This window comes from Nomascus leucogenys, chromosome 9 (assembly GCF_006542625.1).
Source record: "Nomascus leucogenys isolate Asia chromosome 9, Asia_NLE_v1, whole genome shotgun sequence".
NCBI lineage: Eukaryota > Metazoa > Chordata > Mammalia > Primates > Hylobatidae > Nomascus > Nomascus leucogenys.
In genome coordinates this window covers 13,102,174-13,173,145 of record NC_044389.1, presented here as the reverse complement: position 1 = coordinate 13,173,145, position 70,972 = coordinate 13,102,174, and the positions used below count along the sequence as shown (strand labels likewise).

At 47.4% G+C, this 70,972-nt stretch overlaps 2 protein-coding genes, 1 long non-coding RNA gene and 2 pseudogenes across 3 annotated transcripts in view; 2 read left to right on the top strand and 3 right to left on the bottom strand.

The window, feature by feature from the left end:
* Positions 1–3,115, bottom strand: part of LOC115836754 — a 13,132-nt gene extending 10,017 nt beyond the window's left edge. The window contains exon 1 of the mRNA XM_030819397.1: positions 3,043–3,115. Coding sequence (XP_030675257.1) covers positions 3,043–3,115 — 73 coding nt within the window. The remainder of the gene's footprint in view (positions 1–3,042) is intronic.
* Positions 3,116–5,284: 2,169 nt separating this feature from the next.
* On the top strand, positions 5,285–5,900 carry LOC105738774 (annotated as a pseudogene).
* Positions 5,901–30,450: 24,550 nt separating this feature from the next.
* Positions 30,451–37,656, bottom strand: LOC100592649 (annotated as a pseudogene).
* Positions 37,657–40,408: 2,752 nt separating this feature from the next.
* On the top strand, positions 40,409–54,590 carry LOC100595731. The gene is made up of 3 exons (XR_004031670.1): positions 40,409–40,466; positions 51,167–51,246; positions 52,017–54,590. It is a non-coding gene; the product is annotated as an uncharacterized LOC100595731 (long non-coding RNA).
* Positions 54,591–57,636: 3,046 nt separating this feature from the next.
* On the bottom strand, positions 57,637–68,500 carry RABIF (RAB interacting factor). The gene is made up of 2 exons (XM_030818631.1): positions 68,216–68,500; positions 57,637–59,909 (listed from the first exon to the last, which is right to left on the bottom strand). Exons 1-2 carry the CDS (start codon positions 68,339–68,341, stop codon positions 59,664–59,666), a joined length of 372 nt encoding a protein of 123 aa, XP_030674491.1. The 5' UTR covers positions 68,342–68,500; the 3' UTR covers positions 57,637–59,663.
* Positions 68,501–70,972: the final 2,472 nt, after the last annotated feature.

The window sequence follows — 70,972 nt, the reverse complement described above, 5'->3', positions numbered from 1 at the left end:
TTTGTTTGCTGTGCCTGGCCTCACCCTCTGTTCATTACTCCTACAGTGACTGGTCCTTATCACCCCAGCTCCTTTTTTTTTTCTCTCTGTCTCCTGCCTTTTCCAGAAGTCTGTTGAACTCAGAGGGCTGAATGAGAGCAGTCTTCCCTCTGTGACTGGGAAACTACACGGGAGGTACCAAAGGGGAACAGAGCTATGCCTGTGGTGGTGAAACCCTTTAACTGCAATTAGAGCCTTATTCCCTGCCTAAAGCCTATTTTTTTTTTTTTTTTTTTGAGAGAGAGACAGAGAGAGTCTCACTGTCCCCTAGGTTGGATGGAGTGCAGTGGCACAATCTCAGCTCACTGCAGCCTCGACCTACTGAGCTAAGGCGATCCTCCCACCTCAGCCTCCCGAGTAGCTGGGACTTCAGGCATGTGCCACTATACCTGGCTAATTTTACTTTTTGTAGAGACGGGTTCTCACTATGTTGCCCAGGCTGGTCTCCAACTCCTGGCCTCAAGTGATCCTCCTGCTTTGGCCTCCCGAAATGCTGGGATTACAGGGCTGAGTGCCCACACACTTTCACTGGGTGATCTTTATCCCAGTCCCACCTCGCCTGGCCCAAAAGCCCCCACCCCTGTTTTTTTCCCCTGAGGTGGAGTCTTGCTCTGTTGCCCAGGCTGGAGTACAGTAGCACAATCTCGGCTCACTGCAACCTCCGCCTCCCAGGTTCAAGTGATTCTCCTGCCTCAGCCTCCTGAATAGCTGGGATTACAGGCATGTGCCACCATGCCTGGCTAATTCTTGTATTTTTAGTAGAGAAGGGGTTTCGCGATGTTGGCCAGGCTGGTCTCAAACTCCTGACCTCAGGTGATCCACCCGCCTCGACCTCCCAAAGTGCTGGGATTACAGGCTTAAGCTACCGTGCCCAGCGGTGTACACACACACACACACACATACACATATTTATGGTCTAGAGAAGAGAGGCCTGTTTCTTTTACATGAAGAGGTTTGTATGTGAATCACCTATGGGACTAAAAGTCTTTCCTTAAGAAAGCCAAGTAAGAAAAGTTTAATCTGTAAAGCCTTACTACTATAAGATTTTTTTTTCCTCATCCCTGTGATTACCTGGAGATGTAAGTATTATTGTTATTATTTTTTTTTCTTAAACAGAGGTGGAGCTCTCCCTATGTTGCCCAGGCTGGTCTCAGTACTCCTGGGCTCAAGCAATCCTCCTGCCTCAGCCTCCCAAAGAGCTGGGATTCCAGACGTGAGCCACTGTGCCCAGCCTACTTTTATAACTCGTCAAAAAGCGAAGTGGCTAAGGGAGAAAAGCATGCTAACCTCTACCAAAATACTAAACTGGAAGGCATCCCTGGAATGGGGAAGATTAGAGAATAGTATGGCCTCAGGAGCACAGAAATCACTGACTACAGCTTTTCTTTTGTGTACTGATCACACAGGGAAAGAATCAAGAAGGGGTGAGAAGGCATATTAAAGCCTTTCCTCTGATAATCTTGAAGCAATCAGAGAAACACATCTCACTAGAGAAAAAACACTCACAGAGGAAGAGAGCAGCATACAAGCACTTCTGAGGCTGAGCCAGCCTGAATTCCAATAACCCAACATGCAGGAAAGGATTTTCTTTTTACTCTAAGTTAACAGAATCATGTTCTAATCAAGGTCTGTGACTAAGATTAAAGATTGGAATAAATTAAGGATACTCTTTATGAAAAAAAGTGACAAAGACGCCAATTTGGCATAGCACTTGGCAACACTTCAGGTTTAGTTGTTTTAATAGTTTGATTTGTGTTTTAAAAAATGTGGGAGGCACGGGTGGTGGCTCACGCCGGTAATCCCAGCACTTTCGGAGGCTGATACAGGAAGATCACGTGACCCCAGGAGTTCAAGATGACCCTGGGCAATACAGGGAGAGCCTATCTCTACAAAAAAAAAATGTTTTTTTAATTAGCTGGGTGTGGTGATGTGCATCTGTTGTCCCCGCTACTTGGGGGGCTGAGGTGGGAGGATCGTTTGAGCCCGAAAGGTCAAGGCTGCAGTGAGCCATGATCACACCATTGCACTCCAGTCTGAGCAACAGAGCGAGGCCTTGTCTCAAAAAATAAAATAAAAAAGCAGGGGTAAGGAAAGTACAATGGCCATCTGTTTACTCAGATAAGTTGACTGTATCGGCCAGGCACAGTGGCTCACGTCTGTAAACCCAGCACTTTGGGAGGCCGAGGCGGGCGGGTCATGAGGTCAGGAGATCAAGACCATCCTGGCTAACAAGGTGAAACCCCGTCTCTACTGAAAATACAAAAATTAGCCAGGCATGGTGGTGGTCACCTGTAGTCCCAGCTACTCGGGAGGCTGAGGCAGGAGAATGGCGTGAACCTGGGAGGCGGAGCTTGCAGTGAGCTAACACTGTGCCACTGCACTCCAGCCTGGGCAACAGAGTGAGATTCCGTCTCAAAAAAAAAAAAAAAAAAAAAAAATTGACTGTATCACTAAAGCCTCAGCCAACCTTCATCAATTTGAGTAGGGGAGACTTTGGGGAAGTTGAATCTCCAAGCATATGAAGTGAACGCTACAAATATCATCATGGGACATGTCACCTTCCTTCTTTAGCAGGGAATAAGGCTCTGTTGTATCAGGTTCCTAGATCAGATAAAAGGGTGTGCTTGGATGGCGGGCACGGTGGCTCACTCCTGTAATCCCAGCACTTTGAGAGGCTGAGGCGGGTGGATCACCTGAGGTCAGGAGTTCGAGACCAGCCTGGCCAACGTGGTAAAATCCCATCTCTACTAAAAATACAAAAATTAGCCAGGCGCAGTGGTGCGTGCCTGTAATCCCAGCTACTCGGGAGGCTGAGGCAGGAGAATCGCTTGAACCCAGGAGGCGGAGGTCATAGTGAGCTGAGATCTTGGAAATCAGTTAACAATGAGGAAAGATAGAATATGGGGGCAGACACGGGGTGGTTAATACAAGTGGGGAAGCCTTCCAGAGGGCAGAAGGGAAGTTCTAGGCATGGACTGGAGGGAGAGAGTCCTCCAGCTGTACACATTGACTTCTTGCTATAGGAACCATATCCTGACGCAGACGCGATGCGGTGTTCCATCAGGAAATGCTTCATACTCTCAGTGGGTATCGTATTCCTGTGGCTCTTCATCACTTTGAAAATGCCCAAGGAAACTGAAGATGATCAAAATGTGATGACTATCAAAGGCCAAGTAGCAAGCCTTGAGCCTTGCTCAGTTTGGGAACTGGGAATATAGGGTGGAAATGGTGTGGACAGGCAGATTCTTGAAAGCCCCTGGGCTTTCTTCCTTCCTGACCTTTTCACCTGAGAGCAGGAAGCTCCAAAGGGGATGGGGGTATGGACCTGGGCCTATTAGTCCATGAAGAAGCCGTATTTATTTTCCTTATTCGTTAAGGTAAAGAAGACAGCAAATACTGCTTGAGCCCTGGATATTTTAGCCAATGGCCAGGCATCCTGAGAATGTGCCAGGCTCACCTCTTTCCCTAGAAAAGCTTATGGGAAGCCACTGGGGTGTAAAATTTGTTCTTTTTATGAAAGGATATATATGTTTGCCCTTGTCAATGCCCCAGGAGGCCAGTTATAACAGCAGGAAGGACCCAAGACCACTAGAAGACTGGCAGAACCTCATTTTCAAATGTATGGAAAAAATCCAGAAGAGAAGAAAGAATGAGTATCAACAAGAGGGAGGAATTCAGTATCCCAGGGGAAGTAGGGACAGCCAGAGAGATCAGGCAGATAGGAAGGAAAGCAGAAGAGGGAAGAAGAAAGACAGACTGTGCCCAGGAATATTAGAATCTGGCAGACAATGGCCAAGTGTGGTGGCTTATGCCTGTAATCCCAGCACTTTAGGAGGCCTAGGTGGGTGGATCACGAAGTCAGGAGTTTGAGACCAGCCTGGCCAAGATGGTGAAATCCCATCTCTACTAAAAATACAAAAATTAGCTGGGCACAGTGGGGGACACCTGGAATCCCAGCTACTCAGGAAGCTGAGGCAGGAGAATCGCTTGAACCTGGGAGGTGGTGGTAGCAGTGAGCCAAGATCGCACCATTGCACTCCAGCCTGGGCAACAGAGTGAGACTCCTCCTAAAAAAAAAAAAAAAAAAAAAAGGATCTGGCAGTTAATTCTCTCCTCCTTCCCCAAGGCAAATATTTATATATCAGCAGTATGAGGAGGAAGGAGGAAAAAGATAAAGTTGGCTACTACTTTTCTTTTTTTCCCTTCTTGGCCAATTACTAAAGTTAATTGTTGTAAGAAGGTGGAATCACTAGATTAGAGAACATTTGGATTAGAGGGGGTCTTAGAGTTGCATAGTCCAACTCCCCCAGTTTATGGATCAGGAACTAAACTCAGGGCTGAAGGGACTTGCTCAAGATCACACAATCAGTGGCAGAACTGGGACAAAAACTCCAGGCTCCTGACTTCCAGGGGAAGTCCTTTTCCTAATATATCTCCTTCAAAGGGCAGCTTTGGGAAGATGACAATTGACAACAATATAATAATATAATTGACAACAATTATAACTATTATAATAGCTAATATTTATTGAGCCCCTAAACCATACGCCACAAAGTTCTAGGCTCAAAGAGGACTGAGCAGAACCTACAGACACTCAGCATCACCTAGCGTAGTACTTCTCAAACTTTACTGTGCATACAAGTTACCTGGTGATACTGTGAAAATGCAGCTTCTGATTAAATCTGAGGTAGGGATCGAGATCCTGTATTTGAAATGAGCTTACAGAGCAGCCTGATGTTGCTGGACTAAGGACTACACTTCGAGCAGCAAGGATGTAAACGTCCCCTCCGCCAAGGGAAAAACAGGTGGGAAATAAGGAGGAAGGAAGAGTGAAGGTCCCACATAGGATCCCAACCCCTAACCCTTCTGACAACCGTCACTATTACTGTGCACTGACAGTTGTCCCTATTTTTACCTCTCCTCAGCATGGCTGACAGTGGGGATCTCATCAGTGCAGCGAGGGGATGGAAGCAGCCTCTTGTACACATTGGTCTCCCTGTTCCGTGTTTCCTCTAAGGCTGAGCAGAAACGTCTCACGGTGCTGGTCCACCTTGCAGATTCTGACCTCACCTGGCTCAGAGAAACTCTTGCCCATATTTCAAGCCTCTTCAGCCCACAGATCTTGAAAGGGCAGTTGCTACTGATCCATGCTCCATCCGATGCCTACCCCACTGTGGACAGCATCAGGGATGAGGCCTTTTGTGGCGAATTCTACTCCAAGCAGAACGTAGATCATGCCTTCCTCATGAGCTTTGCCACAAAGCTCTCTGATTACTTCCGTTAATAGAGGACAATGCCCTTTTTGCCCCCAACTTTGTCACCCACATTCATTCAAGGGTGACCACCATGAAGTCCAACTCGTGGGTGCTACCGGAGTTCTCCAATATAGGCTTCCTTGGCAAACTCTTCCACAGCAGGGACCTTCCGCTCCTGGCCCATTTCCTCCTCCTCTTGTAAAAGAAGAAACCCCTTGACAGCCTGATTTCTCATTTCCGTACACTCCTGGTCCAGGAAAGCCCAATCCTCTGCAGACCTTTCCTATTCTACCGCAGGGTCTCCTACACTGCCTTTGATCGCAAGCAGAAGGCCACAGCACTTCAGAAAAAGAATGCCGATGGTCCCAACAACCCGCCTGGAGCTGTCTTCACTGATATGCAGGTTTCTGATATGCATTTCCCCTGGGAGGCCTACACTCTGGATGAATCATTCTTTTGGACACACAACATTAGTATAGGAAACCACCTGACGGTGATTCTGAACCATCCAGCAAATCTGAGCAGGGTGCAAGTGATGACGGGCTCCATTGTGGATGGGAGGTATGCCCTGGAGAAGGGGCAGGTGGAGCTGGGCTACCAACCTGAGGGGGTGCCACAGCACTGCACCAGCTTCGCCTTGCTGGGACATCTTTCAGAGGGGCAGATGGATCAGAAGATACTTCTGAAAGGTATGGGGTACCACGTGAGCTGTGTGAGGCTGGTGGTGAGAGCTGGTCAGGCTGAGGGGCTCATGATCAGGCATATCTACCTCTGGGAGAAAAATGACAAATAGCAGCAAGCGGATCAACGCTGAAGATAAATCAGTAGGGGGATGAAAAATTGAAATCTTAAAGCCATTTCATTCTAGTCTATATGAGTGACATAGGGGAGACACAATGGAATGAAGGGCAGACAGAGAAGACTGTTAGTCTTTTGGTGCCACCAAGATGTCAGGAGACTTGTTGCTTCCTTTCTATTCAAAGAACTCTCATAGGATGTCTTTTGCTGGGGCACATATAGCTTATCCAAATTTGGGGAGAGTTTTGATCACTCTCAAAATCTTTAGATACTTGGGATGCTGAGATCAGCCCAAATCAAGGTGTCCATGTGTGTACATGCGCGTGCGTGTATGCACTTCTATGTTTACACAGAGGCAGAGGTGGGGATGAGGTATGTGGTCATAGGAGGGCAGGCAAGAAAATCATGGCTGAATCCCTAGAATTGACATCATAAAAAGCCATGAAAGGGACTCTCATTAGAAGTCAAAATCTCTGAAGTGCAGGAAAGTAGCAGATGGACAAATAGCAATAAAACGAATCCCTTAGCTCTATTATTGAAGCTGTTTCACAGTGCCAATCTAGTTCCCTCCTTTCCTCACCAACAAACTTGGGCACAAATAGGCTAGGTATGGTGGCTCATGCCAGTAATTGCAGCCTCCCTTAGGAGGCTGAGGTGGGAGGATCTCTTGAGGCCAGCAGTTCAAGACCAACCTAGGCAACACGGCAAGACCCTGTCTCCACAAAAAATTAAAAAGTTAGCCAGGTTGTGGTGGCATGTGCCTGTGGTCCTAGCTACTCAGGAGGCTGAGGCAGGAGGATCACTTGAGCCCAGGAGGTTGAGGCTGGAGTGAGCCATGATTATGCCATTACACTCCAGCCTGGGCAACAGAGTGAGACCCTGTCTCAAAAAAAAAAAAAAAAAAGTTTGTAACTAAAGCTTCACTCATCAGCAATTCCTTCCTTAACTCTGGTTTCTGTGTCCACACTGGCCTCTGCATCAACAATGCTACTGAAACTCTTCTCTATTTGTCATGATGAGAATAGTCAAAACCCAGTGACTTTTTCAGATCTCATTCTCCCTAACTTTCTACAGCAATACACAGTTCTAATTATGTCTTCCTTCTCAAAATTGTCCTCTTCCTTTACTTCTGGGATTCATCAGATATTTATTGAGTGCCTACTACATGCCAGGCACAAAAAAAGTTCCTATCTGTGAAGAGGGTTTTTATGGGAGTAAGATATACACAGGTGTGTTAAACATCACATTGAGGTTAAGTACAGGGTCCTTGGGAGCACAATTGCTGTTCCCAAAACATTCTTGAGGATTTAGGAAAGGCTTTTTGGAAGATGTAACATCTAAGCCTAGACCTGCCAGATCATCACAGAAAATAGCCAAGTGATATGCGAAGAGAGGCAGGGAGACTTTCCAGTAGAAGAAGCAGCATGTGGTGAAGTGGGCCAGAGGTGAGCAGAGTAAATCATTTAGGGAATCTGGAGATGGAGGGCAAGCCTGGGTGAGGGTAATGCAGAAGATGAAGCCACAGGACTAAGAAAGGGCCAGCTTGAGAAGGTCAAAGGAGGTCAGGCGCAGTAGCTCATGCCTGTAATCCCAGCACTTGGGAGGCCGAGGTGGGTGGATTGCTTGAGTCCAGGAATTTGAGACCAGCCTGGACAACATAGTGAAAACTCGTCTCTACAAAAAAAAAAAAAAAAAAAATTAGCCAGGCGTGATGTCATGTACCTGTAATCCCCGCTACTCAGGAAGCTGAGGCGGGAGAATCGCTTAAGCATGGGAGGTGGAGGTCTGCAGAGCCCAATCCTCTGCAGACCTTTCCTCTTCTACCGCAGGGTCTCCTACACTGCCTTTGATGACAAGCAGAAGGCCACATCTTGCTGTGAGCCAAGACTGCGCCACTGTACTCTAGCCTGGGTGATAGAGTGAGACCCTGTCTAAAAAAAATAAATAAGTAAAAAGAAGGGCCATAGATAATCAAGTGGGGGAAAGAATTGTCTTTTCAACAAATGATGTTGGAACAACTGAATATCCACATGCAAAAGAATGAAGTTGGGCCAGGCCTGGTGGCTCACACCTGTAATCCCAGCACTTTGGGATGCCAAGGTGGAAGGATTGCCTGAGCCCAGGAGTTCGAGACCAGCCTGGGCAACATGACAAGACCTAGTCTCAGAAAAAAAAAAGAGGCCGGGCGTGGGTCAGGAGTTCTAGACCAGCGTCAACATGGAGAAACTCCGTCTCTACTAAAAATACAAAATTAGCTAGGCGTGGTGGTGCATACTTGGGAGGCTGAGGCAGGAGAATAGCTTGAACCTGGGAGGCAGAGGTTGTGGTGAGCCAAGATCGTGCCGTTGTACTCCAGCCTGGGCAAAAAGAGCGAAACTCTGTCTCAAAAAAAAAAAAAGAAAAGAAAAAAGAAAAAGAAAAATTAAATTAAAAAAAAAGAATTAATTTGGACCCCTAACTCACATCATATAAAAAAATTAGGCTGGACATGGTGGCTCACGCCTGTAATCCCAGCAGTCTGGGAGGCTGAGGAGGGTGGATCACCTGAGGTCAGGAGTTCAAGACCAGCCTGGCCAACATGGTAAAACCCTGTCTCTACTAAAAATACAAAAATTAGCTGGGTATGGTGGCATGTGCCTGTAATCCTAGCTACTCAGGAGGCTGGGGTAGGAAGATCCCTTGAACCCAGAAGGTGCAGATTGAAGTGCACCGAGATCAGGCCACTGCACTCCAGCCTGGGAGACAGAGCAAGACTCCATCTCAAAAAAAAAAAAAAAAAAAAAAAAAAAATTAACATAAAAAAGCATTATAGACCTAAATGTAAGAACTAAAACTATAAAATTCTTAGATGAAAACAAAAATCTCAATCATGATCTTGGATTAGGCAAGTTTCTTAGATATGACACCAGAACACAAGCACTCAAAGAATAGATAAATTAGACTTCAACAAATTAAATTTTTTTGTGTGCTTCAAAGCAACTATTAAAGTGAAAAGACAACAAACAGCATGGAAAAAAAATTTGCAAATCATATATCTGATAAGAGACTGGTATCCAGAATATAGAAAGAATTATTTATTTATTTATTTATTTATTTGTTTGTTTTTGAGATGGAGTCTTGCTCTGTTGCCAGGCTGGAGTGCAGTAGCGCGATCTCTGCTCACTGCAACTTCTGCCTCCCAGTTTCAAATGATTCTCCTACCTCAGCTTCCTGAGTAGCTGGGACTACAGGCGTGCGCCACTATGCTTGGCTAATTTTTGTATTTTTAGTAGAAACAGGGTTTCACCACGTTGGCCAGGATGGTGTCAATCTCTTGACCTCATAATCCGCCTGCCTCGGCCTCCCAAAGTGCTGGGATTACAGGTGTGAGCCACCGCGCCCAGCCACAGAAAGAATTCTTACAACTCAATGATAAAAAGACAACCCACTTTAAAAATGGGCTAAGGGATTTCTCCAAAGACAACATAACAGTGGCCAATAAGCACATGAAAAGATTTCATCATTAGTCATTAGGGAAATGCAAATCAAAACCGCAATGAAATACCACTTCACACCCACCAGGATGGCTATTTTTTTTTTTTTTTTTTTTGAGACAGAGTCTTGCTCTGTCACCCAGGCTGGAGTGCAATGGCATGATCTTGCCTCACAGAACCTCTGCCTCCCGGGTTCAAGCAATTCTCCTGCGTCAGCCGCCCGAGTAGCTGGGATTATAGGCACTCGCCACCACGCCCAGCTAATTTTTTGTATTTTTAGTAGAGATGGGGTTTCACTATGTTGGCCAGGCTGGTCTCAAACTCCTGACCTCATGATCCACCTGCCTTGGTCTCCCAAAGTGCTGGGGGTCCAAATTCATTCTTTTTTTTTTTTTTTTTTTTTGAGATGGAGTTTTGCTCTTGTTGCCCAGGCTGGAGTGCAATGGTGCGATCTTGGCTCACCACAACCTCTGCCTTCCAGGTTCAAGCTATTCTCCTGTCTCAGCCTCCCAAGTATGCACCACCATGCCCAGCTAATTTTGTATTTTCAGTAGAGATGGGGTTTCTCCATGTAGAGGCTGGTCTAGAACTCCTGACCTCAGGTGATCCGCCCACCTCGGCCTCCCAAAGTGCTGGGATTACAGGCATGAGCCACCACGCCCGGCCTCTTTTTTTTTTCTGAGACTAGGTCTTGTCATGTTGCCCAGGCTGGTCTCAAACTCCTGGGCTCAGGCAATCCTTCCACCTTGGCATCCCAAAGTGCTGGGATTACAGGTGTGAGCCACCATGCTTGGGCGGCTATAATTTTTTTTTAAAGGAAAATAAATGTTGTCTAGGATGTGGAGAAATTAGAACCCTCATACATGCTGCTGGGGTTGTAAAATGGTGCAACCAGTTTGGAAAAGCGTTTAGCAGTTCTTCAAAATGTTAGAATTGCCATATTATCAAGCAATTCCACTCCCAGGTACATACTCAAGAGAATGAAAACATATATTCACACAAAGGCTCATACATGAATGTTCAAACCAGCATTATTATAAACAAAGCATGGTGACAATGAACATGTCCACCAACTGATGGATGGGTAAGGAAAATGTAGGACCTTCATACAGTGAAATATTATTCAGCAATAAAAAAGAATGAAGCACAGATACATACACATATGAACCTTAAAAACATTCTGCTACATGAAATAAGCGAGTCACAAAAGGCTACATATTGTATGATTCATTTATATGAAGTATCCAGAATACATAAATCCATAGAAACAGGAAGTAGATTGCTGGCCAGGGGCTGGGGAAAGGGGAATGGGAAATGACTGCTAACAGGTGTGGGGTTTCTTTTTGGAGTGATGATAATGTTCTCAAATTGACTGTGGTGATTGTTGCACTACTCTGTTAATATGCTAAAAACCATTAAACTGTGAACTTTGAAAAGAAAGAATTTTGTGATATGTGAATTATATCTCAAAAAAAGTTATTTAAAAAACAAACCAGCCAGGAACAGTGCCTCACACTTGTAGTCTCAGCAACTCAGGAGGCTGAGGTGGGAGGATCACTCGAGCCTGGGAGTTCAAGGCTGCAGCGAGCTAAAATCACGCCACTATACTCCAGCCTGGGCAACAGACCGAGACTCTGTCTCAAAAACAAAAATAAAAGGCTGTAGAAGCAAATGAAAGGGTTTAGGCTATCTTGATGGTAATAGGGAATCATCAAACAGTTTTCAGAAGGACAAAGAAACGATCCGAGTTGTGCTTTGGAAAGATCACTATGGGCATCATGTGAGGACTAGATGAAAAGAGGTCACGATGAGGAAAACCATTAAAGAAGAAAATATGGGCCAGGCGTGGTGGCTCACGCCTGTAATTCCAACACTTCAGGAGGCCAAGGCGGGCAGATAGCTTGAGCTCATGAGTTCAAGACCAGCTTGACCAACATAGTGAAACCCTGTCTCTACAAAAAAAATACAAAAGTTGGCTGGGCGAGGTGGTACATACCTGTAGTCCCAGCTACTTGGGAGGTTGAGGTGGGAGGACGGCTTCACTCCAGGAGGCAGAGGGTGCAGTGAGCTGAGATCCCACCACTGCACTCCAGCCTGGGCGATAGAGCCAGACCATACCTAAAAGAAAAAAAAAAAAAGAAGAAGAAGAAGAAAATATGTATAAGATGTCGATTTCGGTGCCTGGCATATAATAGATTTTTGATAAATGGCACTTCCCTTTTCTTTCTCTATGGACTGAGATCATATCAGGGCACTCTCTGCCTTAGACAGTGACTGAGGCCTCGTTCTCATGTCTACAGGGGCTGCAAGACAACATAGCTGGGTAAAGTAGGCCTGGTGTAAGAATCCAGTAGCAGCCAGCCCATGCCTCTAATCCCAGCACTTTGGGAGGCCAAGGCTGGTGGATCACCTGAGGTCAGGAATTTGAGACCAACCTGACCAACATGGAGAAACCCCGTCTCTACTAAAAGTACAAAATTAGTCAGGCATGGTGGTGCATGCCTGTAATCCCAGCTACTTGGGAGGCTGAGGCAGGAGAATCTCTTGAACCCGGGAGGCAGAGGTTGCAGTGAGCCAAGATCGCGTCTTTGCACTCCAGCCTGGGCAACGAGAGTGAAATTCCATCTCAAAAAAAAAAGGAATCCAGTAGCAAAAGTGTCATTACAACTGACAACTGAGGCTCAGCCTCCATGTCTGGGGGATGGTGGAGAGTGGTAGGCTCATGGCAAACTCAGGTCTGCATGCCCTCTCTGAAGCTCAGCGTTACTGGACAGGTGCCTTGGGGGAAGGTAGGTCCAGCATTGCAGATCTGGTCATTTGTCAAGAGAAGTTGGAAATTTCAATTTTTATGTTAGACCTCTCAATTTTCTGAATGCTGGCAACTAATTCAGAATGTATCAACAGATGGTTTTAACACAATGGCCAGGTGCAATGGCTCACACCTTTAAATCCCAGTGCTTTGGGAGGCTGAGGTGGGAGGATTGCTTGAGCCCAGAGTTCACGACTAGCCTGGGCAACAGAGTGAGACCCCCACCTCTACAAAATAAAAACGAAAACAAAACAGAATCATCAACAACAAAACAACAAAAAACACTACGAGCCACTGTTTTGCTCTGTTCCGGGGAGGCTTTCTCGAGTTAACAGTTTTGCCTCAGGTTATCACATACTTGATTGGGTTACAACTTCCTGGAAATCATTTTTAGCTTCAGAAGCACTGGGCCCCTAATGGATTCCTGGGACATACCCCTATCTCTGTCAGTAACACTAAGCCCCTCTGAGCGTGGATTACTCTGCAGATGGCTGAATAGATCTGTTGTTGATTCTATTAACTCCACTTTCTTTTTTTTTTTTTTTTTTTTTTTTTTTTTGAGACGGAGTCTCACTGTCGCCCAGGCTGGATTGCAGTGGCGCAATCTCGGCTCACTGCAAGCTCCGCCTCCCGGGTTCACGCCATTCTCCTGCCTCAGCCTCTCCGAGTAGCTGGGACTACAGGCGCCCGCCACCACGCCCGGCTAATTTTTTTTTATTTTTAGTAGAGACAGGGTTTCACTGTGGTCTCGATCTCCTGACCTCGTGATCCGCCCGCCTCGGCCTCCCAAAGTGCTGGGATTACAAGCATGAGCCACCGCGCCCGGCCTTCTATTAACTCCACTTTCAGAGGTTGGCATTTTCCTCGTACTGACCCACCCACCCTATCTGAGGCTTAACATTGTTTAAGACGAGACGGAGACAGCAGATGATTTACAATGAGTGTTATTATTCAAAAGAAAGTCCTATATTTGCTACAGATTGGGGTGTGGTATCAAAGGTTGGAGGGGCCTGGAGTTTAGGGTGGAGTTCGGGCCAGGTCCTGGCCAAGCCTTCACATGCGGGCGATGTGAGTTCAAGTCATACACAACTAAATGGGCATGCCATGTCCCTGAGATAGGCCTCCTTTTTGTGGGCTGGGTCGTGGGTTTCACCTTGAAGAAGGTGAATGGTGAGCATAGACAATGAGGGAAGTTATTATGGGGTTGGCAGGGGAAATGCAGTTAGGAAAGAAAGGAACATAGGTCACCGCATAGTCCCAGGGGCTCTGGTGATGAGTTCTGAGAATGCCACCCTTCCTGGGCCCTCTTCTCCTTAAAGGTAACGCCAGGCAAGGGAGGGGGTTACTGCCTGACTGAGTCTTACTGGCCTCCCATCCCCCAAACCTTCTTCTCTGGGACATTCTTTTTTTCCCTAAAGCGGAGGCCTTGCCTTCTCTTCCAAGTGAGGGTTAGGGCAGGGGAAGACAAGAAAGTCAGCTTGACAAAACTTGCTGGCCAGGCACGGTGTCTCATGCCTGTAATCCCAGCACTTTGGGAGGCTGAGGTGGGTGGATCACCTGAGGTCAGGAGTTTGAGACCAGCCTGGCCAACATGGCAAAACCCCGTCTCTACTAAAAATACCAAATAAATTAGCTGGGCATGATGGTGGGCAACTGTAATCCCAGCTACTCGGGAGGCTGAGGCAGGAGAATCACTTGAGCCCAGGAGGCGGAGGTTGCAGTGAGCTGAGATCACGCCATTACACTCCAGCCTGGGTAACATGAGCAAAACTCTGTCTCAAAAAAAGAAAAAACAAAAACAAACAAAAACAAAAAAAAACACAACATGCCTTAATTTTCCTTGGGGGAAGTAAACTCTACAAGGAGATCAGCCTTGGTTACCAGAAAGCAAGATTCTTCTCTGAGCATAAATGCTGCTGTTGCCCTCCTCCAACTCCTTGCTTGGACTTTTTGGGATAGGTGAGATGCGGAGGTTAAGGGGCCTTGGGCTTGGGTCTGATTTCTGGTTCACTCTAGGCCCTGGTCCCTTCATAAACACTTTCCTCCAAATCTTTCCATGCCCTGCTGACCTCATTCTGGCCTCTCACAAGCTGGACACCCTCTTACAAAAAGTTCAAGGAATTAAGATTCTGTTTTTGGGAAAGAGGAAGGGTGACATCCTCAAGTTAAGGAAATGTTGCTTAAGAGGATTTTTGGAGGGTTGAATAAAAGTGAAGGCGCTTTCTAACAAGGAGGTTAAAACCATGGCTTTTGGAGTCTGAAAGAGTTCAAAGTTTACCTGTCATTTACTAGCTGAGTGACTTTGGGAAGTTACTTTAACTTCTGGACCCCATTTTCTCATCTGGTAAAATGGGGTTACGAATACAGGCTCTGAGGATTAAGAGGTGAGAAGTACAATGAATACTTAGAACATTGCTTGGTACTTAGCACTGAAAAATGTTAGCCATTGCTAGTTTTACCAAAGAAAAAAGGAGAAAAGATGATGTGGTTCCTGGCAGGTGTTCGGTGGCTCCCTGACACCCACATACTCCGCACCCTGCCCGGAACCTCCTCCCTCCTTGTCTGCATTAGTAATCCCTGCCTCCTCTGCAGGAGCCAGCTCAGCGGCCCCTCCTCTGAGCTCCCAGGGCACCTTGAGTTGGATTTGTCTGGACGTTGGGTTCCTGTTTTACCTCCAAATCCACTGCTAGAGCTCAGTGGATGTTTGTTGAATTAGTGAATAATCCCTTGCTTTTGTATGTCACTTCAGTTCATAAAGCTCATAGGAATACATTATCTGATTTAATCTTCAGAAGCACACTGCAGGGAAGATCCTGTTTTACGGATTAAAAATATACGTATATGAGAGACCGGTTACCTGGAGTCTGCATGGCTCATGCAGATTGCGACAACCTAGACCCTGCCTGAGGTGCAGCTCCTGGGTCACCTCATGCAGCCAAAGGTGGGCGTCTCGGGGAGGTTCCCACCAGCGCAGGGAGGTGGCTTCTGAGCAACGTCACTGAAGTCTCCACCAAATTGCCAGCAGGGCCCAGGCCTTTCCCTGACTGTCCCACTCTCTCAATGCAATGAATCTGGGAAACCCAAACATCCTGCCCCTCTTACCCCATCAGACCTGCCCTTCCAGGGATGTGGCTTTCCCTCACCTAGGGAAAAGGCTGAGGGGGCCTCAGGCTGCTGTGGGGGACATGGGTGTCCTCCTTTCTTGGTGACCAGCAATTTGACTTTGGCCAGTGTGAAGAGTGGGGCTCTGACTGGGGTGTGGGAGGAGGAAACGAAGTGGGAGCACAGCCTGCCCCCATCCTCTTTGCAGCCTCTGGGGCTCCCCTTAGGTCTGTCTGGCAGCTGTCTTCCCCAATGACCTCTTTTCCTCCCTCTGTGCTGGCCACATCCTTCCTTTATCAAAAGCAGCTGCTTTGGGTTCTCCTGAATTGCCTTTTAGATGAAAGGCATTTGTGTTTCTTGGTAGCTGGTTCCTGCTGAGTAAGGTGGGACAGGCTCTGGCTTCCCAGGTGAGACTGGAGAGGCCAAGGCAATCCTTCACTCCTGGAGAGCTGGGGAGGAGCCCACATCACTGGGGCAATTGGGACCCCGTCCCCTCCCCTCCCCTCCACTCCACTCCACTCCCTTCCCCTCCCTCCACCTCCAGGATCCAGCAGCAACCCTTTTTACTCCAGGTTTCTCATTCATCCAAACATTTACTAAGCTCCTGAGTGCTAAGCACCTGAGAGGAGGGTCTCAGTATCAGCTTCACCTCCTCCCTGAAGCTTTGGAGCTCTCCCTGGGAATAAGTAAGCTCTTCTCTGGTTACTATGGCTCAAAGGAAGGTGCACAGATGGTGGTGCCTCTCAAACTTGGGTTTTAATTCCAGTGCTATTTACTAGCTGAGAGATTTTATGTTATTTAACCTCTCTGAGCCAGTCTCCCCGCCTATGAAACAGGGATTCCAGCTAGCACACAGGGTTGGCACTGAGGCTAAAGGGAGTTCTCCATGTAAGGCAAATGAGAGACACTTGGAGGGCACCCGCTCAACTCTCCCTCTCCAGGAGATGGAGGTGCCTAGCCTTCAGCATTTGTCAAGCCTGGCACCCTCTTTCACCCCATCACATCCTTCCATGGGGGACCACAGGCTTCAGCCCACTCCAAGGGCCTCTGTTGCTCCTGCTGACGTATCCCTAGGGGCTCCAGGGCAACTGCACACTCAGCCCTGGTCTTTGGGCTGCCCCCTCATCAGGTCTGGGCTCCTTCTTTGTTAGGAAGCTGCAGACAGGCTCAGGCAGGCAGGACATTTCCACTGTTGCCAGCCCTGCCCCAGGTGGGTGGGGAGGGGCAGATTTCTCCCACCCAGTGGCCTCAGGGCATAGTTCTCCCTTTTCTGGTTAGGCTACTTTAGGAGCCCTGTGCATGCAAGGAGCAATATTGTTACCATGAGGGCTAAGACATGGGGCAGAGAGACCATCCAGTCTCCCTGGGTCCCCTACAGGCATCATCACCTCCCTTGGGTGTGGTGGTGTTTCTCTGGTAGGAGAAAGAGCAAGAGATGGGGCAGAGGTGTGGTCTGGATATGTAATTTCAGACATCTGACCTCCAATTGGAATAAGGATTCCAACTGTCTTTATCTGTAAAACGGAGGTAATATCTTCACAAGGTTACTGTGGCAATCAAATGAGACTAATGTGTGGGAGGGTTCAGAACTGTAAGGCAAGAAATCCATCACAGGACATTACCCAATTTAAAGTCCTTCCATGGCTTCCCCATAGCTTTTGGGGTACAAACATGTTTACCACAGCCTCCGACCAGCTCACTAACCTCATCTCCCACCATCTGACCCACATGGTTCTTGCAGCTGAGCTCATGCCTGCTCTGGGTCTCCTACATGCGCTACTTCCTGGCCCGGACTTCCTCCATCTAACCAACTACTCATCACCAGCTTTTTAATCTTTCTCAGAGAAACCTTCCCCGACTCTTCACACAAGGCCAGGGCCACTTGTTACTTGCCCTCTTCAGACCTTCATCTTTGCACACTTACAACGAGTTGTGTGACTGTCCAAGGTCTGCATCGGCCCACCTCTGTTTCCTGAATGTGGGCTTCCTGACGATAGGTACTGAGCAGCATGCCGACAGTATCTCCAGGCTTTGCAGAGCATTCAGCACACAGTAGGCATTTTATTTGTTGAAAGAAAAAAGCAGCCGGGTGCGGTGGCTCACGCCTGTAATCTCAGCACTTTGGGAGGCCGAGGCGGGTGGATCACGAGGTCAGGAGTTCGAGACCAGCCTGACCAACATGGTGAAACCCCATCTCTACTAAAAATAAAAAAATTAGCGGGCATGGTGGTGCAAACCTGTAATCCCAGCTACTCAGGAGGCTGAGGCAGGAGAATAGCTTGAACCCAGAAGGCAGAGGTTGCAGTGAGCAGAGATCACGCCACTGCACTCCAGCCTGGGGGACAGAGCGAGACTCTGTCTCAAAAAAGAGGAAAAAAAAAAAAAGAAAGAAAAGAAAAAGGCAACTGACTCAGAGGCAGCTCCGCCCCCAGGCTCCCAGGCTCTTCATCCACTCTCCTTAGCCTGAAGGCTGTGGCATTCACAGTCCTCCCCAACTCCACCTGACTCAGCAACTGCTCTTAGTCCAGCAGAGGAATCAGGAGCTGACTTTCCTCCTTGCTCCTCCCTATCAAAACTCAAAATTCTGGTCGCTTGCATCTTCCTTCTTGACTCTCTTCCATGAGGCCAGAGAACGCATGGCCTGTTTACCATGTCACCTCAGTTTCTAGTTTGGGGCTGTTGTGTAGATGGATCACTTGCCTATTAGTAAACCTCCTGAGGATGGCTCCCATCCCTCCCTGCTAGGCAAAGAGCAGAGCCTCTCGAATCCAAAGGCTTGAGCACAGGTCCAAGTCCAGCACTGTCCCAGTTGTTAAGGCTTTGGACAAATCAACTACTGAACCAGTTTCCTCATCAGTAAAATAGAATACCACTTCACAGAAGGGTGGAAATCAGGAGGCACACAAATCACGGTGTTCGACACTGCTAAGCACTCTACCTGCTTTCATCTGTGCAGCTCAATGTGATACACTCTACATCATTTTCCACGTGGGGTAACTGAGGCATGGAGGGGTTACACACGCAGCTCACACACACCACCATTAAAGTAGTCTGAACTCAGGCAAGCTCCCCCAGGAGACCCAAGCTCTTTCCTAACTGCCAGGCTTGCTCTGTTCCCTTAAAGTCAGAGGCAGAAAAGGTGCTCAGTAGTTTCAGGTTATTTTGATTCAAATTTGGCCGGGTGTGGTGGCTCACGCCTGTAATCCCAGCACTTTGGGAGGCCGAGGCGGGTGGATCACAAGGTCAGGAGATTGAGACCATCCTGGCTAACAAGGTGAAACCCTGCCTCTACTAAAAATACAAAAAATAGCCGGGTGTGGTGGCAGGTGCCTGTAGTCCCAGCTACTCTGGAGGCTGAGGCAGGAGAACGGCGTGAACCCGGTGGGGCCGGAGCCTGCAGTGAGCCGAGATCGCACCACTGCACTCCAGCCTGGGTGACAGAGCGAGACTCCGTCTCAAAAACAAAACAAAACAAAACAAAAAAAAAACAACCAAAATGTATTGTCTCGTAGTTCTGGAGGCCAGAAGTCTGAGATCGAGGTGTGGGCAGGGCTATGTTTCCTCTAAAGGCACTAGGGAAGGATCTGTTCCAGGCTTCTTTCCTAGCACCTGCTAGCTGTGGCAGCATAATGCCAATCTTCACACAGCCTCCTGCCTGCCTGTGTGTGTCTATGTTGAAATTTCTCCATTATAAAGGACTCCAGTCATATTGGATGGGGGCCCACCCCACTCCAGTAGGACCTCATCTTCTTCATTAATAAAATCTGCAATTACTTTATTTCCAATTAAGGTCACATTCTGAGATACTGGGGGTTAGGAGTTCAAAATTCAGTGTTGGGAAGACACAACATTGTGTCTCCCAGTGAATGTGGACCTTACGGCCTGTCTTTTTCTTGAGACAGGGTCTCATTCTGCCACCCGGGCTGGACTGCAGTGGTATGATCTCGGTTCACTGCAACCTCTGCCCCCCAGGCTCAAGCGATCCTCCCGCCTCAGCCTCCAGAGTAGCTGGGATTACAGGTACGCACCACCACACCTGGCTAATTTTTTGTAGAGACAATGTTTCGCCATGTTGGCCAGGCTGGTCTCAAACTCCTGAGCTCAAGCAATCCGCGTGCCTTATCCTCCAAAAGTGCTGAGATTACAGTCATGAGCCGCTGCTTCTGGCAAGGCTGAGGTCTTAAGAGGCCTCGCAGCTTGTTTTCTCTCTCTGGAAGCCAACTGCCATGTAAAGAAGTCCAGCTACACTGCTGGAGAAGAAAGCCCTGTAGGATAAGGGCTAAGGAGAAAGCACGGGAGGCCCCCAGCCATGCCAGCTGAGATGGTAAGATGAGCGAGTGTGGCCATATCGAGTTCTTGAGCGGCCCCAGTCAACTCCACAGAGAGTGATGCACCGCCACCAAGCCCTCCCACAAACTACAGAAATGTGAGTGAATCAATGGCGGTTGTTTGAAGCCACTCAGTTTTGGGGTAGTCTGTTACATAGCAAGACATAACTGCGACACGCCTCACACAGCACAGGGCCTTCGTAATTTATGCTCGATTCCTTCTGCTGGAAGCCCTTCTGTCAGAGGCCAATGCCTGCCTATCACTCAGATAAAATATTTGGGTCTCACTGCTAGCGGAGTGGCTGGGAATGAGGACAAAGTTGTGCTTGTATTTAATGAATGGCACCCTCTGACCTACCTAAAAGCTTCTGAGAGCGCGGGTGAGAAGCTGGGCCCCTGGCGTGAGCAGGGGAGGAGGCAGAGAGGTACTGAGGGGCGCTTTGTGCGGGTGGGCTTACAGCCAGAGCTCAGGCGCACAGAGCCAATTGTGTGGGCTCCAGGACACTGGAACCTCGGGGGGTAAGAGGAGGAATACAAGTAGCGAGAGGCCTTGGCTAGGGGAAAATTGGAATAATTAACCATTGAGAATGAGCGTCTTCAAAAGAGCTTAATTTTGGGGAAATGAAGAGCTACAGAGAAGCACAAAGAAGTGATTACTTAGAATAGGAACAGAGGATTATTATATGGAGAACAGTGATGGAAGAGAAAGTGCTTAAATACATTAAAGCCCCTTTTCCTCCCCTATGGTGGGTTATGGTCCCAATTATATTGATAATAGCGAACACTGATGACCACTTACTGTGTCCCAGGTACTATTCTAAGCACTGTCTATTTAATCCTCAAGATGACCCTGAGGGAGGTACTACTGTTTTAGTCTCATTTTATAGAACAGGAAACAGGCCAGTAACATGACCAAGGCCACACAGTTATGAGGTGGCAAAGCTGGGATTCAAATCCAGGTATCCTGGCTTCAGAGTCTGTGTTCTTCATCACCTGTGCTGCTCTGTCTTTTTCTTTTTCTTTCTTTCTTTTTTTTTTTTTTTTTTTTTGTGAGACAGAGTCTTGCTCTGTCGCCCAGGCTGGAGTGCAGTGGCACAATCTCGGCTCACTGCAACCTCCATCTCCTGGATTCAAGCGATTCTCCTGCCTCAGCCTCCCAGGTAGCTGGGATTACAGGTGCCTGCCACCATGCCAGCTAATTTTTGTATTTTTAGTAGAGATGGGGTTTCACCATGTTGGACCAGGCTGGTCTCAAACTCCTCAGGTGATCTGTCCACCTCGGCCTCCCAGTACTGGGATTACAGGCGTGAGCCACCGTGCCCGGCCTGCTCTGTCATTTCTAAGGCCAGAGCACTGTCTCATCACACCTCTACAGAGCCTTAATCGCAGCAATTAGACACGGCTTGTGCTGGGGCTAGTAAAATCCACTCCAAGGGGCCCAGCCCTCAGGGTTGGGGACTATTTTGTAGTGTGATGCTCTGGAACAAGATGACCACACGGGCGAGGCACTGCCGCAGAAAATCCTCTATGGGCCTGTCCGCTACTTTTCAGACAGCCTGGATGCAGCTCCTCCCAGAATAGGCACTCACAACCCTTTAAGAACCTGCCCAGACTTGATGAGGGATAAAAAAAAATGAGACTCCAGATCAGCAAGACAGGATAGGGTGTGGGAGGGATGCCTACACCTAAGACACCCTTATCTTTTTTCCATTTCTTCCCAGTTGCTGGGTTCCACATAGAGACATGTGGTGGTCGGGGTGGGGGTGGAGGGTGTTCTTTTTTTTTTTTTTTGAGACAGAGTTTCACTCTTGTTGCCCAGGCTGGAGTGCAATGATGTGATCTCAGCTCCCCACAACCTCTGCCTCCCAGGTCCAAGCAATTCTCCTGCCTCAGGCTCCTGAGTAGCTGGGATTTCAGGCATGCACCACCACCACGCCTAATTTTGTATTTTCAGTAGAGACAGGGTTCCTCCATGTTGGTCAGGCTGGTCTCGCACTCCCGACCTCAGGTAATCTGCCCACCTCGGCCTCCCAAAGTGCTGGGATTACAGGCATGAGCCACCATGCCTGGCGGAGGGTGTTCTTAACTGGAGGTTTAGTCCAAGTCCCTGAATTTATAGACAAAGACAGCATCCAGAAGAATTACTTGACAAGGTCTCTACCCCTCCCCCAAGTGAGAGAGGGGGTCATCTCTTTTCCCAGGGCTGATATACGGCACTTTCTTTCTTCCCGAAGACTGAGGACTGGGAGGGAGGGGTGGGGAAAGGAAGCACGTGCTGTCAGCTTCCGCATTCTTCCTGTCCGCAAGGGAATTCCATACAGCCTCCTTAGCTAAGCCTTGCCACATCCTTTTGAGCAGGTGTTCAAGTCCCCGGTGAAGCCAGCACCAACAGCCCCCTAGCCTGCTCCTTAGGCTGCCCAGAGTGCCCCAGGAAGTACATAGAGACAGTCCCAGCTCGATACCCTGAACTTTCACTAGGATTTGGTTTCTAACTTTGTTCCCTCTCTCCCTGACCAATGAGCCAACTTCACTGTGAAGATGCCCGGGATATGAGAATCATCTACATTTATTACCATCCCTTGGATTCTAATTCCCAGATATCTAAGGCTTTAAGTGGTCACCGTCTTTCTCCCACCATAAGTTGGGGCTCCAACTCCTATCTTCCTGCCTCCCACTGGGTTCAACCTATTTCAGTACCCGAGTATGCATGGGATGGGGGACCAGGACTGCGCAGCACGTGATTAACACACACCCTGCCCTCAAAGGCTTACGCACTGTGGGAGTCCCTTCCTCTCACTCTTTGGCACGAACCTTTCACTTTGGTCAGAAGATTCCTGTTCCATGGACACACAGCCTACCCGTGTTGAGTTTTCATCTCTTTTCCACCACTCTGCCTTTCACCTTAATCCCCAGCATTAGGGAGCCTGTTACAGTTCTGAGATAGTATGCTGTTCCCTCTGCCTTGTTCCTTCCTGGTCTGTCTGGCCAACTAACTCAGCCTCCAAAATCCACTGCCATTTACCGCAGGTCTGCCCTGCTTCCGGACTTTAGTCACATTTCTACACATATTTGTCATGTTATATTGTGATTTGTTTAGAGCTTCCCCTTCCCAACTTTGCCCTCTTCCAAGCTTAGACTCAGAGGGCAAGTAGGTTTCATGCTCTGTGTGCTGGGGACTCTTGGCCCCGTCAGGGCTCAGAAGCAGGTGGGAAAATGCATGCTCCTGATGGAACTGGGGGCTAGCCTTCACCTGCTTTATCTTACTACTTATTGGTACATTGTCTTTTCAGGGAAATGAAAAGGCCTTCAGTGTGTTTGGAAGATCTTGTTTTAGAAGACCTTATTTTGGCTGGGTGCAGTGGCTCAGGCTTGTAATCCCAGCACTTTGGGAGGCCGAGGCGGGTGGATCACCTGAGGTCAGGAGTTTGAGACCAGCCTGGCCAACATGGCGAAACCCTGTCTCTACTAAAAATACAAAAATTAGCTGGGCATGGTGACAGGCGCCTAAAATCCCAGCTACTCGGGAGGCTGAGGCAGGAGAATAGCTTGAACCTGGGAGGCTGAGGCAGCAGTGAGCTGAGATCGTGCCATTGCACTCCAGCCTGGGCAACAGAGCGAGCCTCAGTCTCAAAAAAGAAAAAAAAAAAATTAAAATGAGGTCATAAGGGTAGATTCTAATCCAATAGGACTGATGGACTTATAAGAGGAGGCAATAAGGACAGAGGCCAGAGATGGCCATCTGCAAGCCAAGGAGAAAGGCCTCAGAAGAAACTAAACTGCCAACACATCTTGACCTTGGACTTCTAGCCTCCCAAATGTGAGGCACATTTCTGTTGTTTAAGACACCTCATCTGTGGTGCCTTGTTATGGCAACCCCAGCAGACTAATACAACACCTAAAACTGAATTCTTCTCCAAGCCTAAATGGGAAACATGGGAGGGAGAACATCTCATGCTGTCCAAGCAGCAAGTCACCCATGACCCTTCTCCCTGTGTGCCATGTCAACTGGTCACTAAGCGCTGTGACCCAACCCTTTTACTCTTCCCTCCCCCATCTCACTGCTCTGGTCCAAGCATTGGTTTTTCACCTTGATTACTACAACGGCCACTATCCCTCTACTGTACTGTGCCCAGAAAACTATCCTTGCAACTGTCAAGCAATCCTTTAAGGCAAGATTTCTTTTTTTTTTTTTTTTTGGGACGGAGTTTCGCTCTTGTTGCCCAGGCTGGAGTGCAATGGCGCAATCTCAACTCACTGTAACCTCCGCCTCCTGGGTTCAAGCGATTCTCCTGCCTCAGCCTCCTGAGTAGCTGGAATTACAGGCATGTCCCAACAGGGCCAGCTAATTTTTTTTTTTTTTTTTTTTTTTGAGACAGAATCTCGCTGTCTTGCCCAGGCTAGAGTGCAGTGGCGCAATCTCGACTCACTTCCAGCTCCGCCTCCCGGGTTCATGCCATTCTCCTGCCTTAGCCTCCCGAGTAGCTGGAACTACAGGCGCCCACCACCACACCTGGCTAATTTTTTGTATTTTTAGTAGAGATGGGGTTTCACCGTGTTAGCCAGGATGGTCTCGATCTCCTCACCTCGTGATCCACCCGCCTCGGCCTCCCAAAGTGCTGGGATTACAGGTGTGAGCCACCGCGCCCAGCCATGGCCAGCTAATTTTTTTATATTTTTAGGAGAGATGAGGTTTCTCCATGTTGGTCAGGCCGGTCTCGAGCTCCCGACCCCAGGTGACCCGCCCACCTCAGCCTCCCAAAGTGCTGGGATTACAGGCATGAGTCACCGCACCGGGCCTAAGATTTCTTTTTTTTTTTGAGACAGAGTCTCGCTCTGTCACCCAGGCTGGAGTGCAGTGGCGCGATCTCGGCTCACTGCAAGCTCCGCCTCCCGGGTTCACACCATTCTCCTGCCTCAGCCTCTCCGAGTAGCTGGGACTACAGGCGCCCGCCACCACGCCCGGCTAATTTTTTTTGTATTTTTAGTAGAGACGGGGTTTCACCGTGGTCTCGATCTCCTGACCTCGTGATCCGCCCGCCTCGGCCTCCCAAAGTGCTGGGATTACAAGCGTGAGCCACCGCGCCCGGCCTAAGATTTCTTAATCTCAGCAGTATTGCCATTTCTGGCAGGATAATTCTTTGTTGTGTGGGCATGTCTGTTCTGTGCTTTGTAGGACTGAGCCACATCCCTGGTCTCTATATGCAACATGCCAGATCACCCCTACCCACAGTTGCAACAGTCAAAAACATCTCTAAACATTGCCAAATGTCCGCTGGAGGGCAAAAGTGTCCCAGGTTGAGAACCGCTGCTTTAAGGATGGGTTATCTCTGAATGCAGGCACCTGAATGCCACTAAACATTTTATATAGGAGAAAGTTCAAATTTTTTTGCTCCCCAAAACGGCCCCCTAACATCTAGAATAATCCATGGCTCATAGTAGGTGCTCAATAAATATGTGAAAAAGATATCCAAACCAAGGTCATTCAGCCCTGTACCTTTTTCTCTAGTTCCTTCCTCCGTTCCAAATTCCAGCTACAAGCTAGTTGAGATCACCCAAATATAACGTGCTTGCATTTTCCATATTTTTTCCTGTAACAGTCTCTGCCTTGAACGCTGCCCTGTACCCCAGCTCATTGTCAGTATTTGGTGCAAGTGCCAGTCCTCCTGGAAAGCTCCCCTTGTCTTGCCTGAGGCTTCTTGTGGCCTCCAGGCACTGTGCATATGTCTCACCCACTCTACTGAGCTTTAAGCAGAGGGAAGACAGAAAAAGATCAGCTTCCTCACTGCAGGTGGGTGTACTAGTGCAGGACACTGAATGCCTAGAAGCAGCAAGATGAGTCACATCACAGAATCTCAGTTCTGAAGGTGGGGATACAGGGTAGAGCTGAGAATAGCACAAGTCTTCATGAGGGAAAAGTTAGGGCCCAAGACCCTGTCTTTCACATTATACAAGCAGACAACTAATGCATCCAACAGACAACAAATTTACATCCTGGGGCAGTCAAATCTAAAACTCTGGCCTCAGGTACAGCGCAGACTGTAGGTGAGGAACCAGACTGAAAGCCGGGCCGAACTTACTGAGAGTCTGCACTACACAGAAAAAGAAACAGTCAAGGTCTCCTGTCCCAGCTATGCGTTCCTGGAGGTCAGAAACTGTTGGATTTCTAATAGGGACCGGGCACTTTGGAGGTGCCCTGTCTTCTCTTAGGCCACTTCCCCTTAGTTTTCAGTTCTGCATCACCAGAGTAACCACCCTCCCCTCCAAGGACTCTACGGAGCCAGCCGAGCATGGGGACCTGGGTCTTAGGGCAGTTATAAATGGAAGCCAATGGGACCTGCAGGAAGTCATCTAGGCTTAGATCTTGTTATGGCAAAGACTCGGACTAGAGTCTATCTGTCGCATCCTCCAGTAACAACATCCGTGAGAAAGCCAGCCCAGGAAGGGCAATGCTTACATATGCTCATGCTTCAAGTAGAATAGAGTTGACCATTGCACAATATGGGTTTGAGGCATGGGTCCACTTAGATGTGGCTTTTTCAATAGAAGTTGCATTGAGCGTGCCTGCCTTCCCTTTTACCTCTTCAACCCTCTTTTGCCTCTGCCACCCCCGAGATAGCAAGAACTCCTCCTCTTCCTCCTCAAGGTAAAGATGAGGATAAAGACCTTTATAATTAGGCCAGTGCGGTGGCTCATGCTTGTAATCCCAGCACTCTGGGAGGCTGAGGTGGGCGGATCACGAGGTCCGGAGATAGAGACCACGGTGAAACCCCATCTCTACTAAAAATACGAAAAAAATTAGCCGGGCGTGGTGGCAGGCGCCTGTAGTCCCAGCTACTCGGAGAGGCTGAGGCAGGAGAACGGCGTGAACCCGGGAGGCAGAGCTTGCAGTGAGCCGAGATCGCGCCACTGCACTCCAGCCTGGGTGACAGAGTGAGACTCCGTCTCAAAAAAAAAAAAAAAAGACCTTATAATGATCCATTTCCACTTAATGAACCGTAAATATATTTTCTCTTCCTTATGATTTTTCTCTAGCTTACTTTCTTATAAGAATGTGATATATAATATATTAATAATGTGTTAATTGGTTGTTTATATTATTGGTAAGGCTTCCAGTGAATGGTAGGTTATTAGTTCAATTTTGGGGCAGACAAAAGTTATACGTGGATTTCTGACTGCACAGGGTCAGCACCCCAACTCCTGTGTTGTTCAAGGGTCAACTGTGCTTGTTAAGACTCCAAGAGTCTCTAAGTTTCAGGTCACAACCCCAAGGCAAGAATTTCTCTTCTCCATCCTCACCCTATCAGAGGTTCCATAGTGTGAAAGGAACCCAGGCAAGGCTCTCCCAAGGGACTGGGCCCTATCTGGGGCTTGGAGGTGGGGAGGTGGGGAGGTGGGAGTTAAGGTCAGGCAGACTGAACAAAAATCCTTCCTGTTTATTTCAAAAGTACAAAAAGAGGGATGGGTCATAGATGAGAACGTGACTTACCTTCCATTGTACCTGGGGGCCAGAAGAGGTATGGCAGCTGCTAGGTTATCCAAATAAATCACCAAGCTTGCTACCCCCAGCTTTAACTGACTCATTCTATCTGGTATCTCATCACAATGAGTGCCAGGGTTAGGAGTCCAACCCTCACTGGATGTTCACCTTCCTGTGGCCTGGGGCATGTGCTCGGGGAGAGGTGGTCTCTCTGCATGATGGATTGAACTGCTAATATGTATGAATTCATGGGCCCAGTGAGAGGAAGAGAAGGAAAGAAAACATCAGCTCACTGGTTTATGGGTGAAGATACCGGCAGAGCAGACCAGGGGCACCTGCCAAACATCAACAGATCCAGATCCGTTATTAGGCACTTTATTTAATTAATTAATTCATTTATTTTTTGGAGACGGAATTTTGCTCTTGTTGCCCAAGTGGAGTGCAATGGTGCGATCTCGGCTCACGGCAACCTCTGCCTCCTGGGTTCAAGCGATTCTCTTGCCTCAGCCTCCTGAGTAGCTGAGATTACAGGCATGCACCACCACGCCTGGCTAATGTTTTGTATTTTTAGTAAAGACGGGGTTTCACCATGTTGGCCAGGCTGGTCTCGAACTCCTGACCTCAGGTGATCCACCCGCCTCGGCCTCCCAAAGTGCTGGGATTACAGGCGTGAGCCACCACGCCCGGCAACAGGCACTTTAATAGAGCAGGTTTCTCCAACCTCTTTCCCTTCCTTCTGTGCCCTTATTCCACCTCTACCCAGTACTAGAGGAACCAGTAGGTTAGCAGTCTCCTAGGAACAGCTTTGGAGAAAGACTCTGGAGTAAAATAGAAAAAATCAACCGCTATAGCAAGGGAGACTTGTGTTGCTTACACGAAAGAAACGGGGCACAAGTAAGGACACACACCCATGTCAGAGCCACGCTATTAGCGAATTAAGACAAATGAACACAGTAGGTTGAGGCCCTTGTCTTTTGGGGACTATGGGGACTGAGGGAAAGGGGGAATACAGCCAAGCAGAAGACTGTCAGACCTCTCTGCTCAGAAATGCAAACACAGAGGAAGATGCTAATAAAGGAAGGGGCCCAACACGTGGGCACCGACCAGCACATAAGGCCACAGCCCCTCTGGACCTAAGCATGCAGTTCCATGGTAGGGGCAGTCTGTGACCCTGGGCACTATGCTGTAGGCTCTGGGATTCCATCCTTTTGGCGAATACCCTCCCAGGGATCAAGGAGCAAGGCTCACAGATGCTGGGAATAAGTCTCTAGATTAACACTAGTAACCAGTTTCCTGAAGCCAAAGCAAGGCCACAGATGATATTTATGCAGCCCCAAGGCTTACTGGTGCTTAAGAGAGCAAACACGTGCTAGAATTAAGTGTCCAAAAACCAGAGTAGGTAGTTCCAGGCCAAGAGTATGGGCGGCCCTCACCTTTCTGGCAGGGGCTGGGTTAGGTTCTGCTCAGTGGCCTTGCCAGGAACAGAGCCTGGCTCCGTGGAGATTCTCTGTGGTTTAAGAGTACATAAGCTTGCAACCTCTTCTGGCTGAGGGGACTTTAAGCACATTATTTAAAAGCAGCCTGGCCAGGCGAGGTGGCTCATGCCTGTGATCCCTGCACTTTGGGAGGCTGAGGTGGGCAGATCACCTGAGATCAGGGGTGTGAGACCAGCCTGGCCAACATAGTGAAACCCTATCTCTACTAAAAATACAAAAATTAGCCAGGCATGGTGGCGCATGCCTGTAATCCCAGCTATTCAGGAGGCTGAGGCAGAAGAATTGCTTGAACCTGGAAGGCAGAGGTTGCAGCGAGCTGAGATCACGCCACTGCATGCCAGCCCGGCAGAGTGAGACTCTGTCTCAAAAAAAAAAAAAAAAAAAAATAGCTGCGCGTGGTGGCTCACGCCAGTAATCCTAGCACTTTGTGAGGGTGAGAAGGGCAGATTGCCTGAGCTCAGGAGTTGGAGACCAGCCTGGGCAACATGGTGAAACCCTGTCTCCACTAAAATACAAAAAATTAGTCAAGCGTGGCGGTGTGTGCCTGTAGTCCCAGCTACTCGGGAGGCTGAGGCGGGAGAATCGCTTGAACCCAGAAGGCGGAGGTTGCAGTGAGTTAAGATCGTGCCACTGCACTCCAGCCTGGGCGACAGAGCGAGACTCCGTCTCCAAAAAAATAAAAAATAATAATAATAAAACAATAATAAAAGCAGCCTCCTTGAGCCTGGACTGTTCTAGAAGGGGCCATTTGTTTAGTCATTAGCTACTGCCAGAACCTTTTATACACTGATCTCTGAAACCACATGTGAGCAGATATGGCTATGCCTCTAGAACAATAGTTCCTAATTTCCTCATTAGCAACTCTGTTGAGAGTAAGAGATATGGATCTTCTTGCCTAAAAGTCTCATAGGCACTTTTAAGATTTACTTCATAGCCAGGCATGAGGTGGTGCCTGTAGGCCACCACATGGGGAGGCTGAGGCAGGAGGATGGCTTGAGCCCAGGAGTCCTCGGCTGTAGCATGCTGTGACCACATCTGTGAGAATAACCACTACATTCCAGCGCGTGCAACACAGCGAGACCCTGTTCCTTAAAGTTAAGTTGTTTCGTATCTTCATAGTTCCAGGCTGGAGACCACTGTTTTTTTTTTGGAATCCTATTTCTTGGACCCTGCGTTTGTAAGGCATCAGGACAGAGCCCTCAAGTCTAAGATGGCTGCTGCGGAGAGGCCTGTGAAGGCGACCTCTGCTGCCCTCTCTTGGCCATCAGGCGGGACGAGTGGTTAGAAGTGCTTGATTCCTTGTGGCACTGAAGTCCTGCAGTTTCTGTCCCAGAATGCTGGGGGCAGATAAACTTCTGGCAGCTTTCATCAGAATCTCTAGAAGGCTTACTCTTCCTCGAAGTGGGCTGGAGACAAGGGGGTACACATAGGGACCCCTGTGAAGTCGAAGCGTTACAGCCTGGGTGCTGAGCCAGCGAAGACGTGTCAGGGTGGTCTGCTCACACAGGAGGGAAGCAGTGCCAATCCTCCACTAGACATGCCCTGGCTGGAGGCCCTAGCAGCAGAGGCCACCCTGCCCTTTAACTTAGAAAGACATTAAAGGAAGCTGAGAAGCTTAAAGATGGCTCACTGCCTGGGCAGAATTCCACGGAGTTCCACATCGCTTGCAACATCCATTGTATTTGTAGGAGGTCAGGGAATACTGGAATGAGACACACACACAACTACGGTGCGAGAGACCAGGTGTTACAGGTGCCAGGACCGCTAGAACTCCTCATGCTTATCCTCGCTGTCCAAAGATTCTGTGCCTACTTCATAATCCTTCTCCAGGGCAGCCAGGTACTCTCGGGCCCAGAGAGCTCCCCTTCCTCCATGCCCTTGTCCACATAACAGTGCATATGCCCGCTTGGCATACATCAGGTCAAACTTTTGGTTGAGGTGGGCCCAGGCCTCCGTGATGGCTGTGGTATTGTTTAGCATGCAGACTGCCCACTGCGCCTTGGCTATGGCACCCCCGGGCACCACTGTGGGGGGACTGGTAGTTGATGCCAACCTAAGAAAAAACAAAGAAGTATAAGCGCCTGGTTCTGTGTTTCCTGGAAGGGTCTGTACGGGGATCCCCACAATTAGGGAAGACGCATTTGTCAACTTGTAAGAAACAAAGATAGAGGAAGGTGATCACCACCACAAGGAAACAAGTCTAGAATAAGGGAGCTTCTGCAAGACAAGACTAGTGCCTTCAAAGTCAGTCAAGAAAAAGGGGGCCGGGTGCGGTGGCTCACGCTTGTAATCCCAGCACTTTGGCAGGCCGAGGCGGGTGGATCACCTGAGGTCAGGAGTTCAAGGCCAGCCTGGCCAACATGGCGAAACCCCGACTCTACTAAAAATATTAAAAAAATTAGCCGGCCTGGTGGCAGGCACCTGTAATCCCAGCTACTCGGGAGGCTAAGGCAGGAGAATCGCTTGAACCCAGGAGGTGGAGCTTGCAGTGAACCGAGATCGCGCCATTGCACTCCAGCCTGGGGGATAAAAGTGAGACTTCGTCTCAAAAAAAAAAAAGAAAAGAAAAAGGGTGGACTCTTATGCTAAGAGACAAATAAGCACAATGCCTGCTTCTTGATTAGATCATGACTAAAAAACTGACTATAAAAAACATTTGTGGGCTGGGAACAGTGGCTCACACCTGTAATCCCAACACTTTGGGAGGCCGAGGCGGGCAGATCACTTTGAGGTCAGGAGTTTGAGACCATCCTGGCCAACATGGCGAAACCCCATCTCTACTAAAAATACAAAAAATTAGCTGCGCATGGTGGCGCATGCCTGTAACCCCAGTGACTTGGGAGGCTGAGACAAGAGAATCGTCTGAACCCTGGAGATGGAGGTTGCAGTGAGCCAAGATGGAGCCACTGCACTCCATTCTGGGCAACAGAGCAAGACTCCATCTTCCCCCACCGCCACCCCCCCAAAAAAGTAGTGAGTTTAAATGGGTCAGTAAAGCAAAAATAAAGGAAACAGACCTAGATGTTAAGTCAAGGGAGTGGCTATACGGGTGTTAAATGAACTAGTATCCCTATTTTCCTGTAGCTTAAAAAACTAAGTTTAAAAAGTGTTAAACTTAGGGAAGATCTCCAGTTAGACCTACTTTAACCATTTGTCTACCCAGAATATGTTGTTTTATTTTTTAAGAAACAGGGTCTCGCTCTGTTGCTGAGGCTGGTGTGGGGGATGCAATCATAGCTCACTGCAGCCTAAACCTCCTGGACCCAGGTGATCCTCCCACCTCAGCCTTTTGCGAAGCTAGAACTATAAGCACACACTAGCACGACTGGCTAATTTTTAAAAATATTTTGTACAGATGGAGTCTCACATTGCCCAGGCTGGTCTCAAACTCCTGGGCTCAAGCCATCCTCCCACCTCTGCCTCCCAAAGTGCTGGATTACAGGCCTGAATCACTGCACCCAGCCCAGAATATATAATACATTTTAGTGTTTCTCATCCTCAAAAAAAAAAAAAAGTCAACTTCTCATTAGAGTCTCTAGGGACAACAAGCTGACCATGTCCTAAAGGCAGCCTATTCTTCCCTTAAAGCAGCTAAAGCTCTTCCTAATATGGAGGCAGAAACAGTCTGCTTCCCAGATATATCCTACCCCACATTTCCATTTCTGAGCTACAGGACAACTCTTCCACACTAGCACGCAGCTATTATCCCTGCCTCTCCTCCTGTTGTGGTCATGTCCACAGCAGTGTCACGGGGCAGGAAAGCTATATATGTTTTCTTTTTTTATTTTTTTATTTTTTGAGACAGAGTCTCGCTCTGTCGCCCAGGCTGGAGTGCAGCGGCGCGATCTTGGCTCACTGCAAGCTCCGCCTCCCGGGTTCATGCCATTCTCCTGCCTCAATCCCCCCAGCAGCTGGGACTACAGGGGCAGGCCACCATGCCCGGCTAATTTTTTTTATATTTTTAGTAGAGACGGGGTTTCACCGTGTTAGCCAGGATGGTCTCGATCTCCTGACCTTGTGATCTGCCCGCCTCGGCCTCCCAAAGTGCTGGAATTACAGGCGTGAGCCACTGCGCCCGGCCGCTATATATGTTTTCTAATGCCACAGCTGCCATCTCTAATCTTTCTGGAGTCTTACCCCAGAACAATACCCATAAAACAAACTAGGTCATATGCCCAGCACCCTGGGAAGGTCAACTGGTAACAGGGTGGGGCATAAATGAGTGCTCCTTCCTCATTACTGCAAAAGGAAGAGAACGCATTCACAGACGCAGAACACAAGAAGCCTCTGACCTTCTGATCCGCACTTTCCCCATCATCGGATAATGGGCCTCTCTGGCTTCTGAAAGCCTTCCCTTCTGAGCAGGAGCCTACAGCACGTGGTTATATCCCTAGCACAAGTGACGAGGAGGCCATTCTCCCCATGTGACTGGCAGCCCTAGGGAATGCCTTTTTACCAGGCTAAGTAAAATGAAATTGATACTTTTCCTTTCATCAAGGCAATCTTTCAAGTAAAACCCACCCTGGCTTACAGTCCAAAGGCCTGGCTTCTTAGACCAACTGAGATCTATCTAGTTAAAAGCATCCTCTAGCAGGGCACAGTGGCTCACACCTGTAACACTTTGGGAGGCCATCATAGGTGGATCACCCATGCGCAGGAGTCTGAGACCAGCCTGGGCAATATGGTGAAGCCCCACCTCTCCAAAAAATACAAAGTTAGCAGGGTGTTAGTGGCACAAACCTGTGGTCCCAGCTACTGAGGAGGCTGAGGCAGGAGGACTGCTTGAGCGCAGGAGGTCAAGGCTGCAGTGAGCCAAGATGACGCCAGTGTACTCCAGCCTGGGTGACAGTGAGATCCTGTGCATTTGTTCCTCACACCTGCTCTGCAGGAAGCTCCCTTCTCAGCAGGTACACAGGCCATGTGCTAACTGCCCTTTACCCCCACTTGCCTTGAAACCTGTGGGACACCAGTCCGCAAAACAAATATTCGCTTGGTTTTAATGGTGGTGATGGTGGCATTCTCATCCTTGGGCACCACTTCTCCATGGTAGAGCATGCAGCAGGCCATGTATTTGCCGTGATGAGGGTCACACTTGACCATCTGATTGGAGGGCTCAAAGTAGGCACTGGTGATCTCTGCCACTGAGAGCTGCTCATGGTAGACCTTCCCAGCTGAGATAATGGGTGAGTAGGTCACCAGGGGAAAGTGGATGCGAGGGTAGGGCACCAGATTGGTCTGGAACTCTGTGAGGTCCACGTTGAGGGCACCATCAAAACACAAGGAAGCAGTGATGGAGGACACAATCTGGCTGATGAGCCAGTTCAGGTTGGTTTAGGTAGGGCACAGGTTGTGGCAGCAGAGATCATAGATGGCCTCGCTGTCTACCATGAAGGCAGTCTGAGTGCTCCAGGGTGGTGTGGGTGGTCAAGATGGAGTTATAGGGTTCTTTAACTGTCATGGGCACTTGGGGGACTGGGTAGATAGCAAATGCCAACTTGAACTTCTTGCCATAGTCAACAGAAAGCCACCCCATCACCAGGAAGGTAAAGCCTAAGCCAGTGCCATCCCCAAAACTATGGAAGATCAGGAAGCCCTGAAGCCTGGTGCACTGGTCTGTCTGGAGTAGAAGATAACATCATTAAGGATGTAGATGGCATGTCACCTGTCCCAACCCTCTTCTCCTGAGGAAACTTCTGTGTTGAAAGCTACTATTACCTAACTACACTTGGATTCACTTCTGTATTTTAGAAAGACTTTGAAGTATAGTTTATACTTAAGTGTGTGCATCTTTTGGACGTACAATGAATGATTTGACATGCGCAGACACCTATATAACCAAACCAACAGAGATACAGAAATTCCCATCACCTCGAGAAAGTTCCCTTGTGTCCTTTCGCTTCACCTCCATAGAGGTGAAAAAAGATCACCTGTCCAGGTGTGGTGGTTCACGCCTGTAATCCCAGCACTTCGGCATACCGAAGTGCTGGGATGGCAACACCCAATCTCTACAAAAACATACAAAAAGTATCTGGGTGTTGCAGTGTGCACCTGTAGTCCCCAGCTACTCAGGAGGCTGAGGCGGGAGGACCGTTTGAACCCAGGAGGTGGAGGTTGCAGTGAGCTGTGACTGCACCACTAGTGGCACTCCAGCCTAGGCAACAGAGCAACTGTCTCAAAAAAGAAAAAAAAAAAAAAGATCACCTACAAGAGGTTTGGAGTTCCTAGGGAAAAGATGACTTGGAAAGGCAGTGTTGTGTATATGCAATGGTAGGGATGAGGCAGGACAGAGGATTTGCAGGCAGAGAGCCAGGCCCTCTCTGTTTTGTTGCCCTGCCCCCTAGTTACAGCGGAGTGGGAGTGGTGGTGGCATCCTGTTGAACACACAGATTACGAGGCCTCACCTCAGACTGGAACCCAGGAACCTGCAGCTTTAACAAGTACCCCACGTGATTCTGATATAGCTGTTTCTTGGGTAAGAAAATCATCACTCTATACCAGACACATGGTAGTGACAGTATAAAAGAAGTCTAACCCTAGGAGGTATTTTATTTTCATTCTTGAGGAAGGGAGCACAGAATCCTACTCCTCAGGTCACTTCCAAGTCCTCAGTCTCTACTGAGCAGCAGAGAGTATGTCTAGGCAATCCCTCTACAGCAACAGGGCCGAAGTCCTGGCTCACAGGCAGCCTCACTCGTGGTTCTCAACGCCTCGGATAGGGGAAGGGTGACCTGGAGAAATGGTTGAGTGCTAAACAGGAGCCCCTCCCACCTGGACAGATCTGCATAGGAGTCTAAGAACAACAAGCTGAGCTGCTGTAGAGATGGATCAAAGGTCAAAAAAGGCTTGAATCAGACAGACCTGGCAAAGTGAGGAAGCACCAGGGCAGAAGCTTGAGTCCACAAACTCAAGGCAGAGCAGGTTATTCAGGCTTCCAACCCTAGATCTGTACCCAGGACAGAAAACACATATCCCAAGGCCAGGCCCGGTGGCTCACGCTTGTAATCCCAGCACTTTGGGAGGCCGAGGCGGGCGGATCACGAGGTCAGGAGATCGAGACCACGGTGGAACCCCGTCTCTACTAAAAATACAAAAAAAATTAGCCGGGCGTGGTGGCGGGCGCCTGTAGTCCCAGCTACTCGGAGAGGCTGAGGCAGGAGAATGGCGTGAACCCAGGAGGCGGAGCTTGCAGTGAGCCGAGATGGCGCCACTGCACTCCAGCCTGGGCGACAGAGCGAGACTCCGTCTCAAAAAAAAAAAAAAAAAAAACAAAGAAAACACATATCCCCCTAGGAGAAGCTGAGTGGACTGAGAGGCCGGAGGAATGATGTCAGGTACCAGCACAGGCTGTGGTTGCCTCCCAGCCAGGAAGAGGGTTAAGGATGCAATGACCTCCTGTAGGTGCCAGAGGCCTGCTCACCAGTTTTTGGATTCGCTCTAGCACCAAATCGATGATCTCCTTCCCCGCAGTGTAGTGGCCACGGGCATAGTTGTTGGCAGCATCTTCCACGCCAGATATCAGCTGTTCAGGGTGGAAGAGCTGCCTATAAATGTCAGTTCTTACCCCATCTTGAGGGGAAGAAAGAACAAAGGTAAAACAAGCTGGTTCATTCTCCAAGGGAACGCCAGACACCAGAACCTTTGCTGCTAAGCCTCCCCAGGTACAGCTGCTCAACAGAGTGATGATGCACGGCATCCCAGAGGCCTACTTCTGTTTCTTTTCTTTTCTTTTTTTTTTTTTTGAGACAGTGTTTCACTCTTGTTGCCCAGGCTGGAGTGCAATCGCGCGATCTTGGCTCACCACAGCCTCCGTCTCCCGGGTTCAAGTGATTCTCCTGCCTCAGCCTCCCGATCAGAGACCCACTTCTAAGGCCAGGTCCTGCCTGGGTTTGAGACGGGGAGAGCAGGTGGCACCTTCAATGGTCCTTTCCCTCTGATCACAGCCACTTCATTGTGCTAGGTGAGGAATCAGAGTGGTGTTAAGGAGAATCTCACTTCACTTTCGAACGGGATAAGAATACAGACTAATGTAAATTTTCACCATGGAAAGAGGAAAAAAAAAAAAAAGAATACAGACTAATGAAGAAACCCAGTCCACCATTTAACATCTAAAATAACAGCTTCAAAAAATGGAGGAGGGGTAGAATTGTCATGATTAGGAAACTGAGGAGATCCAGATGCAGAAGGGAGGAAGCAGGAAAGCCTCTGGAAGCCAGCAACAGCCAAGTTCACATAGGCCCACATCCTACGTGGGGGCCTATTTCAGTTCAGGCTAAGCAGGAGGCCAGTATGAATGTTCTTGGCTCCCTGCTTCTTATGCAATGGGCCACCCTCAAGAGTCTGAGGACAGGGAAAAGCAAGTTTTAAATTTCTGCTTTTACATCTGCTCCTTTCTGCAGTCTGCGCTCTAGGCCTGATCCCTGACTCCTATCTGGCAGTTTCCCGGCAGAGCTGTGCGAATGATCTTCCTGTCAATATAGGAAGCCCCCAGGACCCCTGCTGAGGACAGAGTCTAGACAAAAGCAATAGACTTCAGACTTCAATGCTGTTCATGGCTGGGGACTGCTTCCATCTCAAGTATTCTCCCCTTAAGCGGCGCTCCCATCTGACATTGGCGCTAGCAAAAACTATGGCCTGGGGGAAGGAGCCCCCACTCCTCCGTCCACTCACCTATGACAGCAGGCTCCAGGTCCACAGACAGCCCAGGACATATGCCTGCCAGGCTGGGTCTCCCTGAAGAAGGTGTTGAAGGAGTCATCACTGCTCCCCAGGGTCTTGTGGCTGGGCATGGTGCCACTGGGCTGGATGTCGTGCTCCAGGCAGTACAGCTCCCAGCAGGCATTGCCCATATGCACTCCGGCCTGGCCCACATGGATGGAGATGCACTCACACTGCGAGGGTGAGCAGAGGAATATGCCCTGAGTGGTGTGGAGTGAAAGGTGGGGACTTGAAAAGCCTTCCCTGGGAGCACCCTCCCTAAAGGCTGAAGCTTAGTGTTACCCTAGTTCAAAGTTCAGACGACTGGCCAAGTGCAGTGGCTCATGCCTATAATCCCAGCACTCTGGGAGGCCAAGGCAGGCAGATCACCTGAGGTCAGGAGTTCCAGATCATCCTGGCCAACATAGTGAAACCCCGTCTCTACTGAAAATACAAAATTAGCTGGGCGTGGTGGTGGGCGCCTGTAGTCCCAGCTACTCAGGAGGCTGAGGCAGGAGAATCACTTGAACCCGGGAGGCAGAGGTTGCAGTGAGCTGAGATCACAACACTGCACTCCAGCCTAGGCGACAGAGCAAGACTCCATCTCAAAAAAAAAAAAAAAAAAACAAAAAAACAAACCAAAGAACCAAAGTCCAGAAGGTTCTCTTTCCAAGCCTTCCCATACTTTAAGCCAAACCACCTTCAGGCCCTCATTTTCCTTCATTTTTTTTTTTTTTTTTTTTTTTTTTTTTTTTTTTTTTTTTTTTTTTTTTTTTTTTTTTTTTTTTTTTTTTTTTTTTTTTTTTTTTTTTTTTTTTTTTTTTTCCTTCATTCACTCAGAGCTTAAGAAGGTGGTTATACCTAGGTCTCTGGGGCAGGAACTAGAGAAAGCCAAAACCAAATAGCCAAATCCCACTGCACAGTGTCCTCCCTGCTGCTTGGGGTGCCTTGGGAAAGCTCAGAGTCCTGTATTCCAAGACAGGCCCACCAAGAGCTTCTAGATTCAAGCACTGGGGCCTAGAAGAGGAGGTCTCCCATTGGCAGCAACTGTTTCCCCCACATCCCAAAAGGGCAGAAGACTAAGTTCAGACCTGTGGATCAACCGAGGAAGCAGCCTTGGAGTTAGAGCTAGACTTCTGAAAGCTCACCCACAAACTCCCTTTTTGGGGGGACAGGCACCTACCCTAGACACCTGTCCCTGCCAACTGCAGTACAGGCAAGCTAATCCAAGCCAGTACTCCTTAATTAAGCGTCGCAGCGGAGACCAGAAGACTCACCCCACCTTTCGACTCTTTTCACTCAGGTAACTCCTACGATGGATAAACCCTCCCTCTCATCTTCTGGTCCTTCACCCAACCCACAGTCTGCGGGATCAATGTAAAAGGGCCGAGCACCTCCCAGATGTAGAAGGGATCTTCTAGGGTGACAGTAGGCAACAGTTTAACAGTCTTAGGAACTACCCTCTAAGCCTCAGAGCCTTTAAGTGGGCTCAGAGCAGAAGCGGGGATCAAGAGGTTTCCGGGGGGTACAGGGACCTCTGTGTACCCACCCCAAGTTCTCAGGTTTTTTTTTTTTTTTGCTTTGATTTTTTTGGGACGGAGTTTCGCTCTTGTTGCCCAGGCTAGAGTGCAATGGCGCAATTTCCGCTCAACGCAACCTCAGCCTCCCGGGTTCAAGTGATTCTCCTGCCTCAGCCTCCCGAGTAGCTGGGACTACAGGCATGCACCACCACGGCTGGCTAATTTTGTATTTTTAGTAGAGATGGGTTTCTCCATGTTGGTCAGGCTGGTCTCGAACTCCCGACCTCAGGTGGTCCGCCTGCCTCGGCCTCCCAAAGTGCTGGGATTATAGGCGTGAGCCACAGCGCCCGGCCAGTCAAAGTTCTCAGTTTTAACAGAGGGACCTCAAGTCCTTGGGCACCAAACAGGAGAAAAGTGGAGTCAAGAATATTCTTTTCAAGGCCCCAAGAGCTTACAGGAATCCCTAGTCAGGTATGGGGCCAAAGGGCGAGGACCTCTACCTCTGGCCAGAGTCGGGCGCCCTAGACAAAGACATTCAGGGGAACAGGTTTTAAACTGGAGAAATCTGTTAGAGCTTCCCAATCATCCTGGGCCTTGCCTCCTGCGCGGGAGTGTGATCTCAGAGGAAGGCGGGGACCGCAGCTACAAGCCGGCACCTCTTTGTCCAGGACCGCAGCGAGAGAAATTTGGGGCGGGTCCTAGATCCCCTCCAGGCTCCAGAGCGCTCTCCGCCGCAGAGCCGACTCCGCTGCCCGACCTTGCGCGCAGCGCACAAGCGACCACACCACGTTCTCGCCCACGCTTTACCGCTCGCCAGCCTTCCTAATCCCGCAGCGCTTCTGGGGCGCTCAGAACGTTTCTAGCTCGCACCGCCTCCCGTAGGGGAAGTAGGGTAGAAAAGTGGTGCCGGGACTCCTCGGGCGTCCCCGGGCTTTCTGCAGAGCCCACCTTCGCCCTGAACGCCCAAACACCCCTGGCATCCCCGCGCAGCCCACCCCACACCCTGGACTGCCGGGGCGCCCTTCCTTTTTGCGCTGCGGGCCCTTCCCACCGACCCCCCGTGCGTCCCCGGCATCCTCCCCATCGTGCGACACCTTCCCCCGCACAGCATCCCTCACCATGGTCGATCCAGTAGTTGAAGTTGGAGGGTCGCTGACTGCAGACACTATACGGCTCTCCAGCAACACCACGAATCCCAACGCGCGGTTGCTGGCGGGGGCCTTATAAATCCCCGGAGGGCCGCTGGTTGTGTCTCCTGGCGGGGACTCCCATTGGGTCGCAGCTGGACAGAGGTCGTCCCCCGCGCGACTCTCACTGGGCCAGGCCCCCACCGAGGCCCGCCTCCCTCTCCGCTATTGGCCGGCCGTTTACGAAACATCCCCGCCGCAGCGGGTCATTGGACAGTTTGTAAAGCCAGAGGCAGAGTCTCGGGCGTCCGCGTCCTCCCGGCCAGCTCGACCCTCTTCTCTGTTGGGGTGAGTGCTGGGTCTACGAGGTGGAATCTTTGGGGGAAACACCTTCGTTCTGTTTTAGTTTTAGGACTTTACACCAGTGACACCGCTGACCTGATTCGAAAAGTGTGTCGGCCTTGGAGGAGGGTGCATACTTAAGTTCATCAACCACTACAGAAGGTGCTGTGATGAGAACCGACTGCTGGGAGTTTCCAGAGCGGGACAAAATGCGGCTGGGGTGGGTAGGATAGGCAGACAGGCATGGGAAAGGACATTGCAGGCGCAGGTAGTTGACTTTTACTTCCCTTTTGACCGGAGCAACTACTCAGGTTCAGGTGACTGAGATTCCTGCAAGAGCAAGGGGTCCGGGCTGGCCAAAGCAGACTGAGGGCGGCCAGTAGGGTGGAGGTGAAAAGGAGGCGTGGGGCCTTCAATGCTAGGCTGGAGAGCTTGCATATAATTTCCCTGGCATATAATTTCAAACCATCGAGGGGTTTTGAGCAGAGAAGTGATGTGATCACTGCAGCATTCTGAGCAGTACTTAGATGTTACTTGTGCATTATTTTTTTCCAGTGGTGGTTTCATATTGTTCCATGCTAAAGAGCATTCACATACTTTTTCCCTTTTTCCAAACTTTTCCTTAGCTGAGATGTTTTACTGCGAAATATCTAAGTGTAACAAATTAGCCCCTTTCTTTTTGGGAGGGTTAATTGGTGTTTGGTTTATCAAATGATTGGCCACCCCGCCCAATGATTACCCTTAGTATTTGTGAGGCACATTCCAGAGGAACCCAAAGCATCGCCATCTCCTATTCATCCCCACTTCCCAGTGGACAGGTGATTGCATCCAGTTTGTATAGAATCAGGCTTGGAGACTTGAATTACCTGAGGAAAATCTGCAGCTGATATGACTTTCTGCTGACAGAACTCAGGAAGACCCTGTCACTGGCCAGTGTGACATCAGACCAGCTGTCCCCTGGATGCCTGCACCCATTTTTACACAAGACTCTAGCAATGTCATTCAAAACTGTCTTGAAATGTTTTGAAACGAAATGCCTGTTCAGGTGACTCAAGAAGGTTTAAGTCCAGAGTGCAGAGGTTAACCTCAAAGTCTGAAAAGTATTCTTTGGTCTCAATCCTTGTTAATGGGCTGCATGAGGCTGCCAGCTCTAAAGTAGATGCCTCTGGTTAGGGGATAAGGTGAGAGAATGTGGGCAAACATCCAAATAAGTGCTTTGAAACCTCATGTATATAAAGAGTTAAGAGACGGCTATTCATTGGCTGTCACTACCCCTAGCAAAACAACTCAAATGTTGCATTTGAGTTGTTGCCTTCCACTGAAGGCAGGCCTATCAGTGATTAAAATAAAGCTACCTAGTAATAAACTCAAAATATCATAAACTCAACACTATCATCTCTTGCTTGCCTCACCTCATGAAGCACTCATTCCACCTGCTGGTAGAGTCAGCCAGTTAAAAATGTCTTTCCATTCCTGAGTTGACTCTAACCCAGGGATTATAAATACATTTGAAACAGTGACATTCAGTGTTATTTATGGAAGTTACACAACCCCTCCCATCCCTGCCATTGGCAGTATACTTCTTTATATCAAACTGATTAAAACTAATCCTCTTATAAGCTATTTGGAGTTATCTCTATTATCTAGACTGCCTTCTAGCTTAGAGTTTCATTTCTAACTTTTCCTCCTCCTCTACTCTATATCACCCTACTTAACTCCTTTGTCATTACAGGCACACCATTTTCACACACCTCTTCAGGAATTAAAAATATTCCAAAATTCAGAGAGTCTCACTGTTGCTGGAAAAAGGGGTCCAATGCAGACCCCAAGAGAGGGTTCTTGGATCTCACGCAGGAGGGAATTCACGGCGAGTCACAGAGGGCACAGTAAGAGGTAGTTTATTGAAAGCTACTCAGTTACAGAGTAAGGCGTCCTCAGGAAGCAAGAGGAGCAACGTGCCATCCCTGTTTTCAACTCTTCTTATGTAGGGGCCTTAACGATGTTAAAGCTAAGTTATGTCTACATGCTGGCGGGCTGACAGCATGACAATTTAGGAGTTTGTTGATTGAAAGAAAGTTATCCTTGGCATTTGAGTGTGTAATTACCTCAAAGCATGATTATAACTATCTTTTTTTTTTTTGAGACGGAGTCTCGCTCTGTCGCCCAGGCTGGAGTGCAGTGGCGCAATCTCGGCTCACTGCAAGCTCCGCCTCCCGGGTTCACGCCATTCTCCTGCCTCAGCCTCTCCGAGTAGCTGGGACTACAGGCGCCCGCCACCACGCCCGGCTAATTTTTTTTTTTTGTATTTTTAGTAGAGACGGGATTTCACCACGGTCTCGATCTCCTGACCTCGTGATCCGCCCGCCTCGGCCTCCCAAAGTGCTGGGATTACAAGCGTGAGCCACCGCGCCTGGCCGATTATAACTATCTTAAAACCATATATTGTTACTCAATATCAGGACATCTGGACATTCTGCTGTCATAGGAGTTTGTCCTCGCAGGCATTACTAAACTGCTTCCTTAGTTAAAACATCTTATGGCCACGGGTGGTGACTAGCAAGGAATGTGTCTTGCTGGTTTTAGATGGAGTTGATTTTTTTTTTTTGTTTGTTTTGAGACAGAGCCCAGGCTGGAGTGCAGTGGTGCGATCTCGGCTCACTGGAAGCTCCGCCTCCCGGGTTCACACCATTCTCCTGCCTCAGCCTCCTGAGTAGCTGAGACTACAGGTGCCTGCCACCACACCCAGAGATTTTTTGTATTTTTAGTGGGGACGGGGTTTCACTGCGTTAGCCAGGATGGTCTCGATCTCCTGACCTCGTGATCTGCCTGCCTTGGCCTCCCAAATGCTGGGATTATAGGCGTGAGCCACCGTGCCCAGCCCCTAGATGGAGTTGATTTTTTAAAATGGTATCACCCTGGCTCTCCTATGCTCCTGTTTCCGTAACAATCCTCGATTTATAAGAGATCTCTTAATCTTAAGGAGAGATGAAGTGCGAAGGTCATTCTTCTGTAACTTCTTCTTGCTGATTTTATGGGCATAAGATTGGAGAAGTAAAAATTATCTGGGTGCCCCATCTATGGGCCCAAAGGCGGATGTCTTTATTTCCTGGGTCAGAAAATGGGATGGGCTGGAAGCCTTGTGCCAGCATCATGTAGAATTGTAATCTAGAAGACACAAACTTCACTAGGAGTTAAATAAGTAAGGGGCTAAGATTGGTAATAACCAGACAGCTATCAAAGGTCCTAAGAAGGGCAAAAAAACAGTGAGACTCAGGAGGGAGCATCTTTTTGAGATGGAGTCTTGCTCTGTTGCCCAGGCTGGAGTAAAATGGCATGATCTCAGCTCACTGCAACCTCCACCTCCTGGGTTCAAGCAATTCTCTGCCTCAGCCTCCCAAGTAGCTGGGATTACAGGTGCCTGCCACCACACCTAGCTGATTTTTTTTTTTCAATCAATTTAGAAAGTTTATTTTGCCAAGGTTGAGCACACACTCATGACATGACATAGCCTCAGGAGGTTCTGACAACACGTGCTAAAGGTGGTCGGGGCACAGCTTGATTTTATACATTTTGGGGAGACATGAGACATCAATCAATATGTGTAAGGTGTACACTGGTTCAGTCTGGAAAGGCGGGACAACTCGAAGTGGGGGCTTCCAGGTCATAGGTAGATAAGAGACAAAATGCTGCATTCTTTTGGGTCTTTGATCAGCCTTTCACTGAATACACAATTTACATGGAGTGGGGAGTAAAGGAATAGTCATGCTGATGCCTTAGTCTGGCTCAGTGGATCTGCATTTTTGCATAAACAATAGGGCAGAAGAAGCAATCAGACATTCATTTGTCTCAGGTGAGCAGAGGGATGACTTTGAGTTCTGTCTGTTGTCCTGCACCTGAGAACTGGGCAGCCTCATCCTGAGCATGATGGAGAAGGGGACCTGGGGCTAGGGAATCCCTGATTCAATCATGCCACTCCCCAGGAGATGTTCCGAGCCCAGGACATGTCGAGAATGAGGAGATACAAGGTGGCCGATTTTTTGTATTTTTAGTAGAGACAGGGTTTCACCATGTTGGCCAGGCTGGTCTTGAACTCCTGATCTCAGGTGATCCGCCTGCGTTGGCCTCCCAAAGTGTTGGGATTACAGGTGTGGGCCACCATGCCTGGCCGCAAGGGCACTGTTAATGGTTGACCAGTTAAGACATGGCTTGTCACTATTCATTGCCTGTTACTACCCCTAGCAAAACAACTCAAATGTTGCATCCAACTGAAGGCGGGCATAACAATGATTAAAATAAAGCTACCTAGTAATGGACTAGGGATTGATGTCTTGGTTATTTTTATGCAACCAGGCAGTTTGTTCATATATTTTCTGTAGATCTTCTTCTATTTGACTGGAGGCGTTTACATGAGTGCAGCAGGGTCTATTGATTATAGTGCAAATACTCCCCCTTGTTCAACCAATAAGTAATCTAGTGCTAATCTATTATCCATTGCTATATTTGCTAAGGAATCAAGGAAGAGTTTTTATTTATCTAAAGCCTCCCCCATTTTATAAGACAGTCTGTAGAATGAGGTAAAGTTTTGAAGAGTTGCCTTGGGATAGGCACATTTTCCCTGTGGGGCCAATAAGCCATTGGCAGCCCCAACCCCAGCCAATATAAGGCCAGTCGCCTGCTTAGCTCTCAGGTGAGTGATGTTATGTAATTATATATTAAAGAGCTTTGCTTGTTCTATTATACATTGACCCCCGAACCAAACATTATCAATACACTGTGTATCCATGGGTTTCCATGATCCCAAATGAGAGACAAGTTATTTATAGGCTGATTGAATGGATGACCACATAGCCACAGGTATAATCCGTTGGGGGTGCAAACCTGTATGGGATGGGAGTTGTTAAGAAGGTTGAGTACCTGTAGGAGGCACTGAGGATGTTACTTATCTCTTTCTTTGCAAAACAACAGCTTTAGGTCTTCTAGGGGTTCACAAGTGTAGGTTATGGTGTCTTTCTCAGGTGCCTGTGGGGACTTGTAAAAAACAGGTTTAATCTTGGACAGGTGTACTCAGCTAGTGAGTCCCCGAAGCTTAACAGCAGTGGGGGTGCTGTGCTTAACAATACTCCCCAGTAAGGGCTATTTCATTTTAGTTGTAATTGATTTTGGGGTGATCCTCCTTTCCAAGGTTTTTTTCTTTCTTTCTTTTTTTTTTTTTTTTAACAGAGTCTTCCTCTGTCACCCAGGCTGGAGTACAGTGGCATGATCTTGGTTCACTGCCACCTCCATCTCCCAGTGCAAATGATTCTCCTGCCTCAGCCACCTGAGTAGCTGGGATAACAGGCACCCACCACCACACCTGGCTAATTTTTGTATTTTTAGTAGAGACGGGGTTTTGCCATGTTGGCCAGGCTGGTCTTGAACTCCTGACCTTAGGTGATCCACCCACCTCAGCCTCCCAAAGTGCTAGGATTACAGGCATAAGCCACTGTGCCCAGCCTTCTTTCCAAGTTTTTAATAAGACTAAGTCTCCTGGTTGAATAGGGGAGCTATGAATATTTATGGCAGTGGCCTGCCTGACACAGGTATATTGAACAAATATGCATGTAACATATGACTCTGTTTACGTTCCGGTGAAGACTTAACCCCACACCTGGTCATAGATCCTGTTTATAATTTGATATCTTATTGCCATAAATAATATGTTCTGTAAGTTTTATGATCTCTATTTTAATATTAATGCTGGCCGGTTGTATCTGAATCCCAAGAGGGGAAATGTATAGTGAGGTATGTCTGACCCCCAGCTTCCCATCATAACCTGAACTAGTTTTTCAGGATTTTTTTTTTTTTTTTTTTGAGATGGAGTCTCGCTCTGTCGCCCAGGCTGGAGTGCGGTGGTGCGATCTCGGCTCACTGCAAGCTCCGCCTCCTGCCTTCACGCCATTCTCCTGCCTCAGCCTCCTGAATAGCTGGGACTACAGGCGCCCGCCACCACGCCCGGCTAATTTTTTGTATTTTCAGTAGAGACGGGGTTTCACCATGTTAACCAGGGTAGTCTCGATCTCCTGACCTCGTGATCCGCCCACCTCGGCCTCCCAAAGTGCTAGGATTAAACGCATGAGCCACCGCGCCTGGCCTTTTTCAGGGTATTTTTAAAATTCTCTTTGGCCAAGGGGGGGTCTGCTCTGTTGAGGGGCTTAGGGTTTTTTTTTTTTATTTTATATTCCTCCTTTTTTGTCAAGGTTTGCCAGAGGCAGTATTAAAAAACGATCCAGGCCGGGCACAGTGGCTCATGCCTCTAATCCCAGCACTTTGGGAGGCCGAGGCAGGTGGATTACCTGAGGTCAGGAGTTTGAAACCAGCCTGACCAACATGGTGAAACCCCGTCTCTACTAAAAATACAAAATTAGCTGGGTGTGGTGGCGCATGCCTGTAAGCCCAGCTACTAGGGAGGCTGAGGCAGGAGAATCACTTGAACCCGGGAGGCGGAGGTTGCAGTGAGCTGAGATCACACCATTGCACCCTACCCTGGGTAACAAGAACAAAACTCCATCTCAAAAAAAAACAAAAAACAAAACAAAACAAAAAAACAAGAAAATAAAACCCCAAGAGTTTACATTTTATCAAGATAATTCCTATGCTATGTTTATTAGGATTTTGGTTACTAAAAAAAACTGAGATTTAAAGGGTTAAAGCTTTTTTTTTTTTTTTTTTTTTTTTTTTGACAGAGTCTCTCACTCTGTTCCCCAGGCTAGAGTGCAATGGCGCGATCTCGGCTCACTGCAACTTCTGCCTCCTGGATTCAAGCTATTCTCCTGCCTCAGCCTCCCAAGTAGCTGGGACTACAGGCACGTGCCACCACTCCCGGCTAATTTTTGTATTTTTAGTGCAGATGGGGTTTCATCATGTTGGCCAGGCTGGTCTTGAACTCCTGACCTCAGGTGATCCGCCTGCCTCGGCTTCCCAAAGTGCTGGGATTACAGGTGTGAGCCACCATGCCCAGCTACCTTTTTTTATGTAAAATTATCCTCTTTATAACTTGCCTTACCAAAAATACATCTTCATTTCCAAAACTTTCTACATCTCTCTCCCCTACTTACTGGTTCCTTTCTACCTTTTTTCATAAGTAACCATTTTCTTTTCTTGAGATGGTGTTTCACTCTTATTGCCCAGGCTGGAGTGCAATGGCACGATCTTGGCTCACCACAACCTCCAACTCCCGGGTTCAAGTGATTCTCCTGCCTCAGCCTCCCAAGTAGCTAGGATTATAGGCATGCGCCACCACACCCAGCTAATTTTATATTTTTAGTAGAGATGGGGTTTCTCCATGTTGATCAGGCTGGTCTTGAACTCCCAACCTCAGGTGATCCGTCCACCTCGGCCTCCCAAAGTGCTGGGATTACAGGTGTGAGCCATCGCGCCCAGCTTTTTTTTTTTTTTTTTTTTCCCGAGATGGAGTCTTGCTCTCTCGCCCAGGCTGTAATGCAGTGGCATGATCTTGGCTCACTGCAACCTCTGCCTCCTGGGTTCAAGCAATTCTCCTGCCTCAGCCTCCTGAGTAGCTGGGATTACAGGTGCCTGCCACCACGCTCGGCTAATTTTTGTGTTTTTAGTAGAGACGGTGTTTCACTATGTTGGCCAGGCTGGTCTCAAACTTGTGACCTCAGGTGATCCTCCTGCCTTGGCCTCCCAAAGTATTGGGATTACAGGCGTGAGCCACTGTGCCCAGCCATAAGTAACCTTTTTTTTTTTTTCTTTTGAGTTGGAGTTTCGCTCTTGTTGCCCCAGCTGGAGTGCAATGGCATGATCTCAGCTCACCACAACGTCCGCTTCCCAGGTTCAAGTGTCTGTCCTGCCTCAGCCTCCTGAGTAGCTGGGATTACAGGCATGCACCACCACACCCAGCTAATTTTGTATTTTTAGTAGAGAGGGGTTTATCCATGTTGGTCAGGCTGGTCTTGAACCCTGACCTCAGATGATCTGCCCGCCTTGGCCTCCCAAAGTGCTGGGATTACAGGTGTGAGCCACCACACCTAGCCAAGTAACCATTTTCTTCTTTTTTTCTTTTCTTTTTTTTTTTTTTTTGAGACGGAGTTTTGCTTTTGTTGCCCAGGCTGGAGTGCAATGGTGCCATCTCGGCTTACTGCAAACTCTGCCTCCCGGGTTCAAGCAATTCTCCTGCCTCAGCCTCCCGAGTAGCTGGGATTGCAGGCATGCGCCTCCACGCCCAGCTAATTTTGTATTTTTAGCAGAGACAGGGTTTCACCATGTTGGTCGGGCTGGTCTTGAACTTCTGACCTCAGGTGATCCACTCACCTTAGCCTCCCAAAGTGCTAGGTTACAGGCGTGAGCCACCACGCCCAGCCCGAGTAACCATTTTCAAGTCCATAATTTGAATTGACCCTTAGATGGCTTCTGAATTAGATAACATTATTCTTTTTCTCAATAAGACTAGTTCCCAAGAGGCTTTTGCCCTCCAATGCCGCCCAGAGAGATGCTGAATTAAACAACCCAAAGAATGAAAACCATTAAGACCAGAAGGAAAATGACAGGTGTAAGCTTAGGGCATACAAGCCGAGGGTCGCGTATGTCACTAGCGAGGCATAGACAGCAAATATGCAGCTGAGAAAGGGGACAAGGGGGACTGAGAACCAGCAGGTGCTGGCAAATATGCCTCTGAACCTCAATTTATCCAACAGCCCTGGGCAGGGGCCTCTAACCCCCAGTTCCCATTGAATATAAAGAAACATGAGCATCCCATGACTCCTGGGGCTCAGAAGGCTCAGCAGGAAAAGGAACAACACAGGGAAGGGAAGGAATGCAAAGGGCACTCACTTGTCTGTGAATCTGAAAACTTAAGAAGTATTTTATAGAGAAAACCATTCCACAATCCTAGAAACATGTTTTTCCATATCATAAATCTCTCTTAATTGGATATAACTCAGACATCCATCAAGTAATCCAAGGAAAGCTATGGACCAAAATTTTTGTTAAAGTCTTTATGGAAGTCTGGATTTTTTAGGGTTTGTGTTTGTTTGTTTGTTGTTGTTGTTGTTTTTGAGATGGAGTCTCACTCTGTTGCCCAGACTGGAGTGCAGTGGTGTGATCATGGCTCACTGCAACCTCCATCTCCCAGGCTTAAGCAATTCTCCTGCCTCAGCCTCCCAAGTAGCTGGGATTACAGGCATGCACTACCATGTCTGGCTAATTTTTGTATTTTTAGTAGTGATGCAGTTTCACCATGTTGGCCAGGCTGGTCTTAAACTCCTGGCTTCAAGTGATCCACCCACTTTGACCTCCCAAAGTGCTGGGATTACAGGCGGGAGCCACTACACCCGGCTGGAAGTTTGATTTTTAAGAAGCCTTTTTCACATTTTTTTTTCTCAGTGTCAAATTAGTCTCTAATGTTTCCATTTTACCTAGAACTCACTGAATTGTATAAGAAAAACAAAATCTCAGCCAGGTGCAGTGGCTCATGCCTGTAATGCCAGCAGTTTGTGTGCCTGTATTCCGAGCTATTTGGGAGGCTGAGGCAGGAGAATCACATGTACCCGGGAGGCAGAAGTTGTAGTGAGCTAAGATCACGCCACTGAACTTTAGCCTGGGTGACAACAGCCAAACTCCATCTCAAAAAAAAAAAAAAAAAAAGAAAAAAAAAGAAAAGAAAGTTATCCTTGGCATTTGAGTAAGTATGTCAAAGCATAACTATAACTATTTTTAAAACATATATTGTTATGCAATATTGGGACAGCTGGACGTTCTGCTGTCATAGGAGTTTGTTCTTGCAGGCATTACTAAAACATCTCATGGCCATGGGTCGTGACTGGCAAGGAATGTGCCTTGCTAGTTTTAAGCTGGAGTTGATTTTAAAATGGTGTCACCCTGGCTTTCCATGCTCCTGTTTCCTTAACCCAATGGTCAACTCTAGTTTTCAAGCAATCCAAAGTATCCTGATAAACCTGTGTCCTTTCTCTCTATATATCCTCCCCATCCTCCTCCACCACATAGCAATGAAGTGACACTGTGAATTGAAGTAACACCCATCAGTCTGGGCATGGGAGGGATAAAAGAAGTTGGATGGAGAGGCTTTTGTGGGAACAAGAATATCCTGTTAACCTAGTGGTGAAGAATCAAGGTAAACAGTGATAGACCAGGACCATGTTTCAGGATTTATTCTTGAGCCAGTGCCAAGACTGTCCAGGCAGTACCTGGCTTTCAAATGGTGGAATTTCTTTCTTTCTTCTTTTATTTTATTTTTTTGAGACTGAGTCTCGCTCTGCCACCCAGGCTGGAGTGCAATGGCACGATCTTGGCTCACTGCAACCTCCACCTTCTGGGTTCAAGCGATTCTCCTGCCTCATCCTCCCAAGTAGCTGGGATTACAGGCACCCACCACCATGCCCAGCTAATTTTTTGTATTTTTAGTAGAGACGGGGTTTCACCATGTTGGCCAGGCTGGTCTTGAACTCCTGACCTCAGGTGATCCACCCGCCTCAGCCTCCTAAAGTGCTAGGATTACAGGTGTGAGCCACCGCGCTTGGCCTGGAATTTCTTACAAATACCTTAGAACAGTTGCCCAAGCTGACTGTCGATATGAGCTTTCTTTTATTACTGTCTTAGCTTGAAATTTATTTCCCCTTTGACTCAGACAACTGCTGCCTAGGATAGAACCCCCAGTTTCCAGCCAGTCCCTATTTTGCATCTCATTTCAGGGCCCATTCAGGACACAGGGGAGAAGGGATGATGTATAAACCCATGGAGCTTCTCAATCTCCTCTTACCTCCTTGAGGCAGTAAGTGTTCCCAGCCCACATTCTATCTCCTCAGTAGTTTCCCTATCATTATGTAAGTCAGAGTTTATCCTGATCCTCAACCTGAAATAGACTGTCTGGGGTCACCAGGTTTGGATTGTGAAGGGACCCTGCCCTCACAGCAGCAGAGGCCTTGCTTCTGGCATTCCACATTAGAACTGTTTGTTATGGCGCTGTGCTTCCAGTACACATATGGGCTTGTGTCATAGGTTAAAAACTACTCAACATCTATTGTTTCTCTCGGAGGCAAAATGCATTCTAAGTTTCAACTGACTTCAAGTGAATTTGATGGACACTCCTGCCACTTAACTCTAAATTCTGACACCTACAGATTCCAGGAATTTAATTTTCCAAACACAAGAAAATCTTGGTCATAATTGAATGGTTGGTTAGCACATTAGCTGGGCGTGGTGGCACATGCCTGTAGTCCCAGCTACTCAGGAGGCTGAGGCACGAGAATCTCTTGAATCTGGGAGGTGAAGGTTGCAGTAAGTGGAGATCACGCCACTGCACTCAGCCTAGGCGACAGAGGGAGACTCTTTCTAAAAAAAAAAAAAAAAAAGAAAAAAAAAGGTTAGCACCTGCTTAACATCTTTATTCCCTTACCCTCTGAAGACTTAGCCATGGTCACGACCACACTGAAATACTCTCTCACTAACCTGTATAACTGTTTTCACTGTCTTTTTCAAACAGCATTGAAAAAAAAGTACAGTACCTATTCTGTTTTGTTTTTTGTTTTTTTTTTGAAACAGAGTCTTTGGTACTCAGGCTGGAGTGCAGTGGTGTGATCTTGGCTCACCATAACCTCAAGCTCCTGACCTCAAGCAATTCTCCTGCCTTGGCCTCCCAAAGTGCTGGGATTGCAGGTGTGAACTGCCACATCTGGCCCCCCAACTATTCCTGTATCAGAAATGTAACTTGCCCACTCACCACCAGCCCACACTCTGGGTTCTGCCATCACTCCACTGCCTGCTCTTCTGCTGATCACAATGGAAGAAGAGATCGTGGCACTTGTCATTGACAATGGCTCCAGCACATGCAAAGCTGGCTTTGCTGGGTACAGTTCCCCCGAGTCATGTTCCCCTCCATCATCGGGCATCCCCGGCACCAGATGATGGTGGGCATAGGCCAGAAGGACTCCTACCTGGGTGATGAGGCCCAGAGCAAGTGCAGCATCCTGACCCTGCAAGTGCCTCGTGGACCACCACATCATCACCAACTGAGATGACATGGAGAAGATCTGGCACCACACCTTCTACAATTAGCTGCACAAGGCTCCCAAGGAGCACCCAGTGCTGCTGCCTGAGGCCCCTCTGAACCCCAGGGCCAACAGAAAGAAGATGACTCGGATTGAGACCTTCAACACCCCAGCAAGGTACATGGCCATCCAGGCTGTGCTGTCCCTGTACACCTCTGGTCACACCACTAGTATTATCATACACAGCCGAGACCCACATGGTGCCCGTCTACAAGGGCTATGCCTTCCCCCATGCCATCCTGCATCTGGATGACTGGCACCTGACCAACCAACCCATGGAGATCTTCAGGGAGCCCAGCTACTGCTTCACCACCACAGCCAAACGGGAGATCGTGCGCAACATCAAGGAGAAGCTGCGGAAATGGCCACCACAGCGTCCTCCACCTCCCTGGAGAAGATCTAGGAGCTGTCCAAGTGGTTCCAGTGTCTGGAGGCGCTGTTCCAGCCCTCCTTCCTGGGTATGGAATCTTGTGGCATCCACCAGGCCACTTTCAACTCCATAAAGTGTGATGTGCACATCCATAAGGACCTGTTTGCCAACGTGGTGCTGTCTGGTGACACCCCCGTGTACCTGGGCATCACCTACAAGATGCAGAAGATCACAACCCTAGTGCCCAGCTCCAAGAAGATCATCACCTCCCCTGAGTGCAAGTCCTTGTGTGGATTGGCAGCTCCATCCTGGCCGCCTTCCAGCAGATGTGGATCATCAAGCAGGAGTCGGATGAATCAAGCCCCTCCATCACCCACTGCAAATGCTTCTAAATGTACTGCAAGCAGACACGTATCATGTGCTTCACGGATTAATGTAGAAGTATAAATTTGCCCCTGGCAAATGCATACACCTCATGCTAGCCTCAATAAACCAGAATAAGCCTTTCAGAAGAACTGGTCCTTGAAGCTTGTATATCAGCACCGGATTGTAGAACTTGTTGCTGATTTTGACTTTGTTAACTGTTCCCTTGGTATCTGTCTAATACCCTGTACATAACTTTGATTTATACCCTTAGTACATGTGGCTCAGTAACTTCATGGCTGAGGTGAGGACATGCTTGTGGGAGGGAAGTCTGTGGCTTGATGAGTCTGTGTGACCTGCAGTTTCCTTATCTGTGCAGGTACTAATAATGTGTCGGAGAACTCAGTGTTCCAGGATTTTCCTTTTTTTTTTTTTTGAGATGGAGTTTCGCTCCAGTTCCCTACGCTGGAGTGCAATTGCGCGATCTCGGCTCACTGCAACCTCTGCCTCCTGGGTCCAGGCGATTCTCCTGCTTCAGCCTCCCAAGTAGCTGGGATTACAGGCATGCGCCACCACACCCGGCTAATTTTGTATTCTTAGTAGAGACAGGGTTTCTCCATGTTGGTCAGGCTAGTCTCAAACTCCCGACCTTAGGTGATCCACTGCACCCAGCCATTCCAGGATTTTTCTAGAGCCTGGCAAGAGCTCCTGAACCAGTTTCATTTCTGTCTTGCTGGTCTATTAGTGTTAAGTCTTGAGCTAGAAGCAGTTTACATTTACATCTGTAAATTTATTCATTCTTTTAATTTATGTAAGTTTTTTGTACATAATTCTCAAGTTTTAAAGAGATGACCACAAATTTTGGTTTTCCACTGTTATTTACATAAGGAAAAATAAACTGCTACAGTAAACCAAAAAATAAATATAATTCGCTGTAACCTCTAGCTCCATTTTCAAAAGTCTGCATGAACTTCTTTAAATTAGTCCCATTAAAATAACAGTATTCAGCACAGTTTATTTTAAATTCTCTTCAAAACTATTTACTTAACTATTATAAATTTGTCAGACATTAGGCCACGCACCAAGAGCAAATAGGATATTTATTCTGAGTCCTTATGCTTATGAAATTTATCATCCTTAGAAGTGAGGAAGTAGAGTCAGGTGTTTAATTTTTAAATATGTATACACTTAGGAGATAATGGAAATGAAATGCTATCTGATTTTGAAGGGAAGAACTGATGTTTAGAAAAGTGGGCTTTGTATAGAACCACTACTTACATTCTTTTAAAAATCTTACTGTTGCCAGGCATGGTGGCTCACACCTGTGATCCCAGCATTTTGGGAGGTTGAAGCAGGAGGACCACTTGAGGCCAGGAGTTCCAGACCAGCCTGCAGCCTGGGGAACACAGTGAGACCCCATCTCTCCAAAAAAAAAAAAAAAAAAAAAAAAAAAAGCTGGGCACGGCAGCATGCACCTGTAGTCCCAGCTACTCATGAGGCTGAGGCAGGAGAATCATTTGAGCCTGGGAGTCGAGGTTGCAATGAGCCACAATCATGCCATTGCGCTCCAGCCTCGGTGACAGAGTGAGGCCCTGTCCCAAGAAAAATAAAAACCTTATTGTGAAAATACATGTTCAAAAAAGTACACAGATGATGTACAGCTCAATTTATTACATAGCAACTATCAAGATTTTTAAATGTAGAATATTACCAGCATTGCAGAAGCTCTCCTGATGCCCCCTCCAAATCATTACTCCTACCTTTATCATAAATCAAGTGTCCATATATATGCATGGGTCTGTTTCTGAGCTCTTTTGTTCCATTAGTCTATTTGTCTATCCTTGTGACAAGCTACACTGTCTGTCCAATAAGAAAAATTCTCCCACCTTGTTTTTCTCCATGACTGTCTCAGCTACTCCTGGTCCTCTGCATTTTCATTTAACTTTTACAATCAGTTTGTTGAATTTCACACACACAAACTTTTTGAGTTTTTGACTGGGATTTACTGAATTTATACAACAGTTTGAAGTTGAGATTGTTAACAATATTAGGAGTTAACCAACTTTTTTCTTAAAGGGTTAGATAAGTATTCTAAGCTTTGTGGGCTGAGGCAGAATTGGAGATACTTATATAACCATTTACAAAACATAAAAACCAGCCAGGTGCAGTGGCTCACACCTGTAATTCCAGCACTTTGGGAGTCCAAGGTGGGAGGATCACTTGAGCCCAAGAGTTTGAGACCAGCCTGGGCAACATGGCAAATCCTGTCTCTACCAAAAATACAAATTAGCCGGGCGTGATGGCACGTGCCCGTTCCCAGCTACTCAGGAGGCCCAGGTGGGAGGCTCACCTGAGCCTGGGAGGTCGAGGCTGCAGTGAGCTGTGATTGTGCCACTGCACTCCAGGCTAGGTAATAGAGTAAGACCCTGTCTCAAAAAAAAAAAAAGTAAAAACTATTTTTAGCTTGAAAGTTTCTAAGTCTCAATAGGTACTGGCCAAATGAATTTGGCCTGTGGGCTATAGTTTCCTGGCCCCATGAATTTGTTTTCTTTTACTTTATCTCAGTAATGTCATATACGATTCTGTGTTGTGGTCTTACACATCTACTGTTAGTTATGTCTAGCCCCTAGTTTTCTAGTTCTCTCCTCAGTTGTGCCTAAGCTGCTGTTAAAGCATTCCAGTGAACTTTAAATTTAGAGACGGGCTCATTAATGGCCCGGGCTTGAGTATAATGGCATCATCATAGTTCACTGAAGCTTCTAACTCCTGGGCTCAAGTGATCCTCTCATCTCAGCCTCAAAAGTAGCTGGGACTACAAGCAGGTGCCACCGCACCCGGCTATTTTATTTATTTTTTGTAGAGACAGGGTCTCACTATGTTGCCTATGCTGGTCCCACTGTATTTTTTCTTTCTTTTTTTTGAGACGGAATCTCTCCCTGTGCCAGGCTGGAGTGCAGTGGCGCGATCTCGGCTCACTGCAACCTTCACCTCCTGGGTTCAAGCAATTCTCCTGCCTCAGCCTTCCGAGTAGCTGGGATTACAGGCATTCGCCACCATGCCCGGCTAATTTTTGTATTTTTAGTAGAGACAGTGTTTCACATTGGCCAGGCTGGTCTTGAACTCTTGACCTCGTGATCCGTCGGCCTCGGCCTCCCAAAGTGCTGGGATTACGGGCGTGAGCCACCATGCCCAGCCAAGGTTTCACTGTATTCTTAATTTTGATTATTGGATTCTTACAAACTCTAGAATTCACATTTTTGAAAAACATGTCCATGTAGCTGCTGAAATTCCCAAACTAGTATCTCTCCTTGAACATGGTAAGCAGTTTAGTCTGATAGCGCCAATGTCTCTAGCCACTATGGGCCTGCTATCTTGTCTCGCATGCCTGGTTACATCTTGTTGTACTCAGGGTACTGTATTAGCAAAATTGTAGAAATAATCTGAAGTTTAGGATAATAATAATATCCTCTAGAGGGGGTTTCTGTTTGCTTATCCAAAGAGTTTGGGCAAACTACCACTCTGGGATCACCTTAATCTAATTTCAAGGATTGAGATCCGTAATCGGAGGCTGGGCTGCAGTCCCGAGAACCTGTTTCCTACACCGCCTCACCCTTATTCCTGGGGTGCAAAAGACTGACGGCTTCAACCAAAAGTGAGGGACACCGCCAAGTCCATTGCCCTTTCACAGGCCCTGTCCCCTACTTCTGAAAGGCTGCTAAAATCACTGCTAAGCCTCTGAATCGCCTCCAAGTTTGGCAAATGCTCCCAGGAGAACAGTGGCCCTCACACCAAGTCACTTCCCAGGGTTCCCATCTCCTCTGCTGTCCTGGTTTAGCAATTCTTCAAAGTCGTGTCGGCTCTCTTGGTGCCTTCAAACAGATTTCTGAAGTATTCTGTCCAGCCTTTCTAGTTAACCAGCGAGCTGGTCAGTACAAAGGACCTATCCACCATTACCAGAAGCAGAAGTCCTCATAGTTACTCAGTTACATGTGTAGCCTCATATACAACATGGTGACAATTTGTGAAATGTCAGTACACCACTGCCCATCTTTTATTCTGTGTTTTTGTAAAACAACAGACAATTATGTGGAAACAATCAGGCCTTTGCAAAATCAACTGCTCTCCCCAATAGAAAACGGAAGTTTCTATACTCGGAGCAGAAAGCACAGGTTGCCTCTATCTACCCACAGCAAATAGCAGCTGATTCACAAGTATGTACTGAGAGCCTATTATGTATGAGGGAAATGAAGAAATGACATTTGCATTTTATAGCTGACTAGATAATCAGTTCGTTGACCTTAAGCTAAACCCCAAGGTTCAGGTTTCGGCTCTCCTATTTTTTCAATTTATATATTCTTCCCAAGGACATGCAGAAATCTAATTTCCATTGCTTAAATGCCTTTATTTCTTTCAGATCAAACTGAGAAGGCAGAATAGCAACCTGATATTTTTGGCTACTAGGGCAACATTTGGCAGTTCTCAAAAAAGGAAACAGAAATGACCGATAGTATATAAAAGTTTCACTAGAAATAAAATAAATGCAAATTAAAACAATGAAATACTATGGTTTCCTATTCAAGTCGCTATATATATATATAGATATATATTTTTTTGTTGTTACTGTTGTCATTTTGAGACAGGGTCTCACTGTTGCCCAGGCTGGAGTGCCAGTGGTGTGATCTTGGCTTACTGCAGCCACCATCTTCGGGGCTCAAGTGATCCTCCCACCTGAGCCTCCCAAGTGGCAGGGACTACAGGTATACACCACCACGACCAGGTAATTTTGTTCATTTTTAAAATAGAGATGGGGTCTCACTATGTTGCCCAGGCTAGTCTCAAACTCAATTTAAAAAATGCTTAGCTTAGGTTCTGGCTTGTGATGTGAGGGGCCATGTGCCCCTAGAGGCGTCTACTTGGGTTTTGCTCCTGACTTGAGTGGATCACTCTGTTTTTCTGCAGATGCCATAACAATGGACATGTGACCGTTTGTCGGAAAAACACGGTTCTCTCAATTGCTTACTAAAGCTCATTCAGGCTAACTGGAGAAGGAAGCCACCTTTCCAGGGAAGTAGGTTGGTTGCAAAACTGCGCCCAAGGCCAGCTTGCACTGCAGTGGGGAAGCCCTTAGAAAGTTTGGGGGTAAAGGAATGAGGAAGCAACTAGAAAACAACGGAAGGGATTTCAGATGGTAAGGTTTCTATTTAGTACTTATTTCAATTTTAGGCCTCCTGAATAGTAGAGGTGGTGACAGGAGGATACCTGAAACCTTGGTTATATAATAAACTTCCTTCTACGACGGTGAGTCATTTCAGAATAGAAATGATGGAATAATTGGAAATCAAGTTGAAGGCTTAAACAAGTCTGCTGATATCAAACTGTCAGAGCAGCCCCGGAGCTATGGAAATTTGTATCCATGCATCTGGATGGAAGTTTGTATCCTGGGTTGGCACAGAGATTACAGTTGAACCAAAACTCCATGAGGACCATGCCCAGTAGGCTCAGTAAATGATACCATCCATTAAAGAAGTCTTGCCTACGAACAAAGGAAGTTACTTGTCCAGATGAGGCAAATTATAAACTTTTGTATAATGTGGCAAAGGCCTAACCCTCATATCCTACACCCTCCACTCTCATTCTAAGAGAGCCTGAGTAAACAGCCAGGGCTGGGTTTTCCTTGAGTGGCTGCCAGATGGGGTTAAAATCTGCTTCCCACCTTCTAGGCTGTAGCAGTGAGGAGCTAATATAAAAAGAAACTACAAGATTTCAAGGGAAGAGGGACCACACCCATCTTCACAATAAAATGCCATTCTCAACCTAGAGCAGAGGTGCTCAAACATGGTATTAAAGATGCGTCCAAAGTAATGTTTCTGGTTAGTGGTTTAAATACTGAGTTTTGTAAATGCTTTACTTTTAGAAAGAATAAATTACTGTAGATCACAAGGGTAGCCATACAACAAAGTCACTCTCAGATATTTGTATGCCTTCTTGAATGAGAAAAAGGCAGACTTTCAACTATTAGTACATAAGCATCTTTTGTTATGTGTCATCATAGCTAAAAGGTTGAATACGGCTCTTCTAGAGCAAGAAAAAGAGGGAGCCCCTGGGCAAAACAGAGCCTAGGCAGAATGCCAGGGAAGAGATGAGATTTTTGGAGGTAAGCACAGTGTCCCAAACTGGGGGAAAAGGGAGCTTAGGAAATGTGATGCAAAGTTAACTAAGCAGGAGGCATGTACTTGAGGCTTTAGGAAGCAGGATTAACCCTCTGCATGTTCAAGTGGACATGCTGGTACTCAGTATTTATATTAGCACAGAGAAGAAGGCAGTGGAACAGTTATACCACATTAAAGGCCAGTTCTTGTGGGGAGTAGGTTTATCTCTGGAGGTGGAGCTGAGTACCCCTCCCCTCAGTTACTCATGGGAAACTCGTTCCAAGGCGACATAGAAACTGTTCTTGTCATCTAGGCAATGCCAGCCAATTGGTCCAATTTCACAGTCTGCACAGACCAGAAACTTGATGTTGCCCACATCCTTGGTGAAGCCCACATTCTCAAAAATGAACATGTCCTCAACCAGCCAGTGTTCCTGGAGGAGATCGCCATCAGGATTGCTGCCGTCAGACAGAGCTGGCTTCTTTCTCATGGAGGGAAGGAAAAGCTGCAGTGGGAGAGAACATAAAGAACGCTGAAGTTGAACTGGCCCAGTTCCATCAACACCCCCGTTCTAGGTACACTTCACATTGCTCCCTAGCAGGAATGACAAAAATAGAGAAGCCCTCTCGTTAAGCTGTAGACGATGATGCTGGGTGGCTCTTCTTTGCCTCTGGTCTCTGCCCTGATTTTTTTTTTTTTTTTTTTGTGAGACGGATTCTCCCACTGTCACCCAGGCTGGAATGCAGTGGCACAATCTCAGCTCACTGCAACCTCCGCCTCCTGGGTTCACACCATTCTTCTGCCTCAGCCTCCCGACTAGCTGGGACTACAGGCGCCCGCCACCACGCCTGGCTAATTTTTTGTATTTTTTTTAGTAAAGATGGGGTTTCACCATGTTAGCCAGGATGGTCTCGATCTCTTGACCTCGTGATCTGCCTGCCTCGGCCTCCCAAAGTGCTGGGATTACAGGCGTGAGCCTGATTCTTAAGAGAAATGAAAGAGAGGCACCAGCTGGGTGGTCTGGGAACTCGGTTTCATTGCTGTCCTCAACATGGGCCTGACATGGTCCTAGTTTCCCCAGCTCATTATGCTTCAGACACACTGGCTTTCTTGCCTTCCTCAAACAGCATTAGTCTGTTCTGCCCTCAGATCTTGGCATGGCTAGCTCCTCCTCGGTAGTCAGCTCAAATGTAGCCTTCTCAGGAGGTCTTCTCTAACCAAACAACCTGAATTAGCTTTACTTACTGCCCACTGTATTTTTTTTTAAATAGTTTTATTGAGGTATAATTGACATATGAACTGCACATATTTTAAATGCACATCAGCTTGGGCAACATAATGAGACCTAGTCTCTACAAAAAGTAGTTTGAAAAAATTAGCCAGGGCTAGGCATGGTGGTACACGCCTGTAATCCCAGCACTTTGGGAGGCTGATGCAGGAGGATCGCCTGAGCTCAGGAGTTCAAGGCCAGCCTAGGCAACATAGTGAGACCCCCATCTCTACAAAAAACACAAAAATTAGCTGGCTGTGGTGGTGCACACCTGTAGTCCCAGCCACTCATGGGGCTGAGGTAAGAGGATCGCTTGAGCCCAGGAGGTCGTTGAGGCTGCAGTGAGCTGAGATCACACCACTGCTCTCCAGCCTGGGCGACAGAGCGAGACTCTGTCTCAAAAAAAAAAAAAAAAAAAAAATTAGCTAGGCATGGTGGCAAGTGTCTGTAGTCCCAGCTACTCAGGAGGCTGAGATGGGAGGATCACTTGAGCCGGGGAGATTGAGACTGCAGTGAGCCAAGATCATGCCACTGTACTCCAACCTGGGTGACAGAGTGAGATCCTGTCTCAAAAAGTAATAAAATAAAACGCACAGTTTATTTCACTTTAGCACATGTATACTGGTGAAACCATTATCATAATCAAGATAATGAACACATTCATTTCCCCTGGAAGTCTCTTCATGCCACTCCTACTTGTTTACTTATTGCTTATTTTCTGAAATTATCGTATTAATTTATTGGCTTACTTATTTACCACGTGTGTACCTCAACTAGAATATCAGCTCCTGGAAAGCAAGGAGCTTACCTTGTTCATTAATAGATCTCTAGTGCTTAGAATAGCAACTGGTATAGAGCAGAATCTCAACTATTTGTTAAGAGAATGAACACAGAATATCTGGCTTTGATCTATTCCATCACTATTAGGGATATACTGGATTTATCTTACAAAAAGAAAAATCTAGTTCTACAATTTGGAATTATTAGCTCTAGGATGCTTGTACCCTCCAACTTATATGACTTCTCAATCATTAGGAGAAGACCTCTGGCACACACACAATTGCTTTAATTTCTTCAATATGGATAGTGTATACACTCTTAGCTGTCCCAGACTACTGCAAAATGTCATGCTAGCCAGGTTTGTTACCCCTCTGCTCCTCATATGGCTGCTGTCGTATCACTTATTTCCCATTTCCCACCCCACGATATACTTTTTTGTTTTTTTATAATTAGAGATGGGGTCTCTCTACATTGCCCAGGCTGGGTTTGAACTCCTGGGCTCAAGCAATCCTCCAGCCTCAGTCTCCCAAGTAACTGGGGTTACAATACAAGCCATTGTGTAATACTGTTACTCCAGTCATTCTTTTTGCCTCATGTTAAAGGTGTCCTTAACACTTTGTTCTACCTTAAACAAAAACAGGAACAAACAGAAGCAAAGAGAGTTAGGAATCAAAATTAAGGAACCAGGAAACCTGAATTCCGGTCCCATCTGTAACTTTCTGTGGGCCTCAATTTTCATAAATATATTTCTGGCTTATCCCCTATACTGTAGGTGTGAAATCTCACACATCTTCACATAGACGGAGTAAACTTCAGTGGACTATTTAAGACATCTAACCAATCAACCAAGAATTCGGTGTGTCCAACAAAACAGAAAACTGACTAAAGCATTAGTGTTCAGGAGGTGCCCAAAAAGAGATCACCACCTTCCCTCTCTCGGTTCCCATTTGTAGCACAAAGCATCACCTGTCCAGTTGTCTCTCCTTTGATTTGTGATTTAAAGGTACTACTATAATTAACGGTCCATTCAAAGCATCATATTGGGTCCTGTTTGCTCTATTCCTCAACATTCCCATTTTAACTTAGACCATCTAAGTCAGGCCCACAAGACTATACTCATATATATGCATATGTATGTGCATCTCTGCCTGGATCTCAACCTATTCACTGCAATGCCAAGGACCATTGCTAGGGCCAGGAGATTAGCTATAACATCTGGAATATAATGAGGCTTTCTGGATAGACTACTGGGGATGGCAACAAAAAAATTAGTATGTAATTTGAGGCAAACTCAACTTGGTGCGAAGTTGCCAGTGAGATCCCTGACCAGATGGGTTGGTTACCTTTGTTCTGTCAGGACCCCAGCGAATCCTGGACAGCCTCTTCAGAAATAGACAGAACACCACAACTCAGTGAGACTCTGCTGATATACTACTAACAGCACCCTTTTAAAAATAAAATACTACCTTTCTCATTGTAAAAATACATTTTCATCATAGAAAACTTGGCAGGCATGCTATAATACGGATGAGAATAAAAACTGTTACAATACAGAGTACAGTTCTGTTAACTTTTTCGTAATTTTTTCCCTTCTGGGAGTTACTTGTGTTGGTTTCAAAACACATCCAAAAATTCTCTGATAATCCTTCCATCAACAGTGGAATCCCTATCCCTCTCCTTTGGTCTGGGCAGGCCATGGTGATTGCTTGATGAATATATGCGGTGGAAATGACAGGCTGGTTAGAAAATGGCATGCAACTTTTGCCATTTCTCATGGGACACTTGCGCTGGGAGCCTTCAGCCACTGTGTTAGAAATCCGGCTATCCTGATGGTGCCATATGGAGACCAGGCTAGGGGGGTCCATGTAGGGACAGAGGTGGCCCCAAATCCTGTTCCAGTGCTCAGGTGTGTGAGCCCTCCCAGCCCACAGGCAGACGCGTGACAGAATGACCTTTCTGACTGCCATCACCTCAGAGACCCCCAGTGAGAAATGCCTCGCTAAACCCAGTTGACCCCTAAATTCCTGAGCAAAATACATCATTGTTCGGGCCGGGCACAGTAGCTCACGCCTGTAATCTCAGCACTTTGGGAGGCCGAGGTGGCCGGATCACCTGAGGTCAGGAGTTCAAGACCAGCCTGGCCAACATGGTGAAACCCCCATCTGTACTAAAAAATGCAAAAAATTAGCTGGGCATGGTGGGGGCACCTGTAATCCCAGCTACTCGGGAGGCTGAGACTGGAGAATCTCTTGAACCCAGGAGGCGGAGGTTAGGTGAGCAGAGATCGTGCCACTGGACTCCAGCCTGGGCGACAGAGTGAGCCTCCATCTCAAAAAAAAAAAAAAAAAAAAAGAAAGAAAGAAAAAGAAAGAAAGAAAGAAAAAGATGCTTAACAGCATCCCTGGCTTCTACCCACTAGATGCCAGTAGCACACCTCCCTCATTCTGACAACCAAAAATGTCTCCAGATATTGCTAAATGTCCTCTGGAGGTCTGGGGGTGTGGAGGAATTGAGAAACACACTGCTTTAGACTAAAGAACTCTGGAATATAAGATACAGTAAGTGCTAGGCCCTGGATCACCTCAAAGGTAGGATTGGCAGTCTAGTTCTCCAATTGTTCCCATTTGCAGACTACTAGGCTACTCCACTGGGTGGAGCGAGAGAGAAAGCTGTAGGCCACCTCTAACCGGACTCCTTACACACCTTTCTCCAGGCCTTAACGGCTGGGAGTGCTCCTTTAACACCTGCAGAGATGAGTAACAGCCCTGCTGTAATTGCCCTAATGGTGGTTTATCTGCAATATGTCACAGTTATGACAAAAAACAGCTACCCCAAACCTTTATGGGGTTTACCCCAAAGCTTTAGTTAAGGAGCTCAGCATCTCAGAAGCTGCTTGTTCTCTGTAAGGATGGAACTGATTTTTCCCCACCTTAAAATGTGTGACACAGAGCAGGAAAAGGACTAATAAATAACTGGTTAGAATCTTCCATGAAATTTTCTACCTTCTATTTACGTCATGTCCTAGAAGTTATATTTTTGCTGAAATTAGTATTTGAGAAAAGGAGAAAACAATTAGGACTGAGAGTAAGGAGAACACTGGGTTGGATTACAGCTGAGTTGCTCGAGTCCAGAAAAAGGGATAGGATTCTTCCAACAGTTCTTTCTCAAGAAATAGGAAATTTCCAGAAATATTGAAGCCATTGTTAAAAAACACAACCAAAAAAAAAAAAAAACAACACACCTTTTAGCCTTTTTAAAAAAGGGAAAACTGGCCGGGCGCGGTGGCTCAAGCTTGTAATCCCAGCACTTTGGGAGGCCGAGGCGGGCGGATCACAAGGTCAGAAGATCGAGACCATCCTGGCTAACACGGTGAAACCCCGTCTCTACTAAAAATACAAAAAAAAAAAAAATTAGCCGGGCATGGTGGTGGACGCCTGTAGCTACTCGGGAGGCTGAGGCAGGAGAATGGCGTGAAGCCGGGAGGCGGAGCTTGCAGTGAGCCGAGATTGCGCCACTGCACTCCAGCCTGGGGGACAGAGCAAGACTCCGTCTCAAAAAAAAAAAAAAAAAAAAGGGAAAACATTTTAAAACACATAAAACGCATTAAAAAAATTCTTAGGCCCCTTTCTAGACTAGGGGCCACTGTGTTTGTTGAGAAACAAAAAGAAATGTAACATATATAATTTAATTTACTCACACAATTTTTGGCAAAATCAGTTTAAAATAGTATCAAACAAGAATTAAGAATTTTGACTGGTTGGAAGCTGCAGTGAGTCATGCTTTTGACAGCACAACGGGGAACGGGGAGGGGAAGGGGGGGAAGGGAAGGGAGTGAAGGAAAGGGGGGAGGGGAGGGGAGGAGGGGGAGGGGATGAGAAGGGCGTGGGAAGGGAAGGGAGGGGAGGGCAGGGCAGGGCAGAAGGTAGGTCCTGCCGGGCGCAGCGGCTCACCTAGCCAACATGCTGAAACCCCATCTCTACTAAAAATACAAAAATTAGCTGGGCATGGTGGCATGCACCTGTAATCCCAGCTACTTGGGAAGCTGAGGTAGGAGAATCACTTGAACCCGGGAGGTGGAAGTTGCAGTGAGCAAAAAAAACATAGCCCACGCCTGTAATCCCAGCTCTTTTGGGAAGCTGAGTTGGGCGGATCACTTGAGGTCAGGAAGGAGTTCAACAACTGCCTGGCCGACATGGTGAAATCCTATCTCTACTAAAAACACAAAAATTATCTGGGCGTGTTGGTGGGCACCTGTAATCCCAGCTACTTGGGAGGCTGAGGCGCAAGAATTGCTTGAACCTGGGAGGCAGAAGTTCAAGATTGCACCACTGCACTCCAGCCTTGGCAACAGAGTGAGACTCCATCTCAAAAACAAAAGAAAAGAAAGATCCTGGCCAGGCACGGTGGCTCATACCTGTAATCCCACCACTTTGGTAGGCCAAGGTGGATGAATCACTTGAGCCCAGGAGTTGGAGACCAGCCTGAGCAATACAGTGAGCGCGTCTATATTTTTTCTGTTTTTTTTTTTTTTTTTTTTTTGAGACCGAGTCTCGCTCTGTCACCCAGGCTGGAGTGCAGTGGTGCAATCTTGAACTTCTGCCTCCCGGGTTCAAGCGGTTCTTGCGCCTCAGCCTCCCAAGTAGCTGGGATTACAGGTGCCCACCAACGCGCCCAGATAATTTTTGTGTTTTTAGTAGAGATGGGATTTCACCATGTCGGCCAGGCAGTTGTTGAACTCCTGACCTCAAGTGATCCGCCTAACTCAGCTTCCCAAAAGAGCTGGGATTACAGGCGTGGGCTATGTTTTTTTTTTTTTTTTTTTAAAGAAAAAAAAAGAATTTTAAAACAAACTATAAGCTCCATTTAGAAGTCTCTTAATTTATGTCAGTTTATAAAATTAGACAAAACCTTGCCATGGAAAAGGAGTATGGGAACTAACCTATATTATGGGCTATATACTAGGCACAGTGCTGAGGCTTTTATACAAATTCTTCCCCCTATCATCATCTTCACTTTACAACAACTTGTCCCACCCGCGGCCGGCATACGGCTCAGAACGGCTTTGAATGCGGCCCAACACAAATTCGGAAACTTTCTTAAAACATTATGAGATTTTTTTTTTGCAATTTTTTTTTTGTTTTTTTTTTTAGCTCATCAGCTGTCGTTAGTGTATTTTGTGTGGCCCAAGGCAAGTCTTCCAATACGGCCCAGGGAAGCCAAAAGACTGGACACCCCTGTTTTACACAATAAGCAAGCTGCTTCTCATGGAGGTTAAATAACTTCTTCTTCTTTTTTTTTTTTGAGATGGGAGTCTCGCTCTGTTGCCCAGGCGGGAGTGCAGTGACTCAATCTCCGCTCACTACAACCTCTGCCTCCCAGGTTCAAGCGATTCTCCTGCCTCAGCCTCCCGAGTAGCTGCGATTACAGGCTTGTGCCACCACGCCCAACTAATTTTTGTATTTTTTTTTTTAGTAGAGATGGGGTTTTGCCATGTTGGCCAGGCTGGTCTCACACTCCTCACCTCAGGTGTTCCACCCGCCTCGGCCTCCCAAAGTGCTGGGATTACAGGCATGAGCCACCGCACCCAGCCTAACTCTTCGAATGTTAATGAATGATAAAGTCAGGACTCAATTCCATGTATGTTTTAATTCCAAGATCCAAGTTCTTTCCACTGACTCCGTAACGCCACTAACTTCGTAAAATTAATTGAGAACTCTACTCCTAAACCTTGGAAGTCTTAAAAGAACCCCGGGACCTCCACCAATCTCTAGATCAAAAGTCATCAAAATACCTACAAAACAACAGACACAGATTCCTTTTTTTCCTCCTTTGATGAAAGGCTGTTTTGGAGGAATAGGTGCTTCTTGCTCTTCTACTAGACATTACACTTCACGATCTGTTCAACCACGTGAAATAATAAAATGATCTGCATATTTTTAGAAATAATTTTGAATGATAGGATGTGCCTATGGTTGAAATGACACTATATTTGCACTTCAACACAGTTTACCGAAATAAATTTTTTTTCAACTTTCTCACTTGCGATGATGGTGGTAGGAAGGGTATTAAAATCCCTAAACTGAAGGGAAAAACAAGTTTTTCTTCGAAATTTACTTCCAGGACGTCAGGGATCTACTGCACTTGAAATATGATTCATCTGGAAAACCAGAGGCTTCCAGTGCCTCGGTAAAGTGGGTAGGTTACCAGGGTTATTTTGCCACGTCCCCTACACCAGTTGTTCCTGGGGATCCTCTGTGGAGCAGATAGGTGCCCATCATAAACGAGACGGTAAATTCAGGACTGGCGGGTGTGGTCTGAAGTGGGACAGGAACCCAGCCACACCCGCGGTGAGCGGCGGCCGAGAGGCACCTGCCGGGTCCTGCAAGCTGGCGGGAGCTCCGGGAGCCGGAATGGGGCGCCTCCGTTCCACGCGCCCGCGGAGCAGCGGCCCTGGACGGCGGCGGGGCGCACGGCCCGCGCTCGAAGCGGCCCCGGGGGCAGAGGGCCGGGCTGGCTGGGCCGGGTGGCCCAGGGAAGAGTTCCCGCGGCAAAAAAGATGCCGGGTCGGGACCCGGTTCCCTCCCTAGCCTTGAACGGCCCCAGGGGCGGAGCCTCGCCGAGCTGAGGCCCAAGGGGCGGGGCTTAAGGCCGCGCGAGGAGGGCGCGGTCTCCGGAAATTCAGGAGCCGGGGTTCAGATTCTGACCGCGGCGGCTCTTCGGGGAGACTGCGGATGTAAACGGCCTCCAACCTGCCTCCCTACCTGTCGGCGAGAGAAGAGAGCGGTCCCTGGCTGCAGCACCCGGGAGCCGCAACGCTGGCACAGCACCGCCTTCCGGTTTCGGCCCTCGGCTGACACTAACTCGCTCAGCTGCTCCGCTGGTTCCATTGCCGCCGCCGCCACAGGCTCCTCAACCACGGCTGCGCAGACGCTGTCTCTGCTGGCTCGTTCTTCACTGCGCTGGCGCGATTTGGCAGAGGCGGGGCGGTGAGCGGACGGCCACTACGTCTCTGCGCAGGCGCCCGCTTCCCCACTCTGGACTCTACTGCGCAAGCGCCTTCATTTATTGCCTAACTTAAGTGGCTAGGTGTCGGCAGGCTTTGTGACAGGGACACTTCTTGGCACCAGTGACACATCTCCATACCCACCTGGTCACTGGGCTTCACTTAATATTAAAACCTAGACAAATCATTAGGTTGACCTTACTGTTTAGTTTTCTGAGATCTGAAATTTAGTCTCCTGAATAAATGGGGACATTATTGGGGGCAATGTGAAGGGAATCTGGGTCGCATTTCCCATCAAGTTTTGGCCACATTAGCTTCTTCTATAGGAAACTACTTAGAGGGGCATGTATCTTTTCGGTATTGGAAAAAGATGCGTGGAAGCTTTAATTGCTGGTCTCTTCTACTCATTGTGACCATTTACTATGCGGCAAAACGTGTCAAAGCACCTTTAGATACTTACTAAATCATCAGTTTCCTTACGGGGTTGGCACCCTTGTGCACAAAATGAGAAAGCTAAAGATCAGAAAGGTTGCAGCACAACTCTAAAGCCACTGCTCTTAATTAACTAGGATTGTCAGGAAAGCAAGATTATTTGAGACAGAACAGTATTATGTATGAACAAGGGTGAGAACAAATTTAGGAATGGTTAGTAGACCACTGTGCCTGACCCACATTATACGTGGGGAGAAGTGGTAGTAGAGGTAGGTAAGGCAGAGTGGGCCCAGAGCTCCATGGCTTTAATGTCATGCTAAGAATTTAACATTAATAACACGAACAGTGGGAATCTGTGGAATTTTGGGCCAGAAATAACTGTTCGATATTTACTGTCTGCTGTATGTTAAGTACTGTAATGATCCTATCTGTGCTTCAGAAAGATAACCTATGACTAAATAGAGGGGCTAGATTGAAGAGAGGAAAAAGAATAGAGGTAAGGTATCAGGTAGCTATTACTTCATGAGTCTAGCTCAGAAAGGCCCTGAAGCTAGCAGAGGGAACAAAGATATGGGAATGGACTTGGATCAATTAAAATTGTACAGAACTTAGAAACTAGCTGGATGTCTGTATTGTGATGGGGGTGACACAAAGCAACTGCTGGTTTTCCTAGGTTAGATAACTAAGTAGCTGGTTGCCAGTTATGGGAGCTTAAAAAAATAAGATGAACCACCAAATTAGGGGTATCTCTTGTGTATGTATGTGAGCACATGAGTGTGTAAGATTGTGAAAAGAGTGAAAAAGGAGCTGTAAGTTTTACATGTTGATTTTTCTGTAGAACATTCCATTGTGGCTTCTGTGTATGAACTATTTGTGAAGTTGGTCTGAAACTCATTAGTCAGCACTGAAGACAGCATAAGAGCCATCAGTCCTTCACCCTCCCCTGGATCTCTTCCTGAGAAAGGAAAAGCCACGTTTTACAGGCTTTGGTTTAATTAGCAGGTGCAATCCATCTGCCAAAGTTGGCAGGCATCTTTTAAGGAAAATAACTTCCTCATGTGGCTCCTCCTTCCTTTTGCTCTGGAAGCATCAGGATTGTTGCAGTTTTGCAGGCCTTCTGCATAGCTGTTTTTATCACATGCCATAATTCAAAAGCAAATGGAAAAAAGGACTGGTGTGACTGAAACCCTAAAATTCAAGTGGGTGCTAAGTGAATTCAAGATGTCTTTTCTTTATTCCTTTGGTTTTCAAGTAACTCCAAGCGTGACAGGAGCTAATGAATATGGCAAATCAGGTAAATATTTTAGTGATGAGAATCTCCGAAGTGTAAAGTGGCTACCTCTTACCTGTGTCTAACAGAGAAACAGCAGAACTAGTTGGCAAACACACAAAATGAACAGCTTGAAGAGGTAGGAGCTACGGCTAATCCCTACATCTTTCCCTCCCAAATATCTACTAAAGGCAATGTTGGTTAGCCACAAACTCTCCGCATTTGAGACCGCTGATTTTTAATATTTTCTTAAAAAAATACAAAGGAAATTAACTCTGTAGGTCAATACAACTCAGGGAAAGAAGGAAAAATGGAATTTCAGAGCAAAGGTTGTTTAGGTTATCACATTCCCACACTCCTAATACCCATAAAACAAGAATTTCACTCCATGACACAGAGGAACATTGAATGATAGCTCAGAAATGTTGACAGCTGAGGTACTGAAACTAACAAAAGGATTTTGGTTGTCCTTGATTATTCTGTCCTGTGATGAATAAAATCTACACTAAAGGACAGCTAAGGAAAACTTATAGCAGAAACAAGACGAAATGTACCAAACACAGCAGTACAAACCACTCCTTGGCAGAAGTGTGCTTCTAAAAGAATGGGGCAGTAATCAGGTAGCTGAACTACTAGGCTACTGTCACTCCCAGCCCATCCCCAAATAAATAGTGTGGAAGTGTAATAGTGTAGTAGTATTTGATTCAACAAAGGCTTTCACCCCCATTCAAGGCAAACATTGCCATGGCTAGATGAGCCCTGGCAGGTAATAAGACGACTGTAAAATCACAGGTACTTCTAGTTTATCCCCAG

Coding starts and splice junctions, on each gene's coding strand:
- RABIF (XM_030818631.1), bottom strand. CDS start 68,341: ATGGAACCAGCGGAGCAGCTGAGCGAGTTAGTGTCAGCCGAGGGCCGA. Junction 59,910..68,215: donor CTCTCTTCTCTCGCCGACAG/GTAGGGAGGCAG, acceptor CTCCCACTGCAG/CTTTTCCTTCCCTCCATGAG.